This window comes from Hyperoodon ampullatus (assembly GCF_949752795.1).
Source record: "Hyperoodon ampullatus genome assembly, chromosome: 4".
Lineage (NCBI taxonomy): Eukaryota > Metazoa > Chordata > Mammalia > Artiodactyla > Ziphiidae > Hyperoodon > Hyperoodon ampullatus.
Genome location: NC_136917.1, coordinates 47,511,302 through 47,583,390, shown reverse-complemented (window position 1 = coordinate 47,583,390; position 72,089 = coordinate 47,511,302). Strand labels below are relative to the sequence as shown.

Genomic DNA, 72,089 nt, shown 5'->3' with positions numbered 1-72,089 from the left:
CCCCTTTGGTAAATTTGTTTTCTAAGCCTGTGAGTCTGTTTCTGTTTTGTAAATAAGTTCATTTGTATCATTTTTTTATATTCCACATATAAGTGATGTCATATGATATTTGTCTTTCTCTGACTTACTTCACTTAGTATGATAATCTCTAGCTCCATCCATGTTGCTGCAAATGGCATTAAGAAATAGCATCCTTTAGAGCAAGGGTTGGCAAAGTTTTCCTGCCAAGGGCAGCGGTAAATATTTTAGGATCTGTGGGCCACATGTGTGCTGTCATAAGTGCAAACAGAGCCCTAGACAGTACATACAAGAAGGATTGTGGCCGTTTTCAAATACGACTTTATTTATGGACACAGAAATTTGAATTTCACATAATTTTCATGTGTCACCAAATATTTTCTTTAACCATTTAAAATGTTAAAACCAGGGACTTTCCTGGTGGCGCAGTGGCTAAGACTCCACACTCCCAGTGCAGGGGACCCAGGTTCAATCCCTGGTCAGGGAACTAGATCCCACATGCATGCTGCAACTAAGAGTTTGCATGCTGCAACTAAGGAGGCCTGGATCCGCAAATAAGACCCAGCGCAACTAAATATCTAAATAAATATTTTTTGAAAATAAAATAAAAATGTTAAAACAATTCTTAGGTCACAGGCTCTCTAGAAGCCAGCAGCAGGCAGATCTGGCCCTGGGGCACTGGCCAAACCCTGCTCTAAGTCCAGTTCAAGCCTCACCCTCCTACCACATTCATTTGTTTTGTCCTCAAATATTCCTGTCCTTCAGGCCCCCTCATGACCCTCCTGTGACCTGCAGTGGTCCCTCTGGCTGCCTCCCAGCTCTACCTGTCTGCCTTTGGGGACCTCCTCTCAGGGCTGCAGGGCTAGTTTTTTCTGAGTAGGGCTCTGAATGGCTCCATTCACCTTAGCAGGGGAAACCCAGAGAAAAGAATTTTGTGTGGAGTCCACTGGAGAAGCCAGAACTTTGATTTGCCTTTGAAATTAACCCCCCTCCTCTCCCATTCCCAGGGGTCCCTCGCCACTTCCCTGATCACACCCGGCTGGCACCGACCATCTCTCCCCTGCAGCCCCACCGTCTCATCAGCATCTCAGCTCCAGGTGGCTCCACCATGTACCCCAGAGCGCCCTGCTTCCTGTGCCTGCTCATCTGAGTCATGTCAGGTATGGGCATCTTCTTCCATCTTGGCAGATCTTTTTCCTCCCTTGGGACTCCTGAGGACAACCCCCCGCCCCCACCACTGTCTCTGTCTTTCCCAGGACTGCCCTGTCGACAGCAGGGGGAGGGAAGTGAACCCTGGATCTGAGCACTCAGCTCAGCTCCTCCCCTCACTGTCTGTGCCCCGTGGCTGGGTACTGTCGCCTCTGTGAGCTCAGCTTCCTCATCTTATGGTGACAAGGACGGACTGTGTGTGTTATCGTCCAAGTCCTTTCCAGACCCAACAGGCCTCTCTGATCTGAAAGTCAGAGGCTATCATTTTAAGTCTGGCAGTCTGGGATTCATCGGCGGTACAGTGTGTGCAACTCTGAAATCTGACAATATAAACCCTGGCTCCTGCGATCACTGGCAAGATTTAATAAAACCAAGACTCAGTTTATCCAGGAGTAGAGTGGGAATAACAGTAATCTTACAATTATAGGGTAGCTTCGACGATTAAATGATGTATATAAACACCTGGCCTGGAGCCTAGCACAAAAACAATAAGTGGTAGCAGTATTATTTTAATTTAAAGGAACCTGATTATACCAAGATTATGTAATTCTAAGAGTTTGATGTTTATTTCTAGATTCTTTGACTCTAAGAATCTATGATTTTGATTACAAATATCAACAGTTGTAGGGAGGGTCCAGCAGGGGCAAAGCCTGAAGGATTTTTGGCCCAGAACCTGACAGTAGGTAAATACCCGGGGGAGGCTGAGGCCCCAGGGAGACTGTCCCTCTGTCTCTCTGCTTCCAACCATCCCAGGAAGAGGTTAGGGCTGTAATAATCTCTGCGAGAGAACAGCTGTGTTTGAAACAGGATTTAGAGTGCTGGTGTCATCCCAGACGTCCTCTTCCAGATCTGTCTGGTCATTGGCAATAGCTATTCCCACGTGGTGCTATCCGATGCCCTTTAGGGAGCCTCAGGTGGAAGGGAAGGGACAGGCACCTTCCTGAGAAGAATGTAGCAGTTTATGAAAGGGCTGATGGTTGAGATTGGAGGGTTTATTTGAAGGAGAAGGAGTTGGAGGATGGGGGATACTGGAGGTGACGTGATCATTCATTTAGAACATGGGCACTGAGAAGGATGCTTGAGAGCTCATATAGTCCAGGAATTTAAAAACTATGCTCTGAGGAATTAATTCTATTGCCTTACTGCCTGCCTTGGGGTGGGGACAAGAGAGGAGGGGGAGAGCAGTGATTGAAAAGCTGATTGGTTGGGTCTCAGCCCCCCATCTTCTTCCACCAGAACAATCCTATTATTATTTTTCGACATTTCAAGAGAGGGTTCTGTTATCTAGACTCTGTCTATTGATTGGTTTGTTTTTAAACTTGAAAATCTCAGTTTAGTCCAACCTCTTCATTTTATAACTGCAAAAACTGAGATCCAGGGCCAGCAAGATGAAGAATACAAAGAGGTAGCCTAAGACAGGATCTCTCTAATTTGGTGACCTTGGGCAAACTATGTAACTTATGTGCTACTCATTTTTCTCATCTGTAAAACGGGGCGTGAGTGAAAGCTTCCTGGCAGGGCTTTGTAGGGTTAGGTCAGATAATGCATGGAAAGCACTCTGCACAGCGCCTGGGTTCCCAGTTTTTGAGTTTTTTCTTTTTTTTTTTTTTTTTCAGTACGTGGGCCTCTCACTGTTGTGGCCTCTTCCGTTGCGGAGCACAGGCTCCGGACGCGCAGGCTCAGCGGCCATGGCTCACGGGCCCAGCCGCTCCGCGGCATGTGGGATCTTCCCAGACTGGGGCACGAACCCGTGTCCCCTGCATCGGCAGGCGGACTCTCAATCACCGTGCCACCAGGGAAGCCCAGTTTTTGAGTTTTAATCGTTATCATCCAAACCTGAAGTCAAGCTTGACATCTTCCTTTAATTTGCTTCAGCGACTTGTTGGCTTGGCGAACCCGTGAGCTCCAAAGCTGTAGGTATCTTGTGATGGCTCCCACAGAACCCCATCTTCCATGGAAGCGCTCCATCCTGGGAGGTAGGGCCTCTGCTATTGAAGTGTTTGCAGCCACCCTGTAATCAGGGTTTGGTGTGGGCCCTGGCAGAATCCAGCCAGGACAGCCCCAGCTCTGAGAGCTACTCTAACCCAGCCCTTGGTCAGATTTCAACTCCAGACCAAACAGGATTCCAGATCCCAGAGGTACCTCCAGCTCGCTGCTCGGACAACAGCTTCTCAATTAGGGCAATCAAAGAACCAGTGGGCGTTCCTGGCCCCTCTCTTATCCTGCCCACTGACTGGCTTGCTTCTGTTTCATGGAAGGCCCCTATCCATAGACGTTTGGCTATTAAAGCATTAGCGTTATATTTAGATTTTAAAAAATATACTGTGGTCTCGCAAAGATGTCCACATCCTCACACCCAGAACTTTATACAGCAGAGAGGAGTTAAGGCCGTAGATGTAGTTAAGGTTGCCAATCAACTGACCTTAAAATAGGGAGAGTATGCTGGATTATTCATTCAGGTGGGCCCAATGTAATCACAAACCTCCTTAAATGTGGAAGAAATGAAACCATGGGTTAAATCCAGTTCACCTGCCTTCACTAATCCAGGTCATGTCCTCCAAGCAGCACGTAGCCTAAACAACGCTTGCCTGAGTTATTTTCCAGGAACTTGGAATCAGCCGTGTCTAGCTCGAGCTGGGCTGGTTTGGACTGGATAGGACCACTGACCCTTCAACTGGGCATGCGCGAGTGATCTTTTGCCAGCAGAGGGCCAAAAACTCCTCAGAACGTGCAGAACGTGTAGCCTAGTTACGCCTGCGCAGAAAAGCACTTATCGCACCTTTTCCCAATCACCTTTCCCGAGGCTTCCCACGCTCTCCCCGCTCCGCACGCCTCAGACCGCACTGCTTCTTTATCTTTTATTCGATAAGTACGCGGAGCCCCTTGCCTTTGGGGATGTGGATTTGAGACTTGATCTCCCTGTTCTCAAACCCCGCGTCTCAGCGTTTTGGCTGGCTGTTCGCTGAGATAACAAACCTGGTTCTGAAACAAAGGGACTCACATCAGAGAACCAGAGAGATGGCACCGTGAGGAAGACTTGGTCTAACGATGCTGGCTTTGAAGATAGAGAAAAGGGGGCCATAAGCGAAGGAATATGGGCAGCCTCTAGAAGCCAGAAAAGGCAAGTTAAAATCTTCCAAGAGCCCCCGCTGACGCCTTGATTTTGGCCCAGTGAGACCCGTTTCAGGCTTCTGACCTTCAGAACTGTAAGATAATAAATTTGGGTCGTCCTAAGCCTCTGAGTTTGTGGCAGTTTGTTACAGCAGTGATAGGAAATGAATACGCTATTCATGATAACTTTATTGAATGTCTATCATAGCCCAGGCATTGTGCTGTTTCACGCTTATCATTTAATACATATAATAGTTCTGCCAAGCAGGGGTCTTGTTCCCATTTTCTAAATGAAGAAACAGGCACTCAGGGAAATTATTGACCTGGCCAAGGCCACACGGCTAGTGTGTAGCAGAGCAAAAATTCAAAGCCCAGCACCACCGGCTCTAAAGGCCATGTTGCCGTCAGTTCGCCCAGGCTTATCCCCACTTCTCTGGAGTGGCTTAGAGAATACTGCCTTAGAGAATCTTTGTTTTCAGATGCCAGACCTCAGTGTTCTAGGCCACCTCCTCAGTATGTTGAGTCCAGCTGTTCTCTGGGAGGCTTAGTTTCTCAACTTGTAAAAAGGGGATAATAATGCTCATTGGGCTCCCTTTTGGGGCTACAGCAAGGATTAAACCAGAATGTGGGTGGAAAAATTCTCTGTTCTGTTAAGTGTTCTCCATGTAAGAACTTCAGGATAAACCTCCCCCAAACTACCAAAACTTGCCCCAAACCATTGCAATTTCCTTTCCCTCCAAGGCTGGGCATGGCTCCCAGGATATATCCCTGCCAGGGACACTAGGAAAACCTTTTACACTGTAGTGAAATTACAGAAAAAAGAAATATTGGTCTCTGTCCCCCGTTCCTGGCATGAGCTTCTAAAAACCCTTGGAATTTCCCAAGTGACAGGAGTGTCTTTTGTTCTACTGAGGTGACTCTTGGGGGCTCCTGGATGAGGGCTGGTCACCATCAAGAACAAGCCATGACTAGAAGCTTGGAACTTTCAACTCTACTCCCGTCCTCTGGGAAGGGGAGAGGGGCTGGAGAGTGGGTTGATGGATCATGCCTACGTGAAGAAGCCTCCTCCATAAATATCCCCAAAGTATGGGGTTTGGAGAGCTTCTGAAGCTAATGGGCAAGTTCTGGGAGAGTGAGGCACCACAGGAGGGCATGGAAGCTGCAAGCCCCTTCCTACACACCTCGTCCTATGTATCTCTTCCATCTGGATATTTATCTGTATTCTTCATCACATCTTTTGTTTTTTATTTTATTATTATTTTTTTTAACTTTTATATTGGAGTATAGTTGGTTTACAATGTTGTGTTAGTTTCAGATGTACAGCAAAGTGATTCAGTTATACATATACATTTATTCTTTTTCAGATTCTTTTCCCGTTTAGGTTATTACAGAATACTGAGCACAGTTCCCTGGACTACACAGTAGGTCCTTGTTGGCTATGTATTTTAATATTTATTTATTTGGCTGCGCTGGGTCTTAGTTGCACAAGCAGCATCTTTAGTTGCAGTGTGCAGGATCTAGTTCCCTGACCAGGGGTCAAACCTGGGCTCCCTGCATTGGGAGCATGAAGTCTTAACCACTGGACCACCAGGGAAGTCCCGGTTATCTATTTTAAATATAGCAATGTGTATCTGTCAATCCCAAACTCCTAATTTATCCCCCCCACCTTTCCCCTTTGGTAACCATAAGATTGCTTTCTAAATCTGTGAGTCTGTTTTGTAAATAAGTTCATTTGTGTCATTTTTTTTAATTCCACATGTAAGTGATATCATATGATATTTGTCTTTCTCTGTCTGACTTCACCTAGTATGATAATCTCCAGATCCATCCATGTTGCTGTAAATGGCATTATTTCATTATTTTTAATGGCTGAGTAATAGTCCATTGTATATATATACCACATCTTCTTTTTTTTTTTTTGGCGGTACGCGGGCCTCTCACTGTTGTGGTCTCTCCTGTTGCGGAGCACAGGCTCCGGACGTGCAGGCTCAGCGGCCATGGCTCACGGGCCCAGCTGCTCCGTGGCATGTGGGATCTTTGCAGACTGGGGCACGAACCCGTGTCTCCTGTATCGGCAGGTGGACTCTCAACCACTGCACCACCAGGGAAACCCAACCACGTCTTCTTTATCCACACCCCTGACCATGGACACTAAGTTTGCTTCCATGTCTTGGGTATTGTAAATAGTGCTGCTATGAACATTGGGGGTACATGTATCTTTTTGGATTAGAGTTTTGTATGGACATATGCCCAGGAGTGGCATTGGTGGATCATATGGTAGCTCTATTTTTGGTTATTTAAGGAACCTCCATACGGTTCTCCCATAGTGGCTGTACCAATTATATTCCCACCAACACTGTAGGAGGATTCCTGTTTCTCCACACCCTCTCCAGCATTTATTGTTTGTAGACTTTATGGTGATGGCCATTCTGACTGGTGTGAGGTGATATCTCATTGTAATTTTGATTTGCATTTCTCTAATAATTAGTGATGTTGAGCATCTTTTCATGTGCCTCTTGACCATCTGTATGTCTTCTCTGGAGAAATGTCTATTTAGGTCTTGTGCCCATTTTTTTTTTTTTTTTATTATTAGTTTCTGCTTTATAACAAAGTGAATCAGTCATACATATACATCTGTTCCCACCTCCCCTCCCTCATGCATCTCCCTCCCTCCCACCCTCCCCATCCCACCCCTCCAGGCGGTCACAAAGCACCGAGCTGATCTCCCTGTGCTCTGCGGCTGCTTCCCACTATCTATCTACCTTACGTTTGGTAGTGTATATATGTCCATGCCTCCCTTTCCCTTTGTCACAGCTTACCCTTCCCCCTCCCCATATCCTCAAGTCCATTCTCAAGTAGGTCTGTGTCTTTATTCCCGTTTTACCCCTAGGTTCTTCATGACATTTTTTTTTTTTTAATTCCATATATATGTGTTAGCATACGGTATTTGTCTTTCTCTTTCTGACTTACTTCACTCTGTATGACAGACTCTAGGTCTATCCACCTCATTACAAATAGCTCAGTTTCGTTTCTTTTTATGGCTGAGTAATATTCCATTGTATATATGTGCCACATCTTCTTTATCCATTCATCCGATGATGGACACTTAGGTTGTTTCCAGCTCCGGGCTATTGTGAATAGAGCTGCAATGAACATTTTGGTACATGTCTCTTTTTGAATTATGGTTTTCTCAGGGTATATGCCTAGTAGTGGGATTGCTGGGTCATATGGTAGTTCTATTTTTAGTTTTTTAAGGAACCTCCATACTGTTCTCCATAGTGGCTGTACCAATTCACATTCCCACCAGCAGTGCAAGAGTGTTCCCTTTTCTCCACACCCTCTCCAGCATTTATTGTTTCTAGATTTCTTGATGATGGCCATTCTGACTGGTGTGAGATGATATCTCATTGTAGTTTTGATTTGCATTTCTCTAATGATTAATGATGTTGAGCATTCTTTCATGTGTTTGTTGGCAGTCTGTATATCTTCTTTGGAGAAATGCCTATTTAAGTCTTCTGCCCATTTTTGGATTGGGTTGTTTGTTTTTTTGCTATTGAGCTGCATGAGCTGTTTATAAATTTTGGAGATTAATCCTTTGTCAGTTGCTTCATTTGCAAATATTTTCTCCCATTCTGAGGGTTGTCTTTTGGTCTTGTTTATGGTTTCCTTTGCTGTGCAAAAGCTTTGAGGTTTCATTAGGTCCCATTTGTTTATCTTTGTTTTTATTTCCATTTCTCTAGGAGGTGGGTCCAAAAGGATCTTGCTGTGATTTATGTCATAGAGTGTTCTACCTATGTTTTCCTCTAAGAGTTTGATAGTTTCTGGCCTTACATTTAGGTCTTTAATCCATTTTGAGCTTATTTTTGTGTATGGTGTTAGGGAATGATCTAATCTCATACTTTTACATGTCCCTGTCCAGTTTTCCCAGCACCACTTATTGAAGAGGCTGTCCTTTCTCCACTGTACATTCCTACCTCCTTTATCAAAGATAAGTTGGCCATATGTGCGTGGGTTTATCTCTGGGCTTTCTATCCTGATCCACTGATCTATCTTTCTGTTTTTATGCCAGTACCACACTGTCTTAATTACTGTAGCTTTGTAGTATAGTCTGAAGTCAGGCAGCCTGATTCCTCCAGCTCCGTTTTTCGTTCTCAAGATTGCTTTGGCTATTCGGGGTCTTTTGTTTTTCCAAACAAATTTTGAAATTTTTTGTTCTAGTTCTGTGAAAAATGCCAGTGGTAGTTTGATAGGGATTGCATTGAATCTGTAGATTGCTTTGGGTAGTAGAGTCATTTTCACAATATTGATTCTTCCAATCCAGGAGCATGGTATATCTCTCCATCTATTTATATCATCTTTAATTTCTTTCATCAGTGTCTTATAATTTTCTGCATACAGGTCTTTTGTCTCCTTAGGTAGGTTTATTCCTAGATATTTTATTCTTTTTGTTGCAATGGTAAATGGGAGTGTTTTCTTGATTTCATTTTCAGATTTTTCATCATTAGTGTACAGGAATGCCAGAGATTTCTGTGCATTAATTTTGTATCCTGCTACTTTACCAAATTCATTGATTAGCTCTAGTAGTTTTTCGGTAGCATCTTTCGGATTCTCTATGTATAGTATCATGTCATCTGCAAACAGTGACAGCTTTACTTCTTCTTTTCCAATTTGGATTCCTTTTATTTCCTTTTCTTCTCTGATTGCTGTGGCTAAAACTTCCAAAACTATGTTGAATAAGAGTGGTGAGAGTGGGCAGCCCTGTCTTGTTCCTGATCTTAGTGGAAATGGTTTCAGTTTTTCACCATTGAGGACAATGTTGGCTGTGGGTTTGTCATATATGGCCTTTATTATGTTGAGGAAAGTTCCCTCTATGCCTGCTTTCTGCAGGGTTTTTATCATAAATGGGTGTTGAATTTTGTCGAAAGCTTTCTCTGCATCTATTGAGATGATCATATGGTTTTTCTCCTTCAACTTGTTAATATGGTGTATCACATTGATTGATTTGCGTATATTGAAGAATCCTTGCATTCCTGGAATAAACCCCACTTGATCATGGTGTATGATCCTTTTAATGTGCTGTTGGATTCTGTTTGCTAGTATTTTGTTGAGGATTTTTGCATCTATGTTCATCAGTGATATTGGCCTGTAGTTTTCTTTCTTTGTGACATCCTTGCCTGGTTTTGGTATCAAGGTGATGGTGGCCTCGTAGAATGAGTTTGGGAGTGTTCCTTCCTCTGATATTGTTTGGAAGAGTTTGAGAAGGATGGGTGTTAGCTCTTCTCTAAATGTTTGATAGAATTCGCCTGTGAAGCCATCTGGTCCTGGGCTTTTGTTTGATGGAAGATTTTTAATCACAGTTTCAATTTCAGTGCTTGTGATTGGTCTATTCATATTTTCTATTTCTTCCTGAGTCAGTCTTGGTAGGTTGTGCATTTCTAAGAATTTGTCCATTTCTTCCAGGTTGTCCATTTTATTGGCATAGAGTTGCTTATAGTAATCTCTCATGATCTTTTGTATTTCTGCAGTGTCAGTTGTTACTTCTCCTTTTTCATTTCTAATTCTACTGATTTGAGTCTTCTCCCTTCTTTTCTTGATGAGTCTGGCTAATGGTTTGTCAATTTTGTTTATCTTCTCAAAGAACCAGCTTTTAGTTTGGTTGATCTTTGCTATCGTTTCCTTCATTTCTTTTTCATTTATTTCTGATCTGATCTTTATGATTTCTTTCCTTCTGCTAACTTTGGGGGTTTTTTGTTCTTCTTTCTCTAATTGCTTTAGGTGCAGGGTCAGGTTGTTTACTCGAAATGTTTCCTGTTTCTTAAGGTGGGATTGTATTGCTATAAACTTCCCCCTTAGAACTGCTTTTGCTGCGTCCCATAGGTTTTGGGTCGTCGTGTCTCCATTGTCATTTGTTTCTAAGTATTTCTTAATTTCCTCTTTGATTTCTTCAGTGATCACTTCATTATTGAGTAGTGTATTGTTTAGCCTCCATGTGTTTGTATTTTTTACAGATCTTTTCCTGTAATTGATGTCTAGTCTCATAGCATTGTGGTCAGAAAAGATACTTGATACAATTTCAATTTTCTTAAATTTACCAAGGCTTGATTTGTGACCCAAGATATGATCTATCCTGGAGAATGTTCCATGAGCACTTGAGAAAAATGTGTATTCTGTTGTTTTTGGGTGGAATGTCCTATAAATATCAATTAAGTCCATCTTGTTTAATGTATCATTTAAAGCTTGTGTTTCCTTATTTATTTTCATTTTGGATGATCTGTCCGTTGGTGAAAGTGGGGTGTTAAAGTCCCCTACTATGATTGTGTTACTGTCGATTTCCCCTTTTATGGCTGTTAGTATTTGCCTTATGTATTGAGGTGCTCCTATGTTGGGTGCATAAATATTTACAATTGTTATATCTTCTTCTTGGATCGATCCCTTTATCGTTATGTAGTGTCCTTCTTTGTCTCTTCTAATAGTCTTTATTTTAAAGTCTATTTTGTCTGATATAAGAATTGCTACTCCAGCTTTCTTTTGATTTCCATTTGCATGGAATATCTTTTTCCATCCCTTTACTTTCAATCTGTATGTGTCTCTAGGTCTGAAGTGGGTCTCTTGTAGACAGCATATATATGGGTCTTGTTTTTGTATCCATTCAGCCACTCTGTGTCTTTTGGTGGGAGCATTTAGTCCATTTACATTTAAGGTAATTATTGATATGTATGTTCCTATTGCCATTTCCTTAATGGCTTTGGGTTCGTTATTGTAGGTATAGTCCTTCTGTTGTGTTTCTTGCCTAGAGAAGTTCCTTTAGCATTTGTTGTAAAGCTGGTTTGGTGGTGCTGAACTCTCTCAGCTTTTGCTTGTCTGTAAAGGTTTTAATTTCTCCATCAAATCTGAATGAGATCCTTGCTGGGTAGAGTAATCTTGGTTGCAGGTTTCTCTCCTTCATCACTTTAATTATGTCCTGCCACTCCCTTCTGGCTTGTAGAGTTTCTGCTGAGAGATCAGCTGTTAACCTGATGGGGATTCCCTTGTGTGTTATTTGTTGTTTTTCCCTTGCTGCTTTTAATATGATTTCTTTGTGTTTAATTTTTGACAGTTTGATTAATATGTGTCTTGGCGTATTTCTTCTTGGATTTATTCTGTATGGGACTCTCTGTGCCTCCTGGACTTGATTAACTATTTCCTTTCCCATATTAGGGAAGTTTTCAACTATAATCTCTTCAAATATTTTCTCAGTCCCTTTCTTTTTCTCTTCTTCTTCTGGAACCCCTATAATTCGAATGTTGGTGCGTTTAATGTTGTCCCAGAGGTCTCTGAGACTGTCCTCTGTTCTTTTCATTCTTTTTTCTTTATTTTTCTCTGCATCAGTTATTTCCACTATTTTATCTTCCACCTCACTTATCCGTTCTTCTGCCTCAGTTATTCTGCTATTGATCCCATCTAGAGTATTTTTCATTTCATTTATTGTGTTTTTAATCGATGCTTGATTCATGTTTAGTTCTTCTAGGTCCTTGTTAACTGTTTCTTGCATATTGTCTATTCTATTTCCAAGATTTTGGATCTGGGAAATAGAATCTTGGATCAGCTTTACTATCATTATTCTGAATTCTTTTTCAGGTAGACTGCCTATTACCTCTTCATTTGTTAGGTCTGGTAGGTTTTTATCTTGCTCCTTCACCTGCTGTGTGTTTTTCTGCTTTCTCATTTTGCTTATGTTACTGTGTTTGGGGTCTCCTTTTTGCAGGCTGCAGATTCGTAGTTCCCGTTGTTTTTGGTGTCTGTCCCCCGTGGCTAAGGTTGTTTCAGTAGGTTGTGTAGGCTTCCTGGTGGGGGGGACTAATGCCTGTGTTCTGGTGGTTGAAGCTCGATCTTGTCTTTCTGGTGGACAGGTCCACGTCTGGTGGTGTGTTTTGGGGTGCCTGTGGCCTTATTATGTTTTTAGGTATCCTCTCTGCTAATGGGTGGGGTTGTGTTCCTGCCTTGCTAGTTGCTTGGCATAGGGTGACCAGCACTGTAGCTTGCTGGTCGTTGACTGAAGCTGGGTGCTGGTGTTGAGATGGAGATCCCTGGGAGATTTTCGCTGCTTGATATTATGTGGAGCTGGGAGGTCTCTTGTGGACCCGTGTCCTGAAGTTGGCTCTCCCACTTCAGAGGCACAGCACTAACTCCTGGCTGCAGCACCAAGAGCCTTTCATCCACCCGGCTCAGAATAACAGTGAGAAAAAGTAGAAAGAAATAATTAGTAGAAGAAAGAAAGAGAGATTGAAAGAAAGGAAGAAGGGAAGTAAGGAAGGAAGGAAGGAAGGAAGAAAGGAGGGAGGGAGGAAGGATGGAAAGAAAGGAAAGAAAGGAGGGAGGGAGGGAGGAATGAAAGCAAAAGGAAGAGTGAATGGAAGAAGAGAGGGAGGGAGGGAGGAAGGAAAGAAAGAAAGAAAGACAGGAGGGAGGGAGGGAGGGAGGAAGGAAGGAAAGAAAAAGAAAGTGGAAAGAAGAAGGGTGGGAGGGAGGGAGGGATGGAGGAAAGAAAAAGAAAGAAGGAAAGGAGGAGCAGAGGGAGGGAGGGAGGAAGGGAAGGGAGGAAAAAAAGAAAGAGCAGGTAAAGTAAAATAGAATAAAGTATGAAATATAGTAGCGTTATTAAAATTAAAAAGTAATTATTGAAAAAAAACACGGACCGAAAGAACCCTGGGACATATGGTGGAAGCAAAGCTATACAGAGAGAATCTTACACAGAAGATTACACATACACATTCACAAAAAGAGAGCAGGGGGAAAAATCAAAAATCTTGCTCTCAAGTCCACCTCCTCGATTTGGGATAATTCGTTGTAAAAAGAGGAAAAGGGCGAAAAGTCTGAAATCTTGCTAAGTCCACCTCCTTAATTTGAGATAATTCGTTGTAAAAAGAGGGAAAAAAAAGGGGGGGGGGAAGTCTTAAATCTTGTCCTCAAGGTCCACTTCCTCAATTTGGGATGATTCGCTGTCCATTCATGCACTCCACAGACGCAGGGCACATCAAATGGACCGTGGAGCTTTAATCCGCTGCCTCGGAGGCTGCACAGAGAGATTTCCCTGTCTCTGCTCTCACAGCTCCCGGGTCTCAGCCTTGGACCTGGCCCCGCCTCTGCGCGTAGGTCGCCGGAGGGCGTCCGTTCTTCGCTCAGACAGGACGGGTTTAAAGGAGCCGCTGATTCGGGGGCTCTGGCTCACTCAGGCAGAGGGGAGGGAGGGGAATGCCCTCTCCTCGCGCACCAGGCAACAAAAGGGAAAAAAGTCTCTTGCCTCTCCGGTAGCTCCAGACCCTTTCCCCGGACTCCCTCCGGGCTAGCACTAACCCCTTCAGGGTCTCTTCCTGCCGCCAGCCCCAGACCTCTCCCTGCGCTCCGACTGAACGCTGATACCCGAGCCTCAGCTCCCAGCCCCGCCCGCCCTGGCGGCCGAGCAGACAAGTCTCTCGGGCTGGTGTGTGCCTGAGGGCACCGATCCTCTGTGCCAAAATCTCTCTGCTTTGCCCTCCACACCCCTGTTGTTGTGCTCTCCTCCGCTACTCCGAAGCTTTCCCCCTCCGCCACCTGCAGTCTCCGCCCTCGAAGGGGCTTGTAGTGTGTAGAAACCTTCCCTCCTTCACGGCTCCCTCCCACTGGTGCAGGTCCCGTCCATATCCTATTGTCTCTGTTTATTCTTTTTTTCTTTTGACCTACCCAGGTATGTGGGGAGTTTCTTGCCTTTTGGGGGGTCTGAGGTCTTCTGTCAGCGTTCAGTAGGTGTTCTGTTGGAGTTGTTCCACGTGTAGATGAATTTCTGATGTATCTGTGGGGAGGAAGGTGATCTCCGCGTCTTACTCTTCCGCCATCTTCCTCCGGCCCCTTGTGCCCATTTTTTGATTGGGTTGTTTGTTTTTTTGATATTGAGCTGCCTGAGCTGTTTGTAGATTTTGGAGATTATTTCCTCTTCAGTCACATCATTTGCAAATATTTTCTCCCATTCTGTGGGCTGCCTTTTCATTTTGTTAATGGTTTCCTTTGCTGTGCAAAAGTCCCATTTGTTTGTTTTTATTTCCATTACTCTAGGACATGGATTGAAAAAAGGTATTCCTGTGATTTATGTCAAAGAGTGTTCTGCCTATCTTTTCCTCTAAGAGTTTTATAGTGTCCAGTCTTACATTTAGGTCTTTAATCCATTTTGAGTTTATTTTTGTGTATGGTATTAGAGAATGTTCTAATTTCATTCTTCTAAATGTAGCTGTTCAGTTTTCCCAGCCCCATTTATTGAAGAGACTGCCTTTTCTCCATGGTATAATCTTGCCTCCTCTGTTGCAGATTAATTGACCATAGGTGCACGGGTTTATTTCTGGGCTTTCTATCCTGTTCCATTGATCTATATTTCTGTTTTTGTGCCAGCACCATACTGTTGATTACTGTCGCTTTGTAGTATAGTCTGAAGTCAGGGATCATCATATCTTATTTATTTATTTATTTATTTGTTTGTTTTATTATTATTTTTTTTTGCGGTACACGGGCATCTCACTGTTGTGGCCTCTCCCATTGCGGAGCACAGGCTCCGGACACGCACGGGCCCAGCCGCTCCGCGGCATGTGGGATCTTCCCAGACCGGAGCACGAACCCATGTCCCCTGCATCGGCAGGCGGACTCTCAACCACTGCGCCACCAGGGAAGCCCCATCATACCTTTTTATAATAAGCTGGTAAACATGTTTCCCTCAGTTCTGTAAACCATTCTAGCAAGTTAACAAGCCCCCAGGAGGTGGTTGTGGGAACCCTGATTTGCAGCTGGTTGGTCATAAGCATAGGTTACAGCCTGGGACTTGAGTCTGTCATCTGAAGTAGGGGGGCAGGGGCAGTCTTTTGGGACTGAGCCCTTAACCTGTGGGGTGGGGTCTGATGCTCTCTCCAGGTGGATATTGTCAGAATTGAGTTGAATTGTAGGACATGCAGTTGGTGACCCAGAATCGTTTAGGGTAGGGGTGGAAAAATCCACACATCTGGTGTCAGAAGTGTTGTGAGTGTGGTCGTAGTGTGAGAACAAAGGAGAAGCAAACAGGAATGTAGTTTTTTCTTAACAATGGTGAAAACCAGAGGACTCAGATTTGAAAGTGGTGGTTTGGATCCTTTATTTTGTTGTTTTGTTTCTGCCCATTGGGTGCCTGTGTGTTGATGATGGTGGTTTGGGGCCATAAAAGAAGGATGATTGCTAAACTCCATTGGGACTTTTTACTATTACTGATGCCCAGACACTGTACCAGAGTCTCCTTGCCCCGATTGGCCCCTGCCAACCATACCAGTGATGGGGTTGCCCACGGCTTTTGTAACATGGTGGTTTAAGAAGATGCATCTGATGTTGTGTGTAAGATAGTAGAAGAGAGGCGAGAAGACTAGCTGGGAGGTACTGCAACAGTCTAGATGCGATCTGATCACAGCTTTGACTGTGTGGTGTTAACAGTGGTGATAGAGAGAAAATGATGAATTTGGTAACTATTAGGAAGGAAAAGAGTCTCGGGACTTAGTATAAATTTACAACTTCCTCTGTATGAAGAGAGATTTGGGTGCTGGAGTGGCAGGCAGGCATGTGGAATGATTCCGCTTCCTTTTCCACAGGGAAGATAATCAGATCAGTGGTAAAAGCTGGAGATGGTGAGTCCATATCTCAAAGGACTGTTGAACAGCCAGAGCCACTCAGCGTCAAGATCACTACTGGTGGAATTACCGTGGGCTCTGGAGTCAGGCTGAGCTAGGTCTGAGTTCTGGGTCTCCTACCTCCCCACATACCTTGGGAAAGTTAGCCTCCGTGAGCCTCAAGTTCCTCATCTGTAAAATCAGAATAATACTTTGCAGTCATTAAGAGGATGAAATAAGATGTATATAAAGGGCTAGTCCTGTTCCAGAAACACTGTAGGTCCATTAAAGGTAGCTATTGGTATATTTAAATACCAAGCTCCCGGACATCATGAGACATATCTAAGTGCAGGTTACGCTCCCTCTTTTGGAGCATGCTCTAGAAGGTTTTGAAATACTGGTGGAAGCTTGGAGACGAAAATGTGTAAGGTCCCTTGCATAGCCTACCATCAGTTCTGCTTCTAAGGAATTCGTTCTAAGGAAGCAATCTGATTGAAGGTGCATGAACAAGATGATAATTGCAAAATTGTTTATTTGGGCTAAGAATGAAAAACCCAAATACCCAAAAATAAAGATACATCACGGTCATGAAATACCATTCAAGTTATTAAAAATGTTGGTGTGCGTGTGTTTGACATGGAATGGTAATCACATACTAACTGAAAATGCAGATTATTAATATGTATTATATTCCATTTTAACAATATTTAAAATATTTGCATTAGAAAGCCCTGGGAAAATATGCTTCAAATGCTCATGGTGGTTATCTCTGGATTGTAAGTTTTGGGGCAAATTTAATCCTTTTTCTTGGTTTGTCTGTATTCTATAATTTTTCTCTAAAGAGTGAGAATTACTTGTGTAGTAGTAAGTATAAAAAGCAACAGAGCGGGCTTCCCTGGTGGCGCAGTGGTTGAGAGTCCGCCTGCCGATGCAGGGGACGCGGGTTCGTGCCCTGATCCGGGAGGATCCCACATGCCGCAGAGCGGCTGGGCCCGTGAGCCATGGCCGCTGAGCCTGTGCCTCCGGAGCCTGTGCTCCACGACAGGAGAGGCCACAGCAGTGAGAGGCCCGCGTACCGCAAAAAAAAAAAGGCACAGTAAGATGGGCTCACAGGACCCGTCAGATGCCTAGTGATTTTACAGAATGGGAGATAAGGCTGTCCACAATCTTGGGATGTCAATTGTGGAGGCAGCAAACAGTGCCTATAGGGAAAAAGGTGGCACTGGTAAGGCCAAAAGACTGACCTATCTGTGCTTAGAGGTCAGGCTGGAGACCACCCTTCTGTCAGGTGCTCCATCACAGGGAAGGCAGAAATAAAGGCAAAGTTGGTCCCACAGTGTTGCCCACCCAAGTCCAGAAGAAAATCGGGCAAAGGTTGGGATATAAAACCGGGTTCAGAAAATTTGTCCTCCCTTAACTGAGTCTTTTTTTTTTTTTTTTTTTTTGCTGTACCACACGGCATGCTGGATCTTAGTTGCCCGACCAAGGATCGGACCCATGCCCCCTGCAGTGGGAGCTCGGAGTCTTAATTACTGGACCACCAGGGAAGTCCCTCACCTGAGTCTCTTAAAATGAGAGTTCTGTGGACTCTGCATCTTTTGGCAGGTGGAGGCATTCAGAGGGCATTTGCTGGCCTGAACAAAGGGACACAAGAAAGGAGCCAAGAAGGGCAAAGGAGTTTGGGAGATTTCATTTGCAATGTGTGGGCAACGTCAGTGCGGGGGAAGATGGACCAATCAGAAGTTGCACTTGAGGCCAGTGGGATAGGAGAGCGGATCAAACTGTGGGTAGGGCCAGTACAAATCCTGACAGCTCGATTGGGGAAGACAGGGTGGGTGGAGTGGTAAAAACTGGGGAAGGGCACTGTCAGCCAAACAGACGCTGCCCACTAGGTGCTTCAGGTCATCCCCATCTCCTGCCCGCCCCGGCCCACTGCCCACCGCCCACCGACTGTCTTTCAGAATCAAGCCCTTCAGCCAGCACAGTCACTTGCAGCTGGTGGAATCTAAGGGCACAGAGATGGGAATACAGCCGGTGGGCTTGGCACTGCCAGGACAGCATGTGTGTAGACAGCAAGGACCTCCAGGGGAAGACCTTCATCTTCACAGGTGCCCTGGAGTCAGGGTCTCCAAGAAACAACTCAGAAAGCCCTTCAAACCTGTCTTCAGTATTTCTCCTTAGACCCACCTATAAAATGAGAGGATTGCACTAGTGGATCTCTAAGGTCCTTGTGACATTTTGGGATTCTATGGCTAGTTCCATGTAGAATGGAGGAGTCAGAGTCCACCTTTGTCCAACGGAGGAAAGAGATGACTCTTCTAGACTCAGCAGGGTCTCTCTCTTACTCAGTTCAGACCCTAGCAGTAATGATAAGCTAATCTAGAGGGTCTTTTTTTAAAAATAAATTTATTTTATTTATTTATTTTTGGCTGCGTTGTGTCTTCGTTTCTGTGTGTGGGCTTTCTGTAGTTGCAGCGAGCGGGTCCACTCTTTGTTGCTGTGGGTGGGCTTCCCATTGCGTTGACTTCTCTTGTTGTGGAGCACAGACTCTAGGCACGCAGGCTTCAGTAGTTGTGGCTCACGGGCTCTAGAGCACAGACTCAGTAGTTGTGGCCCCTAGGCTTTGTGGCTCCACGGCATGTGGGATCTTCCCAAACCAGGGCTCGAATCCATGTCCCCTGCATTGGCAGGCGGATTCTTAACCACTGCGCCACCAGGGAAGCCCCCTAATCTAGAGGGTCTTCATCATGACTACCAGCATCACCTGGGAGCCTGTTAAAAACAGATTCTTAGGCCCCACTGCCATTAACTCTGGACAGAATCTAGAAGCCTAACAAGTCCTATAGGTGATTCCAATCTTCAGGAAGATTTGGGAACCAACAGCCAGTGTGTCCCAGCTATGGCTGCACATCAGGTTCACCTGGGGAGCTTTAAAACCGCTGATACCAAACTCCCGCCTCAAGCCAGGTCCCCATGGACTTAGTCTGGGGCTGGGGCCCAGGAACTGGTTATCTTAAGAGCACCTCAGGTGACTCTACTGTGCAGCCAGGTTAAGAACCTTTGCATTGGTCTAATTCTAGAGCTTCTTCACCCAATACAGAAGCCACTCAACAGATAGGGCTATTTAAACCTAAATGAACTAAAAGCTGAACATTCAGTTAAGTTGCACTAGCTACATTCAAAGAGCCCTATAGCCACATGTGGCTAGTGGTTACATCTTCAACAACACAGATACAAGTACAGAAAGTTCTATTGGTAGCACTGCTTTAGAAAGCTAGTCCCCAGTTAATTCCTACTCAGTGCACCATTATGCACTGAAGAATCTGACTTGAGATTGTGTTGCTAAAAGTACCGTGAAAGAGTTTGATGAACGTTTGCCTCCCACAGGCCTGGTGCCTCATATCCAGTATCTCATTTGCTTGTTATCAGCTCTGCAAAATAGGCCAGAGTGGGATTACTGCTCCTACTTGATGAAAAAAAAACAAAACAAACAAGAACCAAGGCTCGGAGGAAGAAAAGTGATTCGCTTAAGATCCCACAGGTAGTGGGTGGCAAGATTAGGAATCAAACCAGAAATCTGGACTTCTAGTTCAGTATTTCCTGTGATATTTTTCACAAAGAAGGGTCCTTAGAGACTGAGTGGTCTGAACCCCTCATTGTACAAATGAAGACACTAAAGATCAGAGAGGGAAAGAGACTGAAGATGCACAGCAAACTGATGACAAAACTGAAACTAGCAGACTGGTCTTTAGCCTTCAGTACAGGACACCATGTGAGATAGCCAAGAGCGCAGAGAATGGGGATGGGCAGGTAAAGTAGGATTTCAAGTCCCCATCAGGGACCTTATGCTTGTGGGTGGTGGTAGAGCATCAGGAAGCAACAAATCTGTCAAGCTCATTCTCTCGCCTTCCAGACCCAGAGGAACTCTTTGTCCTCACAGAGGATTATATGAGGTGGTGCAGCCATGCAGCTATCAGCCAGTTCTAGTTCTCTGTCAGGTGACCAACGCCCTGGCCCAGGTGACACTGCATTGGGAGTTACCCCCTAAGGAGGTCCCCATGGATGAGACCGACATCTCCTTTTCAAGTTTTATTTTTATTATTTTTTATTGAAGTATAGTTGGTGTGTAATATTATATAAGTTACAAGTGTACAATATAGTGATTTACAATTTTTAAATGTTATACTCCGTTTATATTTTTACAAAATATTGGCTATATTCTCTGTATTGTACAATATATCCATGTAGCTTATTTAGTACATGATAATTTGTATCTCTTAATCCCTTACCCCAGTATAGTAACCCCCACTTCCCTCTCCCCGCTGGTAACCACTAGTTTGTTCTCTGTATCTGTGAGGACAGACATCTCCTTTGTTGTGAAGAGGGCTTCACCATCCACTGGCCCTGAGCTTCCTTGGCTGGCTCTCTCTTCTGCTTGGCCAGCCTGGGCGGCATGAGGCGAATCTCTACCAAGTACGTGCTGATCTGCATCAACTGTGCATGAACCTAGGGCTCTAGGTGGGCAGGGAAGGGGGAGGTTATGGGGAGAGATGCCTCCTTTGGGCACCTCAGGTTGGGGTTCTATGGATTATGGAGCTCTAACCAACCAACCAGATTTAACAGCGCTCCACATATTCAACCACCTTGTCTGACAGCCAGTCAATCAGCTTAAGCTAGCTTGCATCAGGTCAGCCTGTTTATTCACCCACCCATTCTCAAACTGTTCCACTGATCCACCCTTCCTCCAACCAACCATTCCATTCATCCATCCTCCATTAATTCATTATACCCATTCACACGGCCTCTATCAATTCAACCATCTCAGCCATTTATCCTCTTATCAATTTAACTCTTCCACCTATTCATTCTATTCAACTATTCTCCCATTCTGTAGGTGCTCTTTTCATTTTGTCAGTGGTTTCCTTTGCTGCGCAAAAGCTTTTAAGTTTAATTAGGTTCCATTTGTTTATTTTTTGCTTTTATTTCTTTTGTCTTAGGAGACTGATCGAAGAAAATTGCTATGATTTATGTCAAGGAGTGTTCTGCCTATGTTACCTTCTAGGAGTTTTATGGTTTCAGGTCTTACATTTAGGTCTTTAAAACATTTTGAGGGTTTTTTTTGGTATATTTTTGTATATGGTTTGAGGGAATGTTCTAATCTCATTGTTTCACATGTGGCTTTCCAGTTTTTTCAGCACCTCTTCTTGGAGACTGTCTTTTCTCCACTGTATATTCTTGCCTCCTTTGTCATAGGTTAATTGACTCTAGGTGTGTGGGTTTATTTCTGGGCTCTCTATCCTTTTCCATTGATCTATGTGTCTGTTTTTGTGTCAAGATCATGCTGGTTGATTACTGTAGCTTTGCAGTATAGTCTGGTGTCTGCAAGGGTTATACCTCCGGCTTTGTTCTTTTTTCTCAGGATTGCTTTGGCACTTCTGGGTCTTTTGTGGTTCCACATAAATTTTAGGATTCTTCTAGTTCTGTGAAAAATGTTCTGGGTAGTTTGGTATGGATTGCATTAAATCTGTAGATTGTTTTGGGTAGTATGGCCATTTTAATAATATTAATTCTTCTAATCCAAGAGCCTGGGGTATCTTTCCATTTCTTTGAATCATCAGTCTCCTTCATCAGTGTTTTATAGTTTGCGGAGTATAGGTTTCTCACCTCATTGGTTAAGTTTATTCCTAAGTATTAATTTTTTGATGTAATTTTAAATGGGATTTTTTCTTTTTACTTTCTCTGATATTCCATTACTAATGTATAGAAACACAACAGATTTCTGTATATTAATCTTTTATCTTGCTACCTTGGTGAACTCATTTATTCTCATAGTTTTGGGGTGAAGACATAAGGGTTCTCTAGAGTATCATGTTATCAGCAAATAGTGACAGGTCAACCTCTTCCCTTCCAATTTGGATACATTTTATTTCTTTTTCTGGTCTGATTGCTGTGGCTAGGACTTCCAACACTATGTTGAATAGAAGTGGTGAGAGTGGACATCCTTGTCTTGTTCCTGAATTTAGTGGGAAAGCTTTCAGCTTTTCACTGTTGAGTATTAATGATGGCTGTTGTTTTGTTGTAAATGGCCTTTATTTGTTGAGATATGTTCCCTTTATGTCCACTTTGACAGTTTTTATCATGAGTGGATGTTGAATATTGTCAAATCCTTTTTCTATGTCTATTGAGATCATGTGAGTTTTGCTAACATTGTGTATCACACTGATTTTGCGTATATTGAACAAACCAGCCTTTTGTGACTCAATCATGGTATATGATTCCTTTTATATATTGTTGAATTCAATTTGGTAATATTTTGAGGATTTTTGCATCTATACTGAAAGATATTGACCTATAATTCTCCTTTTTGGTAGTGTCTTTGTCTGGTTTTGGTATCAGGGTAATTGTGGCCTTGTAGAATGACTTTGACAGTGTTCCCTCCTCTTCAGTCTTTTGGAATAGTTTGAGAAGGATCAGTATAAGTTCTTCTTTTTTTGTTGTTTTTTTTTTGTTTGTTTGTTTGTTTGTTTTGTGGGACGCTGGCCTCTCACTGTTGTGGCCTCTCCCATTGCGGAGCACAGGCTCCGGATGCGCAGGCTCAGCAGCCATGGCTCACGGGCCCAGCCACTCCGCAGCATGTGGGATCCTCCCAGACCGGGGCACGAACCCGCGTCCCCTGCATCGGCAGGCGGACTCTCAACCACTGCGCCACCAGGGAAGCCCAGTAAAAGTTCTTCTTTATGTTTGGTAGAATTCCCCAGTGAAGCCATCTGGTCCTGGACTTTTGTTTGCTGGGAGTTTTTTAAATTACAGTTTCACTACTAATGATCAGTTTGTTCTTTTTTTTTTTGGCCATGCCACATGGCTTGCAGGATTAGTTCCCCGACCAGGGATCCCCTGCACTGGAAGCATGGAGTCCCAACCACTAGACCGCCAGGGAATTCCTGATCAGCTTGTTCTAATTGTCTGTTTCTTTTAATATTTTATTTATTTATTTATTTGGTTGCACTGGGTCTTAGTTGTGGCACATGGGTTCCTTTGTTGTGGCATGCAAACTCTAGTTCGGCATGCACATGGGATCTAGTTCCCTGACCAGGGATCGAACCTGGGCCCCCTGCATTGGGAGCGCGGAGTCTTAACCACTGCGTCACCAGGGAAGTGCCCCATCTGTTTCTTCTTGACTCAAGTCCTGGCATGCCATTTGTTTCTAGAAATTGGTACATTTCTTCTAGGTTGTCCAATTTGTTGGTGTATAATGTTCATAGTTTTCCCTTAATGATTTTTTGTATCTCTGTGGTATCAGTTGTTACTTCTCCTCTTTCATTTCTTATTTTATTTGAGTCCCCTCTTTTCTTGGTGAGCCTGGCTAAAGGTTTGTCAATTTTGTTTATCTTTTCAAAAAAATCAGTTCTTGGTTTCCTTTCTATTGTTTTTTTTTTTGATCTGTTTTATTTCCTCTCTGATCTTTTAGTTCCTTCTTTCTACTGACTTTGGGCTTTGTTCTTTTTATTATTCTTTTAAGTTGTAGGTTAGGTTGTTTGAGATTTTTCTTGTTTCTTAAGGAAGGCGTGTATCACTATGAACTTCCCTCTTAGAACTGCTTTTGCTGTATCCCATAGATACTGGAAAGTAGTGTTTTCATTTTCGTTTGCCTTGAGGTATTTTCTGATTTCTTCTTTGCTTTCATTGCTGACATGCTGACTTTTTTTAGGAGCATATTGTTTAGTCCTCACAGGTTTTTCCATTTCTCTTTCTGTAGTTGATTTCTAGCTTCATATTGTTGTGGTCAGAAAAGATGCTTGATACAATTTCTAGCCTCTTAAATTTGTTGAGGCTTGTTTGTGACCTAGTTTGTGATCTATCCTGGAGACCATTCTATGCAGGCTTGAAAAGAATGTATATTATGCTTTTTTTCTATGTAGTTTCCTGTGGATGTCAATTAAGTCCACCTGCTCTATTGTGTCTCTTAGGATCTCTGCCTTATTGATTTTTTCTGCCTGGATGATCTGTCCATTGATGTCAGTGAGGTGTTATAGTCTCTATTATTGTATTATTGTCAGTTTGTCCCCTTATGTCTGTTAGTGTTTGCTTTATATATTTAAGTGTGCCTATATTGGGTATGTATGTCAACGAGTATGATATCCTCTTCTTGTATTGCTCCTTTTATCATTATATAATGCCCTTTGTCTTTTGTTATAGTGTTTGTTTTAAAGTCTGGTTTTTTTTGTTTTTTTTGTTTTTTTTTAATTAGTTTCTGCTTTATAACAAAGTGAATCAGTCATACATATACATCTGTTCCCACATCCCTTCCCTCATGCATCTCCCTCCCTCCCACCCTCCCCATCCCACCCCTCCAGGCGGTCACAAAGCACCGAGCTGATCTCCCTGTGCTCTGCGGCTGCTTCCCACTATCTATCTACCTTACGTTTGGTAGTGTATATATGTCCATGCCTCCCTTTCGCTTTGTCACAGCTTACCCTTCCCCCTCCCCATATCCTCAAGTCCATTCTCAAGTAGGTCTGTGTCTTTATTCCCGTTTTACCCCTAGGTTCTTCATGACATTTTTTTTTTAATTCCATATATATGTGTTAGCATATGGTATTTGTCTTTCTCTTTCTGACTTACTTCACTCTGTATGACAGACTCTAGGTCTATCCACCTCATTACAAATAGCTCAGTTTCGTTTCTTTTTATGGCTGAGTAATATTCCATTGTATATATGTGCCACATCTTCTTTATCCATTCATCCGATGATGGACACTTAGGTTGTTTCCATCTCCGGGCTATTGTGAATAGAGCTGCAATGAACATTTTGGTACATGTCTCTTTTTGAATTATGGTTTTCTCAGGGTATATGCCTAGTAGTGGGATTGCTGGGTCATATGGTAGTTCTATTTTTAGTTTTTTAAGGAACCTCCATACTGTTCTCCATAGTGGCTGTACCAATTCACATTCCCACCAGCAGTGCAAGAGAGTTCCCTTTTCTCCACACCCTCTCCAGCATTTATTGTTTCTAGATTTCTTGATGATGGCCATTCTGACTGGTGTGAGATGATATCTCATTGTAGTTTTGATTTGCATTTCTCTAATGATTAATGATGTTGAGCATTCTTTCATGTGTTTGTTGGCAGTCTGTATATCTTCTTTGGAGAAATGCCTATTTAAGTCTTCTGCCCATTTTTGGATTGGGTTGTTTGTTGTTTTGCTATTGAGCTGCATGAGCTGTTTATAAATTTTGGAGATTAATCCTTTGTCAGTTGCTTCATTTGCAAATATTTTCTCCCATTCTGAGGGTTGTCTTTTGGTCTTTTTTATGGTTTCCTTTGCTGTGCAAAAGCTTTGAAGTTTCATTAGGTCCCATTTGTTTAAAGTCTGTTTTGTCTAAGTATTGCTACCCCTGCTTTCTTGTCATTTCTATTTGCATGAAATAGCTTTCTCTATCCCCTTGCTTTTAGTCTGTGCGTCTTTGACCCTGAAGTGAGTCTCTTATAGGCAGCATATTAAAAGGTCTTGTTTTTATCCAATCAGCCACCCTGTGTGTTTTGATTGGAACATGTAGTCCATTGACATTTTTTTCATACATATTTATTTTAATTTTTACTGGAGTATAGTTGATTTACAATGTTATGTTACTTTCAGGTGCATGGCAAAGTGAATCAATTATATACATATATATATATATATATATATATATATATACATATATATATATATATATATATACATATATATATATATATATATATATATATATATATATATACATACACATACATACATACACATATCTCCACTCTTTTTTTTAGATTCTTTTCCCATATAGGCCATTACAGAGCATTGAGTAGATTTCCCTGTGCTATATAGCAGGTTCTTATTAGTTATCTATTTTATATATAGTACTGTGTATATGTCAATCCCAGTCTCCCAATTTATCCCTCCCCCACCATCCCTGGTAACCATAAGTTTGTTTTCAACATCCATGACTTGACTTGTGTTTTGTAAATAAGTTCATTTGTACCCATTTTTTTAGATTCCACATATAAGGGATATCATATTTGTCTTTGTCTGACTTACTTCCCTCAGTATGACAATCTCTGGGTCCATCCATGTTGCTGAAAATGGAATTATTTTGTTCTTTTTTATGGCTGAGTAATATTCCATTGTATATATGTATCACATCTTCTTTATCCATTCCTCTGCTGATGGACATTTAGTTTGCTTCCATGTCCTGGCTATTGTAAAAGTGCTGCAATGAACATTGGGGTGCATGTATCTTTATGAACTTTGTTTTTTTCTGGGTATATGCCCAGGAGTGGGATTGCTGTGTCATATAGTAGTTCTATTTTTAGTTTTTAAGGAACTTCCATACTATTCTCCATAGTGGCTGTACCAATCCTTTGACATTTAAAGTAATTTTTGATAGGTATGTGCTTATTACCACTTTATTCCTTGTTTTCCAGTTGTTTTTGTAGTTCTTTGTTCATTTCTTCTTTTTGTTTCTCCCGTTGTGGTTTGTTTGTTTGTTTGTTTATTTAGGCCAAACCACACGGCTTGTGGGATCTTAGTTTCCCTTGGCAGTGAAAGCACAGAGTCCTAACCACTGGACCACCAGGGAATTCCCTCACTGTGGTTTAATTTTCTTTTGTAGTATGCTTGAGTTCCTTTCTTCTTGGTTCGTGTATCTATTATAGATTTTTGATTTGTGGTTACCATGATCTAGTTTAAATTGATAATCATTTCAGTTCAAACACATTCGAAAAGATCTATAGTTTTACTCCCCCTCCCCACATTTTGCTCTTGATGTCATATTGTACATCTTCATCCTTAACTATTTACTGTTTGTTTTAGTTGTAGTTGCTTAAAAATTTTGTTTGATCTAAGTACTGGCTTATTTAAGTGATCTTCAGTCTTTATATTTGCTTTTCTTATTGGGATTTTCCCTTATCCTGCAGCGTCTTACTACTTTTCCATTTAGTGAAGACCCTTCAACATTTCTTTTAGGGTAGGTTTAGTATTGATGAATTCTTTTAGTTTTTGCTTGTCTGAGAAATTCTTAGTTTCTTCTTCTATTCTAAATGATAATCTTACTGGGTAGAGTATCCTAGGTTGCAGGGTTTTCCCTTTTAGGACTTTGAATATGTCATGCCACTCCCTTCTGGCTTGCAAAGTTTCTGCAGCGAAAGCAGCTGATAGCCTTATGGAGTTCCCTTGTATATGAATCTTTGTTTTTCCTCTTGCTGCCTTTAGAATTCTCTTTAACTTTTGCTGTTTTGATTATGATATACCTTGGTGTGAGTCTGTTTGATTTCATCGTTTTTGGGACTCTGTTCTTTCTGTACCTGGATATCTGTTTTTTTAGGCTTGGGAAGTTTTCAGGCATAATTTCTTCAAATATATTTTTGATCCCCTTCTCTCCCTTCTTCTCTGGAACCCCTGTAATGTGGATGTTAGCACATTTTATATTATCCCATAGATCTTGTGTATTTCTTCCTTCCTTGCTCCCTCCCTCCCTCCCCCCTCTTTCTTTCTTTCTTTCTTCTCACTTATCTTTCTGCCTGCTGTTCTGATTAGGTGATTTGCATTATTCGGTCTTCCAGATCACTTAGGAGTTCTGTGTCATTTAGTCTACTATTCATTGCTTTTAATCTCAGAGACTGAATTACCTTTTTTTTTTTTTTTTTGCGATACGCAGGCCTCTCACCATTGTGGCCTCTCCCGTTGCGGAGCACAGGCTCCGGACGCGCAGGCTCAGCGGCCATGGCTCACGGGCCCAGCCGCTCCGCGGCATGTGGGATCTTCCCGGACCGGGGCACAAACCCGTGTCCCCTGCATCGGCAGGCGGACTCTCAACCACTGTGCCACCAGGGAAGCCCCATGAATTACCTATTTTTGATTGGGTCTTTATAGTTTCTAGTTCCTTATTAAAATGATCTGTGCTTAGATCAATTCTCTTAACTCAGTTCGCATTTTTATTACCAACTTTTTGAACTCATTGTCTGGTAGTCTGACTTATCTGTTTCATTATTTTTTCAAGGGTTTTCTCTTGCTCTTTAAATTGGGAGTAGTTCCTCTGCCTTTTCATTTTATTTAACTTTCTCTATGAATTTAGGCGAAACAGTTACTTATTGTGGTCTCAAAGTGGTGTTTTTATGTGGGAGCATCCCTATGTAGACTGTGTGTGCCAGTGTCTTCAGTGTGAGGGCTGGATTTGATATGGACACCAGCCACATCTTTCCTCAGGGTGTGCTGACCACTATCACCTTGAGAAGGGGTGTGATTGGTATTGGAGAAGCCAGAGCCTGCACAGGGTGTGAGGTGGGACTCAGTGGTGGTCGTAGGCCTGTTGGGTGGGGCCCGCTCCCAAGTTGATGGAGTAGATGACTTGAGAGTCAGGCTCAAGCTGGTTCTGTTGCCTTTTTTTTTTTTTTTTTTTTTTTTTTGCGGTACGCGGGCCTCTCACTGCTGTGGCCTCTCCCGTTGCGGAGCACAGGCTCCGGACACGCAGGCTCAGTGGCCATGGCTCACGGGCCTAGCCGCTCCGCGGCATGTGGGATCTTCCCGGACCGGGGCATGAACCCGTGTCCCCTGCATCAGCAGGCGGACTCTCAACCACTGCGCCACCAGGGAAGCCCTGGTTCTGTTGCCTTTTAAGTGTGTTTTCCTCCTCCCTGCACTGAGGCCTTTGCCCCAAAGGAGGGTAACGCTGAAACAAGTGGGGCTCCGGTGCTTACAGGCGTCTGATGCACTGCCTGTGTAGGTGGCTGCTGCTCCACTCAGACGCAGCCCATGATCGCGTCGCTCCCCGTTCTGTTCCTCTGTCCCGGATCTAGTGCAAGGCTGTGGTATGGGGTGGGTGGAGCTGGAGCATTCACTAGGCTGCTACTGGCGATGGTGGCCTTGTGGTGGCGGGAACTGAAGTGGCTGTGCTGCAGTCAGAAGTCTGGGCTGCTTCTGTGGTGCTGTTTAAGTAAGCGCCAGCAGTGGCCATTGCTGCCCCACCTGGACCACACCCCAGGCCCCCAGGCCACCTCTGCATCCCTAGATAGTCTTTTCCCAGGTCCGGGCTTTCCTAGATCCAGTGCCAGGCCGTGGTGTGGAGTGAGTGGGGCCGGGGTGTTCGCTCAGCTCAGGTTAGGGATTGTGGCGAGGCAGTTGCTGCTAGGGCAGACCTCTCCACCCTGTCTGTTGGCAGGCTGGTAGCCCTGTACTCCTCATGAGTGGAGTCCTGGCTTTGCCAGCATTTCTGTCTGTCCCACTGGTTCTCCAAGCAGCCAAGAGGGCTTGTCGCCTCCGTGTAGGACCCCAGGACGGGGACACCCAGTATGTGGCTCAACCTACTCACTCCCCAGGGCAAGCATCCACCCCTCTGATTTATCTCTTAGTCCCCTCCCAGGCTCACAGGTGCTGACCCGATGCTTTTCTTCCCATCCTACCCGATTCTGCAGGAATCTTTTTGTAGCCTTGGTTACACAGGAACTCTTCCAGTTTCCAGTTAGTATTCTGAGACTTGTTGCACACGTAGATGTATTTTTGATGTGTTTTTGGGAGGGACGTGAGCTCCATGTCCTCTTGCTCAGCCATCTTGTTCAGGCTCTGACCCAGACCTTCACTCCAACCATTCTAACAATAATTCAACATATGTGTCCCCCTTTCTCTCCCCTTCTCTCCATGGTAGACCCTTCTTTCTCCCCCGAACCCACCATCCAAGCTTCAGCCACATTGGTACGACTGGGAGAGAACTTCAGTGTGATCTGCACAGTTCCGAGTGAGCCAGAGGTGGCTGTGGACTTGAGTTGGGAATATCCAGGGCAGAAGGTAAGAGGAGGCAGTGTGTATGTGGTGATGGTGTATCGGGGCGGGGGCGTGGGAGTGAAGGCTTGGGATGAGGGCCAGGAGCCAGAGGGGAGACATGGCTTGACTGGGAACCTGAGCAATCTGCATTCTAGTCCCAACTCTGACACTGCTGCTTTGAGTGACCTTGGGGAAGTCACTTCCTTTTCTGGGCCTCAGTTTCCTTATTTGACAAGTAGAACTACTTATCAGCTTATTGTATAAAAGTGTATAATTTGTTTTAATTTGTCCAACAATTATTGAGCACCCACCACGGAGCAGACACTGAACTAGGTGCTGAGACTACAATGACGAAGTAAAGAGAAAGATGGCTCCCCCCACTTTGCAAGCTTACAGTCTAAATGGGGAGGAAGAAGTGGGGGGTGAACAAACACGATCATCTACACAGTACTAAGTGCTCCATCGAGGATACAATAAGGCAATGTGAGAGGGTCTACTGAGATAGTGGTCAGGGAGTCTTCTGAGGTGACACTCAAGCTGAGACCAAAGTGGCCCAAATCCCATGAAAATGGGTCTTGAACAAATGCTCATGCCCTGTGGCTGGGTGTGTATGTGATAGGAAATGGACTATATGCATTAGTAACTGTTTCATGACCATCCCATGTGGGCCCAGACCTTCCCCAGGTGGTGGTGGTGATGTTCTTTTCTCTCAAAGAACTTAACCCGTAACCTCAAACATCTAAAGAAGAACTGTCCTAAGCAGTAGGCTACCAACCGTGCGGACTTTAGGAATTCTTAAAAGAGCCTCCTGGAGGGGCCGGAATTTGAGGTGCAAAGACTTGAAGGTGAGCCCCACAGAGGCCTTAGGAAGTAGAGAGAGTGAGGTATCGTTCTCCCACTTGTCAAAAGTGGAAACTTGAGACCCAACAAAGGGAAAAGAACACCCCGATGGCTGGGAGACACTGGCTTTGCTAGGCCAGCATTTCCACAGACATGCTCCTTGGAATGGCAGAAAACCAAAAAAAATCATACCACCCCCTCCTCCAAAAAAAAGCGTTCTTAGGAAAACACTGCCTCTTAAAAGCATTTGCCTTGGAGATTCAAAACATACAGGGACACGTGTTAGACTCAGTGGTCTGAGTCTCCCGTTTTACTTTGCTTGACTATTTAGCAAACAATTTTGCCCCCCCTCTGCGGAGGGAACACCCCTTAACATCCCCACAGAAGCAGAGTGCAATAAAACCCACACCGGAAAGTGCCGTTACCTCCTGCTTCTCCTTGAGTCGGGGAGGAGACCCCAGCTTCCCTCCAGGGACTTGAACAGCTTATTTTTCCACAGAGAACCTGGCCTTTCAGGTGTTCTAATACTGAGGTGTGACCTTGGCCAAGTCGCTCCTCCTTTCCCTGAAGGGGTACCTTGTGCCTCTTACCTGCCCACTGTGCCCTAGTCAGAGATGGCACCTGGGGCAGCTGATGGACAGGTTTTTTTGTCCCTGCAGCTGGGTCCACCCCCCGATGTCAGTGAGCAGGCCATGGAGATGTGGACAGGTACGCCAGGAAAGCCAGGTAGGATGCAGGGAACACCCTATATGTGGAAGAGACCCTGGGCCAGGGACGCTGCCATTGACACCTGCCAGGCCATGAACCTTCAGGGCCCAGGGACAGCTACCACCGTGTCCTTGTGTTCCCCCGCTCCCTGGCATCAAGGTGTAGAGCAATAGGTAGAAGCAGGGGTAGGTAACCGTATAAACCTTGGTGGTTTTGATGCCAAGGAGGTGCCCCTTGCAGAGCAGAAAAAACCTTCACGTTCACCCCCTACACTCTGCCAGCCCATCACTGCTTTCACCTCTTGTTTCAGCCTCATGGCCTCGCTCCAGGCCTCGCCCTATTCTGACAGCCAGGCTTTGAGCCAGCCTTTACGCCAAGCCTGGGCAAAGCCAGGGCCCGTGGGGCCCCAGTACCTGAGGAGGAGCCCAGAACTGCTGGTGAGTCCCCCCAGGCCCCAGGACTTACTCCTCAAGGATCCCTGCCCCTAGCAGAGGCCTTGAGTAAGGACCCACCTCCACCCTCTCCCAGAAAAACAGAGGCCAAATCCATGCAGTAGCACATTTTTTAGTTTCCATAGCTTGCCTACCCCAGGGTGAGGGTAGGACCTCAGTTCACCTTCTCACAACCACCACGGGCTGCAGGAGGGAAACCCCACTTCCCACGACCTGCCCCTTCTCCAGCCCTCAACTCTCTCAATTAGAACGATGTTTTCTAAAGTGCATTCTGCAGCCTGAAGTGCTCAGGTTGGGGGAGAAACTTGGTCAAAGATGTTTAGGAGATGCTGGACACTTTGCTTCCTCCTTGGGAGTTTGCAGTGCATGTTAGCATCTTAAAGCCTCTGAGAAATCCTGCAGTTTGCAGAGCTGTTTAACTTGAGTGAACCTAGAGTTTCCCAAATTACTTGGCTACCCATTCTTTTCTTGGTTGTGACCATTAACGTCCAATGAACTAGCCTATCCTAGTCAGCCTTTGGGAAAAGTTATAGGAAGGAGTATGTGTGTGTTTCATTCCAGAGCTGTCCCCAAGGCTCCTGGAAAACCTGTTTGCCCAGGGCTGGAGAAACAGAGTCACATCCGAACCCCTAGAACTAGAAATGGATGAAGCCCAGATCTGGGGGAATGAAGAAGGCAGTCTGGGATGCCAGAGGAAACCTCAGTTCCTGTGAGTTGACTTTCCCTACGTGATGGTCCGGGGGGCTGGGGGACCCCAGGCAAGGCCCATTGGCTCCTGTGATGTCAGTTTGCTCTCTGCTAAAGCTGGGTAAGAACCTGCTTTGAGGATCTTTTGCAGATCAAGGAGAGAGGTGTGTATGAAAGCATTTAATTAAAATGCTTATACAGGGGTGGGATTGTTATTGTTTCCAGATGACCCAACACTTCCTGAGAAGAATCTTGAATCCACAGACAGTCAGGATTGGACAGGCCTGCCGGGGTTAGTTATTCGAGCCACCCCTTTGCACTGACGGGGAGGCTGAGGGCCGGGATCCGTGCACCTGGGGTCAGGGGTGGTAGAAGGAATTAAGTGGAGAGCAGGAATGAAAGAGAGCACTGCTAAGGGTGGGGGGCAGTCAGAGCAAGGAGGAGGAAGACCAAGTCTCTCAGACATGACCTCCCAGAGCCAGGGGTGGAAGAAAAAGTATGATAAGGTGAAACCTGGATGACAGATGAGGCCCTAGTCCTGGCTCTGCGGGTCCCACTCCCCACCTTGGTTTCCTCATCAGTACAAGGATGAGGTTCCAGCTCTGGCTGTCGAGGGTACTTAGATCCACTAGGTGGCCCCCGTGTCCTGATGGCACTGAGGCTGAGGGACCGGGAGTACCAGGCAGTGAGCCTTGCCCGGTCCAGGAGGAGCAGCTCTGCTGGTAACCCCTAGACTGACCGGATTCTGGGCCTGGGACCGGTGCCATGCCCAATTCACTGCCCAGTCGGCAGGGCCTCCAGTGCCCCCTCCCAGCCACTCACCCTCCCCAGTTTGATTCACAGCATGTGGCCCCTGTCCTCCCCTGCCCCCCAGCCCCTAGTCTAAACTTCAGACAAGCCTAGAATGGGACACTAGGGCCGTCTGTTCAGTTCCCCCAACTGGTTCAGAGGCTGAGAAAAGGCCGGGGCGGGAGTGGGGCTTGGGTGGGGGGGGGTGGTGGCTGCGGGAAGTAAGGACCAGGGGGTTGTCTCTTCTTGGTCAGATGACCAATGTGGCATGGCTGCCCCTGGGGAAAGCCTCAGAACTCCCCGATCTGAAGACAGAAGGGGAGGGAGGAAAGGGCTCCTTTTGCTTGTCCCCTGCGCCAACTTGAGGGGCCTCTGAAGCCCCGTGGGTGAGTCTACGTGGCCCAAGCCCCCAGGGCTGACTGGCCACACATCCTGGCTCCCCATCTCACTCCCACCCTTGTCCCCTCCTAGGGACAAGAGGCCCCTGCTGTTTTCTCTGCCAAGTCCTCGAGAGAAAGCTGTGACCACAGCATCCCGGCAGTCCAGGCGCTATGTGGCGAGGAAGGAGACCTCAGTGGGGGTGAGAGAGGCCAGCGGGAAGGCGGGGGAGGCGTCGGCCCCAAGGACCCGGTACAGTAGCTGCTCCTTCTCCTGCTGGAGCTGCCGGCATAACTGCGACTCCTTCTCCAGGGCCTCTTGGGTGAGAAGCAGGTCCTCAGAGAGCTGCCTGTGGACACAGACAGAGCCCAGGGTTGCCTGTGGGGAACCACCCCTCGGGGTCTCCATCGACTGCAGCGACCAGCCCACTTCTCCAGGAAGCCTGCCCGGGGGCCCAACGCCCCGTCCCATCTGCCTGTCCGCAAAAGGCCACTCTGTTTGTCTCCATCCTGGCTAAGTGGGCTCCATGGGAAAGCCCAATCCAGGAAGAAGGAACAGGAAGCTTAGGGTTCAAGAGGCCAAATGAATGAATGAATCAGTTGTAAGGGATCCGTAAATGAGAACTAAGATCATGTGTCAGATGTAATTTGTTGGTCTGGTGAAAAAAAAGCTGTTGACCAAGGAGTGTGGCCCTCAGACACCCCCCAAGCCCCACTCCCACCCCGGCCTTTTCTCAGCCTCTGAACCAGTTGGGGGAACTGAACAGACGGCCCTAGTGTCCCATTCTAGGCTTGTCTGAAGTTTAGCAGACAGCTCTGGGTTCAGATCTGCTCCACCACTGAGACGTGTAACTCTGGACAAGGTATTCACTCTTGGTGAATTTGTAAAATGGGAATGATAACAGGACTGGCTCTTAGAGTAATTACGAGGATTAGATGAGATGATGTGTAGTCAACAAATTACATCTGACACATGATCTTAGTTCTCATTTACGGATCCCTTACAACTCATTCATTCATTCATTTGGCCTCTTGAACCCTAAGCTTCCTGTTCCTTCTTCCTGGATTGGGCTTTCCCATGGAGCCCACTTAGCCAGGATGGAGACAAAGAGATATTAATCAGCCCTGTGACTTCTGTTTCCGGGCAGAGCCGGTCCCTTGGGATTTCCCTTTGCTGACCCCCAAGCAAAGAGGAGCCGCATTCCCCAGACAGGCCTGGGCCCACGTCAATCCATTCCCAGGGCCTCTTGGAGACTCTCCCAACTGGAAGTTCACAAAAAAAGTGGTGGGGATGGGAGGAGGGGGGTGCGAGCAGCTACCTGGACACAGCCATCTGGTTGCGGCCTCGGGCGTGGAGGTCCTCGTTCTCCTGCTGCAGGGTGGTGATCTTCTCCTCCAACAGCAGGTTTTTTTCTCTCTGTGACAAATAAGAGCGAGCTCAGAAAGCCACCAACCTCACTCGACACAGTGTGTGCTGTCACCTCCCTCTTATCTGTGGTCACTGAAAACACTGATTTACTTGAGACCAAATGTCACATTTCGTGAAGCAATAAGATTACTTGGAACAATACAGCTAAGGCATAAACACAGGACTGCCAACTTTTCACTTTGCCAGATGAGTATTAAAAAAAGAAGAGCGCCACTACTATTTAAAATCTCCATCAGTTCACAAGAGAAAGAGTATTTTGGTTCTCCAGAAGTCAGAAGTATCTAATGTATAAAAATGTAAGTGTATCTGTTATGCTATTCCACAGAAATGGTTGAAAAAAATTTATAGGGAAGCTCTGAGATGGTCTGATTTAAAATTTAGGTTGTGTGCCACACAAGAGGACAGGGAACTTCTTCCAGGACAACGTAACATAATCCGTTTGGATTCAACCCTAGGTTCCCAAGGCCTCCCTTCTCCTGGAGACAAAGCCACCTGTGTCCCCAATGCCCACCACTGCCCAGGCCTGTCCTTGCTGACGCTGGCTTTCCAAATCTGTCTGACTTTTTTTTTTTTTTCCAGCCTTGACTTCTTCCTGAGCCCCTGCCCGACCTGTGACATCTGCCAGCCCCTCCTGATTAGCCCGGCTACCTGCCCAGTGTCGCCCAAGTGACAGCAACATGAGCAGTCAAGAAAAGTATAGGACCCGGATGACAAGGAGGCACTGTTGGACCCAGACCAGCCTCAGTGGCTCAAGGGCCAGCACAGGTGGAAGGTCACAGCTGGTATGGACCAGGCTGGGCCCTCCTCAAAGTGCCTTCCCTCTGCACACCTGACAGAGGAAATGCCCAGAAAGCAGAAGCATGAGCTGCCCCCCCCACCATCCCCCACCAGCCGCTGCCAGCCACGGACCACTGTCTCCATGAGGATGAGCCGCTTGTCTAGCTCGTGGATTCGCTCGTTCTTCATCTCGATGACAAAGTGTAAGCTCTCCAGCTCCTGCTCCCAGAACTGGCTGGGGCTCCCGTACTCCTAGACAGGAGCACAGAGCCATCTCAGCAGACCATCTGGCAGAGGGGGCAGCGGGGCACAGGCGACCTCCCTCCTACCCACTCTGCCCCCAGCTCTGACTTTCACAAGTCACCTCCCTCTCTTGGCCCATGGAAAGTGCTTAATGTGCTTTATCTTACTCTATTCAATAGTGCATGTTGTGCTCACACCATCACAGATGGGGAAACCGTGGTTCACAGAGGTCAAGTCGCTTGTGCTAAGTGGTAGGTTTGCTCTTTGCACCTAGTTCTGAATCCAGAGCCTGAGCACTTGACCATCCCATATGCCTCTCTCTGTACCTTACCTGCCCCCTCAGTGACATGGGGACACTGTTTCTTCCAGACCCTTGTGAAGGTACGAGTGTCAGGTCTGAGCCCTGTCCTTGAAGAGGGACTGGCCTTTCCTGTTGCCCAGACCTGGACCTGCCTGGAGGTGGAAGAAGGAGAAGCTGCGGGTGAACTGCTGCCTACCTGGATGTACTGCTTGTAGTCTTGGCTCAGGATGGACTCCTCTACCCTCTTCATCTTGGCCTGGAAGGTCTCCAGCTCTGCGGTCAGTCTGTCCGTGGTCTCCTGGAGAAGGGAGTGGGATGGAGATGATGAAACCCTGGCCCATGAGGCTGGAGGTGGACTTCTCCACCCCACAGGGAGGGGTCAGTATTGGGTTCTTCAGTCTGTTGTTGCTCTGCCCAACAGTGCAGGCTCTAGCTACTTCAGCCACTGCTCGAAACACACAGCCCCACCTCTCCATACCCTTGGGGACGATGTCAGGGTATTCAAGGCTGGTGGTAGTCTGGCATTCAAAATACATGCAAACCAGGCTCAGTGTCCTTGCCCTTTCTCTTCTCTCACTGCTCCCTCTACACGCCTTCTCCTGCAGCCAACATCACATCACTCTTCCAGCTGCCAGGTTCATTCCTGTCTCCATACTGCTCCCCTGCCAAGGATTTCTTCCACCCGAACCTTGCCCATTGCCTTTAGGATAGTGCACCCCCTTACTGTGGCTCACAGACTCCCACCGTTTGGTCCTTGCCTCCCTCTCTGACCTCAGCTATCTCCCACTTATACTCTATACCCATTCATCTTGAACTTGTTTCAGTTCCACAGGTACTCTATATTTTTTCCCTTTCTTCCATGCCTTTAAACACTTTTTTTTTCCCTACCTAAGGCACTCTTCCTACCCTTCTTCATCTGAAAAATTCTAACCCACCCTCAGACTCCAGCTTAGATCTCAATCCCTCTAGGAAATCCCTGACCAGCCAGATTGGGTCGGACACCTTCTTTCCTGCTTCCACAGGTCCCTGTGCATCCACCCATTGCTCTAATCACACTGTGACACCAGGCCCATGAAGTCTCCAAGATGCTCCCAACGGTCCTTGAAAAACAGGCCAACCCTTATCTCAGACCAAGTCCTCCTGAGCTAATATAATAGTGTGGTGGGGGCTTCCCTGGTGGCGCAGTGGTTGAGAGTCCGCCTGCCGATGCAGGGGACATGGGTTTGTGCCCTGGTCCGGGAAGATCCCGCATGCCGTGGAGCGGCTGGGCCCATGAGCCATGGCCGCTGAGCCTGCGCGTCCGGAGCCTGTGCTTCGCAGCGGGAGAGGCCACAACAGTGAGAGGCCCGCGTACCGCAAAAAAAAAAAATAGTGTGGTGCCCACATCACAGAGACTGACGTGGCCCAACCCGTCTCACCTGCAGGGCCGCCTTGGCCTCCTGGAAGGAGTGGGTAAGGGCTTCTTTATCCTGCTCATGGGAGGCCTGGAGGACTGGAGGGAAAGGAGACCACTGTGAGCTCGGATCCCTGACACTTCACCCTAAAGCTGTCCGGCAGGCCCCATGAGCTTCAGAGAGCCCAGGTGACCCCCTGGGATCATGGGGGCCAGGAGTCTGAGAATGCTTTTATTCCTCCTCCTATCTCATGGGCTTGGGGCTGTACCAGAACTATAGTAGATATTTAATAGAAGCTCATGGAAGGGGAAACAAATGAGATCCTGGGAAGAACTGTGAATCCTACCAGATTGTGGGTGCCACCCACACCTGGCTGAGGGGAAGATCCAAAGATATGCGGCAGGCTGTTAATCTCAGGCCACATCATGCTGTGGAAAATGCACAGGGCCAATGTTCTATAAGTTGGGGTAGCCAAATCACAAAATCATCGACTCATTAGTTGTCAAACTATGGCACAAAACTACAGTAAGTACATTAGATTTGGTGCCAGGAAATCTACCTGGTCCTAATTCTGCTTCTTTAAAACTGAGAAACCTAGAGGAGATCACTTGAAATACCTAAAACTGTTGACTCAATTGTGAAATGGGTCAAAATAAGCCTGGCCTAGGTGTCTCTAAGGGGTGAGAAAAGGACATGCAAGGGCTCTCCAGGCTGGGCAGTGCTGTGCAGAGCTGGACTTATCACTCTCCAAATTCACAGAGTTTACTTTTCATCCTGCCTCCTCTACAAAGTTCCTTTTGGAAAATTCCAACCTTGTCTTGGCTGAAAGAAGATAAGAGGGAAATGACTAGTCACTGGGTGGGATGGGAAATAGGACAGACAACAGGAAAGTGTAGTACAGCCAAAGGCCCAGGTATATAAGGGGCCGGTGTCACAGTGGGCAGTGACACAAGGAAAAGAATATTCAGTAACATAAATGTGATACAGCTGTCAAAAATTGATAAGATCAGCTATGTAAAAACCACAGGCTTAATTTTTATAAATTATGGGCTTAATTAACTGGCCTATCAAGACAGGTTTGTTTCCAGGTAAAATGGAGGAAGCACACTCCATGCAGTCTACTGAATTTAGCTATAAAAGCAGGACAGAATGAATGGAACAACTATTTTCAGACTCTGAAAAGTAAATGGTAGCAGGCAGACTGGGCAAGAAGATCAGAATTCAAAGTACCACTCAACCAGTACATTTAATTTAAACAAGACCTGGAATCTGATGTATTCAAACATCCAAAATATCCAGAATGCAATACAAAACTGCTCAGCATACAAATCCAAAATTCCTCAGCTTGCACTTCTAAACACTCAGCATACAAAGAAGTGGGAAAATCTCAGTTCTCCTGAGAAAAGACATTCAACAGATGCCAACAGTGAGGTGCCACAGATGTTGAAATTATTAAGGGACTTTAAGGAAGCCACTATACAAATGCTCTGAAATAAGGGTGAACACTTTTCAAAAGGATGGAAAACTAGAAAGTGTAACCCAACATTAAAACTAGGAGGGAATTTTAGAACAAAAAAATGAAGTAAAAAACTCACTTGGTAGGCTCAATAGAAGAACGGAAATGACATAAAAAAGAGCTAGTGAACTTTTGAAGATCAATAGAAATTACCCAATCTGAAAGAAAGTGAAAAAATATTGGAAAAAAATGGACAGAGCCTCAGGGACCCAAAAGATAATCCCAGGATATCTGACATTTGAGTCAAAGACTCAGAAAAGATGCAGCACAGAAAAACTATAGGAAGGAATGGTTGGATGCTTCCCAAATTTGGCAAAACATAATCCTACAGATTAAAGATGCTCACTGAACATCAAAGTAAACCCAACGAAATCCACACTCAGACGTATCATTTTTAAAAACTAATAACAATCAGCCATAAAAAGAAACGAAATTGAGTTATTTGTAGCAAGGTGAATGGACCTAGAGACTGTCATACAGACAGAGTGAAGTAAGTCAGAAAGAGAAGAACAAATACCGTATGCTAACACATGTATATGGAACCTAAAAAAAAAAAATGGTTATGAAGAACCTAGGGGCAGGAAAGAGGCAGATGTAGAGAATGGACTTGAGGAGGGGGAAGGGGAAGGTGGGACAAAGTGAGAGAGTGGCATGGACTTATATACACTACCAAATGTAAAATAGCTAGTGGGAAGCAGCCGCATAGCACAGGGAGATCAGCTCAGTACTTTGTGTCCACCTAGAGGGGTGGAATAGGGGGGGTGGGAGGGAGATGCAAGAGGGAGGAGATACGGGGATGTATGTATATGTATAGCTGATTCACTTTGTTATAAAGCAGAAACTAACACACCATTGTAAAGCAGTTATACTCCAATAAAGGTGTTAAAATAAAAACTAATAACAAAAAATCTGAAACAGAATCAAAGAAAAATGGTGCGTTACATGGAAGAAGTAAGTTTGAATGAGTTGTGGATTTCTCATTAGAAAGCTTGGAGACTAGAAGGCATAAGAACATTTTAAAACTGCTGAAATAAAAGAACTGTAAATCAAGAATCCTATCTTCAGTAAAAATATCCTTCAGGAAAGAAGGTGAAATAAAGACATTCTAGATGAAGAAACACTAAAAATTCATCACAAATAGACCTGCTCTAAAAGAACTGCTCAAGGAAATTCTTTTTTTTTTTTTTTTTTTTTTGCCGTACGTGGGCCTCTCACTGTTGTGGCCTCTCCCGTTGTGGAGCGCAGGCTCCGGACGCGCAGGCTCAGTGGCCATGGCTCACGGGCCCAGCCACTCCGCGGCATGTGGGATCTTCCCAGACCGGGGCACAAACCCGTGTCCCCTGCATCGGTAGGCGGACTCTCAACCACTGCACCACCAGGGAAGCCAAAGGAAATTCTTTAAATAGAAGACAAATGGTACCAGAGGGCAACTTGAAACTTCAGGAATTTAGGAAGAACAACAGAACTGGTAAACACCTGGGTAAATGTAATAGACTCTTCTTTTTCCTTTGAGCTCTTTAAAATATGATGGTTAAAAGCAAAAATTATAATGTTGTCTGACGGGGTATTCAGTGTATGCAGATGTAATACATAAGAGTACAACAAAAAGGAGAGATGATAGACCTATATCATGATAAGGTTTGTACATTCCACTTGAACTGGTAAGATATTAATTCTAAGTAGACTGTTAATGCATATTGTAATTCTTAGTGCAATCACTAATACATACATACACATACACACATATATACATACACAAAGAGATATAGTAAAAGAGAATAGGTAAGTTAAAAAGGAATACTAGGGCTTCCCTGATGGCGCAGTGGTTGAGAGTCCGCCTGCCGATGCAGGGGACACGGGTTTGTGCCCCGGTCCGGGAAGATCCCACATGCCGCGGAGCGGCTGGGCCCGTGAGCCATGGCCGCTGAGCCTGCGCGTCCAGAGCCTGTGCTCCGCAATGGGAGAGGCCACAACAGTGAGAGGCCCGCATACCGCAAAAAAAAAAAAAAAAAAAGGAATACTAAAAAATGTTCAGATACTACAAAAGAAAGCAGGGAAGGGAAAATAGAGGATAAAAAACAGAACAAACAGAAGACAAATACCAAAACAACAGACCTAAATTCAACCATATCAATAACAACATTAAACTGCCTAAACACTCCAAATAAAAGAAACCCCAACTATGTGCTATTGACATGATATAACACCTACTTTTTTTTGTTTGTTTTTGGCCGTGCTGTGAGGCTCACAGGATCTTAGTTCCCCGACCAGGGATCCAACCCATGCCCTTGGCAGTGAAAGCACAGAGTTGTAACCACTGGACCACCAGGGTCCCTACAAAACCTACGTTAAATATGTCATAGGTAGGTTAAAAGTAAGAGTGGAGGGGCTTCCCTGGTGGCTCAGTGGTTGAGAGTCCGCCTGCCGATGCAGGGGACATGGGTTCGTGCCCTGGTCCGGGAGGATCCCACATGCCGCGGAGCGGCTAGGCCCGTGAGCCATGGCCGCTGAGCCTGCGTGTCTGGAGCCTGTGCTCCGCAACGGGAGAGGCCACAACAGGGAGAGGCCCGCGTACCGCAAAAAAAAAAAAAGAGTGGAAAAGCAACATTTAAGAATAAGGAAGATTCTCGGGACTTCCCTGGTGGTACAGTGGTTAAGAATCCGCCTCCCACTGCAGGGGATGCAGGTTCGATCCCTGGTCAGGGAACTAGATCCCACATGCATGCCGCAACTAAGGAGCCCACGAGCTGCAACTAAGGTGCTGGTGAGCCGCAACTAAAGAGCCCTCCTGCTGCTACTAAGACCTGGCACAACCAAAAAATAAATAAATTAAATTAAAAAAAAATAAGGAAGATTCTCAGGGATGAAGACGTACACTACATCATGATAAAGGGGTCCATTCTCCAGGAAGACATAACAAACCTTAAATATTTATACATGAACAGTCATTCTTCAAATTACATGAAGCAAAAACTGACAGAACTGAAATGAGAAACAGGCAAATACACAATTACAGTTGAAGACGTCAGCACTCCTCAGTATTCGATAGAAAAGGCAGACACAGTAAGAATATAAACTGAACAATACTGTCAATGACTTGTTTCAATTGATTCATTTATAAAATACTCAATACACATTCTTTCCAAGTACACATGAAACATTCACAAGATAGACCATATCGTGAATCATAAAACAAGCTGTAAAATATTATAAAAGAAATGAAATATAAACTGTGTTCTCTGACCATAATGGAATCAAACTGGAAATCAGTAACAAAAAGACAACTGGAAAATGTCCAAACACTTGGAAGGAAATACACTTCTAAATATTCAGTGAGCCAAAGAGGAAGTCTCAAGGTAATCTCCCTTGAATATATTTTGAACTGAACAAAAATAAAAATATAAAACATCAATTTGTAGGATGCAGATAATGCAGTGCTGAGGGGGAAATTTATAGCACCAAATGCTTATGTTAGAAAAGGAGATAGGTCTCAAATCAATAAACTTCTAGTTTAAGAAACTAGAAAAAAAAAGAGCTAACTAGATACAAAGCAAACAAGCAGGAGGAAGGAAATAAAAAGAGAAGTCAGTGAGATTGAAAATAGAAAAATAGGAAAAAGAAATCAATGGAACTGAAAGCTGATTCTTGGAAAGGATTAATAATATTGATAAACCTCAAGCAAGACTGACAGAGAAAAAAAATTAAATGCACAGATTACCAATTACAGAAACTTAAGAGGGGATAGCATTATAGATACAGAAGATATTTAAAACAATACTAAGGGACCACTATGAACAATTCCTATGCACATAAACTTGACAACTTAGATAAAGAGTACCAATTACTGAAAAACTACAATCTTCCAAAACTCATCCAAGAAAAAATACATAACCTGGACATTCCTTTAACTATTGAAGTTAAATCTGTACTTAAATACTTTCTGGAAAGGAAATGTCCAAGCCCATCTTTTCTTGTGTTTATTTGCTGTCTGTATATCCTCTTTGGTCAAGTATTTGTTTAAATCTTTAGGTTTCTCTGACAAATTCTACTGAATATTTAAAAATGATATAGTACCAACTCTACACAATCTCTTTTAGAGATAGAAGAGGAAGGAGCATTTCCCAACTCATTCCATGAGGCAAGCTTTACCCTGATACTAAAACCAGACAGATGGTACAAGAAAAAACTACAGACCAGTAGCCCTTATGAACATAGAAACAAACATCTTCAGTAATGTATTAGCAAATCAAATTCAGTAATATATAAAAAGACCAAGTGGGGTTTTGTAACACAAGTCCAAAATTTGGAAACTCAAATCAATGCAATCTACCATGTTGACAGTATAAAGAAGAAAAATCACATGATTATATGGATCATAGACCTAAATGTAAAACTTAAAACCATATAACTTTTGGAAGAAAGCATAGAAGATCTTTGTTACCTAGAGTTCAGCAAAGAGTTCTTAGATATGACACCAAAAGCATAATTGATAAAAGAAAAAATAACTTTGGAATTTATCAAAGTTAAAGCTTTGCTTTGTGAAAGCCATTAAGAGAATGAAAAAGAAAAGAAAAGAAAACAAAACCAAAACACCCACACAGACTAGGAGAAAATATTTGCAAATACAGAGGACTTGTATCCAAAATATATAAAGATCTCTCAAAACTCTACAGTAAGAACAAACAAGCTAATTAAAATGGGCAAAGGATTTGAACAGACATTTTACCAAACAGGTTATACAGACAGCAAATAAACACAAGAAGAGATGTTCAACATGATTAGTCATTACTGAAATGCAGATTACACCCACAGTGAGTCATCACTGCTTATTTATTAGAACAGCAAAAAATAAAAAGTATTGACAAGTGTTGGTGGAAAGGAACAGTGGAACTCATCCATCGCTGATGGGAATGTAAAAAGATGGCCCCTTAGGAAAGCAGTTTAGTCATTTCTCATAAAGCTGAACATACATTTATCATATCCATTCCACTCCTAGGTGTTTACCCAAGAAACTTAAGAACACACAGAGACCTGTACACAAATGTTTAGAAGAGCTCTATTCATAATTGCCTCAAGTTGGAAACGACCTGTCCCCCCTGGGACAAGGGGATGAGTGAACACTAGATCACAACTCAGCCATGAAAAAGAAGGTACTATTGATACACCCAGCCACTTGGATGACTCTCAAAGGCATCATGATGAGGGAAAGAGGACAATGTTAAAAATTATATTGTATTATTTTGTTTCTCTAACAGTCTCAAAAAGACAAAACCATAGTGGTGGAGAACAGATCTGTGGTTGTCAGGGGTTGGGGTGAGAGAGGATGTGAATACAAATGGGCAGTCTGAGAGAGTGTTTTGGGGGTGACGGAACTGTTCTATATTGGATTATGGTGATGGTTGTATGAATCTACACATGTGTTAAAGTTTATGAAACTGTATATCAGAAAGTCAATTTTAATGTATAATAATTAAAAAATAAAAACAAAAATAGAAAATTAAAGACAACAAGGTTATCAAATGTGAATAACCACCTCTAGCCTCTCCCAGTTATACTTCCCCCATGCTGTTATTTTAGTCATTCATTTAATACACACTTAGGCAGCACCTAATCGGTGCCAAGCAATTTAAAAGTAACTATGAAAGAATTCTGACTGATGGGAAGAACTCGAGACAGGCAGTCCCTTCCCCTCTGGGGTTTTTACAGTAGGAAAATTTTCTTATCAATATATTTACAATGCTAAAATTAATATCAAAGCAATGCTCTGCTTGGAGAAGAAAGTTGTTTTCCCATAATAGCCTTGAGAGGGAGGGAAGGAAGATTTTAGAGATACACATACTGAAAGGAGATTCAAGGTAGGTTTTAGAGATATACAAGTGAACTAAGGTCCAGTGACAGACCCAGTTTCACGGAGTGTATTAGTATTAAAATGCAACCCTTCAAATTCCCAGGGCAAGGGCTTCAATTCTATTTCAAAATTGCGTTAATGTTGCAATATGTTTCAAGATTCTTAAAATTGTTCAGACCTCTGTTCTAGTTATTCCATTTCTGGGAATCTAAGGATATAATGTAAAATGTGGGCATATCTTTATGCAAAACACGTTTAGTGCAGTGTTACTTACAATAGTTAAAACCTATATGTCTAGACTCACAGGAAATAAGGAAAACCATGTATGCAGTGGTCTAGATTTTACATTTTAGTAGCAGAAGAATTACTTGGAAACATGTTTGATACAATGTTAAATAAAAAGAACAAGATATAAATTTTTACATATAAAATAATCTTAACTGTGTTTTAAAAAAGATAAATAATTCTGGGGAACGTCATACAAATACTGATGATTAAAGAAAAATTGGTATAACATTTTCAAGGTCAATTTCAATAGCATCAAAGACCTAGATAACCTTCCCCAAAGAAGCTATACAAATGGCCAACATGCACATGAAAAGGTGCTCAGCAAAATTAGTCATTAGGGAAATGCAAATCAAAACCATGATGAGATACCACTTTGTGATCACTAGGATGGCAATAATAATAATAGCAACAACAATGGAAACTAGCAAGTGTTGGCAAGGATGTGGTGCAATTGGAACCTTTGTGCATTGACATTGGAACTGAAAAGTGGTGCAGCCACTGTGGAAAACAGTTTGGTGGTTTCTCAAAAAGTTAAGCATAGAATTACCATGTGACCCAGCAGTTCTACTCCTAAGCGTACACCCAGGGGGAACTGAAAGCAGGTGTTCAAGTAGGTGCTTGTACTGGTGGCACTGGTTCATAGCCCAGGTATCTATCAACTGATGAATGGATAAGAGAGTGTGGGGTACCCAGGCAATGGAATATTATTCAGCCACAAAAAGGAATGGAGTAATTTTAAAAATGGGGGGAGAAAAAGGAATGGAGTGCAAATGCACACTGCGGCATGGATGAGCCTTGGAAATGTTATGCTGGGTGAAGGAAGCCAGATGTAGGGGTTGTATGATTCCATTTACATGAGTGTCCGCAGTGGAAAAGCCATGAGACTCAGAGCAGATTGGTAGTTGCTGGGAGGTTGGAAGGGTGAGGGTGGGGTTTGGGAGTGACTGCTTAGTGGGTATGGGGTTTGCCTTTAGGATGAGAGAGTTCTGGAAGTGGACAGTGGTGATGGTTGCAAGGCACTGTGAATGGAGTAAATGTCACTAATGGTAAATCTTATGTGTATTTTACCAAAATAAAAGATACACGTACATAAACTTTGCCATACCAACCCTACTAGGATGTTATTCTAACGATAAAATCATGAGTGTGGCAAATATTTTACAAAATGAGGTTCGCTGTGTATCACTGCTATTATAAACAATGGCAAAAGTTTGAAACTGCCGAAATGCCTCACCAAAGGGGCTCAGTTAAATGAGCAAGGGTACACACTGGAATGCTATGTAGTTACTAAAACTGTGCTACAGGAGTTTAATGATGTTGATACAGTTCAAAGTGAAAAAATCAATTTATCTCCTCCCCCCAAAGTGTGTGTATGTGCATAGATATATATTCTAGGTAAATACACACAAAAGAAGTAAAAGGGATCTATAAACAAAGGGGTAGCAGTGATTAGTTCTGGGTGGAATTATACACAATTTTAATTTTCTCAGTAATAAAATAATAAATACTAATAAATACTTGCTAAGTATCTTGTGAACTATCAGGGACTGTTCTAGATTCCTTCATCTATCTATCTATCTAACTATAAATTAAATTGTTTGATTCTTATAAAGACCCTATGAGCAAGGGTTAACTAACTTCTTCAAGGTTACACAGATGGTAAATGGTGAAGCTGGGATTCAAACCCAGAGACCATTTGCAGAGTCTGAGATCCAACCATTATGCTGTAAGATCTTTTTGTTTAATCCATACATTCTAAATTTTCTATCATGAGCACATCACATGTAAAAGGAAAGAAAGTTACTTGAAAAAAATAATCAACCTAACCATAAATTGTAAGAGCCGTCATCATTGTGGGGAAGGACAACAGATATTTTAAAATTCTCCTATTTGTCAAGGTTTTCCATATTTCCTGTAATGAATACGAATTGCTTTTAAAATGGAAAGGAAAAACACCTCTCAACTAAGGTAAAACAAAGGATGGGGTCAGATTTTACATGCCTGAAAGGACAAGTTGAAGGACCCTGCAAACTCTAGCCCTGAAGTGGCCAACTGCTTATGGACCAGAGGTGAGAGGGAGGGGACAGTGGGAGTCCCGTTTGAACTCAGCAGGTGGAACAGAAGAAGTCCGTTCCACACCTTCCCAAGTGCATCTTGTCCTTACCTCTCAGGACCTCCGCATGCTCTCCCTCCAGGACTCTTCGCTGTTCATTCAGTTTCTCTCCAAGCTCTAGTTCCCTCTCCTTCTCCACCTGGGGGCCGAGGGTCCAGAGCAGGATGAGATTGCGTAGGTTCAGAGCAGCCTCACCTATTCACTCACCGACACTGGAGCCTTTTGGAAGTTGGTGACCAGAGTCCTACCCGCTGATCTGAGTGATGGGAATGACATGTGCCCAGAGAGGGCACAAGGCCTCCAAGACACAGCAGGTGTGGCTGACTTTGCCTTCTTTAGGGCTTAGAAGGGGGCTCCCAGAGATTTACCAGGTGGAAAGGGATTTTGGAATCTTCTAATCCTGATGCCACTGAAGGCAGGAAGCCCTTTGTTATGTTAGTGTTTCCCCACCTTTTATTGCATAGAATGAATATAATGAATTATATGCCAGCAGTTACAAATATTTGTTCAACAGATACAGGACTCTCTTCCTGGCAAAACAAGTAAGAGATACTTACACCAACAATAAAACCAAAAGATGCCTCACTCTGGGATTTAACATGGTTAGCAGAGCAGGAGGAAAAGAGGGGCTGGGACTTACCTTCTGTGCCCATTTCTTCTTGTCCTCTTCGTGTTGCTGGAGAATTCTGGTGATAGCCTTCTGGTACTGTTCATGCTCCTCAGATGCACAGAGATGGACAGTTGTGGCTATAGGTGAGGGAGGAAAAAAAAAATCACAGAGCAGAGGTTGGGACCAGGCCCAGCAGAGAGGGTGTATGAGGCTCAAGCTAAGGGGTGGGGAGCCTGTCTCCTCCTCAAGAATGGTCTCAGCTCGGGGATCAACCTCCAGAGGCAGCCCTTTAAATCTCCCTGACTTTGGAGACCCTCCTTCATAAAGTGCAGGAGCCAGGGGTCTCATTTTGCCCCTGGGATCTATAGCAGAGCCGGTAACTCACGGGACACGTTCAGCCCATAAAGGTGCTATTTGCTCTACCCCAGGGGTCCCTAACCCCCGGGATCTAATGCCCGATGACCTGAGACGGAGCTGATGTAATAATAATAGAAATAAAGTGCACAATGAAAGTAATGCGCTTGAGTCACCCCGAAACCATCCCCCCCCGCCCCCGCCTCACGCCCCAGTCCTTGGGAAAATTGTCTTCCACGAAAACGGTCCCTGGTACCAAAAAGGTTGGGGACCGCTGCTCTACCTAATATCTAAATTAAAAACAAACAGTGGCTGATGCTTAATAACTAGGCAGATTTTACTTAATACGACAGATTTCCAACTTATCTTGAAGAAGCCAAAGAAGTGGCGGTGTGTGCCTTAGTGTCAAAGCAGGAGCTGGGCTGAGGGGCAGCTGCCTTTCCCTCCGTCCAGGATGTGGCTCTGCCCTTTGCCACTGTCCTTACCTCTCCTCACAGAGGACGCGTGTAAGGGGCCACTTGGTCACACACTTTACCTGCTGGGCCCTGTGTCTGAGTGTGTGACCCCTCACCTTCGGCATCCCCCGAAGCGGGGGGCAGAGAGGCTGGTGTGAACAGTGAGGAGACGCAAACAGGAAGTCTACAGGGAAACCCTGAAACAGGCCTGGTGATGCCACTCTGAGTCCAACAGGCTCTGGGTCTCACCTAAGGCAGGGACCCACCCTCGCCTTAATTACCCAATACGTTAAATCAGGATAATGATAATACCTACCTCCTGGGGCTATTGAGATGATTAAGTCAGAAAACAATGGCGATAAAAATAACAACAGCAGGTCAACAATAAAGAGCGCCTACCATGCTCAGAAACATGCCCAGCTCTGTTCCAAGTATCTCACAGGTATTACTCACTGAATCCTCACAACCACCCAGAGTGGTGGGCACTATGATTATCCCCATGTCACAGATAAGGGAACTGAGGGACAAAGAAATCATGTAACCTGCGCAAGATCACCCAGTTCACAATCGGGATAAAGGACTGTGAACCTAAACAATTGGATTCCACAGCAAACATTCTGAGCTACCACCTTGTTCTACCAGCTTATGCATAAAAAGCAGTAATTGTACAATAGCCAACACATGGAAGCAACCTAAGTGTCCATCAACATATGAATGCATAAAGTAGATGCAGTATATACATGTAAAGGAGTATTACTCAGCCATAAAAAAGAATGAAATTCTGCCATTTGCAACAACATGGATGGACCTAGAGAGTATTATGCTTAGTGCACTAAGTCAGAGAAAGACCAATACTGTATGTTACCACTTACATGTAGAATCTAAAAAACACAACAAATGAATGAATTTTAAAAAGCACTAAGTGTAGTGCCAGGCATTTGGAGGTGCTCAATAAGTACTCTTCATTGTTCACTAAATGTTCTCTAAATATTCCTCGGTGCTCATGACAAGCATTGGAAGCTAATACTAGCATTGTTAGCATTATTATAAATGTAGTAGAGTAATAGGGACTTCCCTGGTGGCGCAGTGGTTAAGAATCCGCCTGCCAATGCAGGGGACACGGGTTTGATCCCTGGTCTGGGAAGATCCCACATGCCGTGGAGCAACTAAGCCCGTGTGCGCCACAACTACTGAGCATGCACTCTAGAGCCTGCAAGCCACAACTACTGAGCCCACGTGCCACAACTACTGAAGCCCGCGAGCCTAGAGCCCGTGCTCTGAAACGAGAGGCCATTGCAATGAGAAGCCAGCTCACTGCAATGAAGAGTAGCCCCTGCTCACCGCAACTAGAGAAAGCCTGCGAGCAGCAACGAAGACCCAATGCAGCCATAGATAAATAAATAAATAAAAGGAAATGTAGTAGTAATATTACTACAGAACTTCATAGGCCAGGTTGGGTACAAGATATGACAAGAAATGTGAGGGAAGAGGCTGTGGTCAGTCCATCAGATAGGAAGTCTGAGCCCTGGGTCCTGGCTGGAGGCAGTGGTCGTGATCAGCTCTCATAAATCTTTTGGCTCAGGGTCCCAAATGTTGGTCAGCAGTACCAGACTGGCCCCAACTGGGGAGAAGCTTATTCAAAAGATTTATCATCACTAACAATGCAGAGTCTTCAGCCCTGCTCCCAGAGATCCTTATTTAGTTGGTCTGTGGTGAGGCCCCTGAATCTGTACTTTTGAAAATCACACACCCCAGGTAATTCTTATGTACATTCAGATTGGAGAACCTCTGAATTCTGACCCAGGTGCTTATCTGGTACTTGAACTTCATCTACAATATCCCTGACAGCCTCCAGGTGGTAATGAAACACTTTCAGAGATGGAGAGCTCGTCCTATTATGAAGTATCTCTGATGATGTTAAACCAACAACCACACAAAACATCCTTTGAGATTGAACTGAATTCTGCCAGCCTGTTTCTGCTACATTGAGGCCCTAGTACTGATCTCTGGGTCACTGAACAAGCCTCATCTTTCTTCTCCATGAGGGCACTTCAGTCACTTGGAGAGAACTGTTGTGTTTTATTGTAATATCCTCTGTTTCTTTAACTGTTCCTTCAAGACATGGTTTCCAGATTCCTTACCAGCCTCATCTTTCTCCACTGTACTCTCCAATTTTTCCGGATTCCTCTGAAAATGTATTTTCCAGAAATAAACTCAGCACTCCAGGTGTGGTATCAATAGTCGGGAACAGGGAAGAACTATCACCTCCCTGATTTTAGACATGATACTCCTATTAATGTAACCTAAGTAAAATCTTGTGAGGTAATTAAATAGCCATATCATGTCTGTTGATTATAAAGTAGGAAATCTCATAGATGTCAGAGAGGGCATTTATAGGGCTGCCTACTCACCTGTGTCACCATTGAAGGGACCCAGTTCCTGCAGCTCTGGTCTGGGAGGCTGATCTGGTCCTTGGCGCCTCTGGAAGAAATGAGACAACAATGAGGATGAAGGAAGAAGGTAGGAGGTCAGTGTGGGGATGGATGCTACGGTAAGATTCTTCTAAAGGCAAGACAGGAATTCCAGTTGTGCCAAACCCGGCTCTAGGCCCAGTTCACTTAGGCTTCCTTCCTCACCATACCGAGGCAGCACTCCCTCTGTGGGGAAAGGGTTCTCAGAGCAGAATTTCTCATCTTGGCCAGGGAAACCCTCCGCGGGGAGTTTGATGATGGTTGGTCTCTCCTTAGATTCTTGTGATTTGGGTTGGCCACCAACCATGGGCCCCTCTCTGCCCTTATCTTCCTTCTCTAGGGACTTGGCCAGACCTTCTGCTATTACCCTCACCCCAGTTATGGCCTTTAGGTGTCCTAAAACTTCCTAACCCCCAGTTCAGAGACAATTCCCCTTCCCTCTCAGGGCTTGTGGCTACCACAACTTCCAGCCAACTTCCCTGTATTGAAAGCAGAGCATCAAAGTTCGAGCCATGTTTTACTATGCTTCTTCTCTGCTAGAAGGGCTGTTTCCCCAACTATAAGGAGACAGCAGTACTTAACGTGACAGATGGGGGTGAGATACTGCAGCCAGGATGTCCCAGGCACTATGCTGTCTTATCTATACTATCTCAGGTAATCTTTAGAAGGACCTTGGGAAATACGAATGCCCCCCAATTTAAAGATGAGAAGGCTGAGGTAGGTGAGGAGTCAATCAAGGTAAATCAGGGGACAACTGGCAGAGTCAAGTATTTAAGCCATACCTAGTGGGCACTTTAACCAACCTTGGCCAGTGTGGGTTGAATCTGATCAAAGGAGAGAACGGAGGCAAAAGGGCCTTCTGTACCACAAGGCAGTGTCAGTGGCTCCCAGATTTCAGTTTTCATAAATAATATTTTGAAATAGGAGAATTGACATGGGTTGACAAGAAAGGATGCTGACAAAAATTATTTACAGACTATCACTATCATTTCATAAAATAGAAGACATTTTAACCTTCCAAAGTATATTAAGGAAAGTTCAAGATAGTTCTTCCAGGAAAGGGGAAGTAACATCTTACCTAACGTTACACACACATTCACACCTTTAATTTTCTCATTTCACCCCAGAGAGGTGAAAAGCTGGTCAAAGTCTGGCACTGGCCACTGGACCAGGATCTGGGGTAGAAAAAAAATTTAAGCCATTTTGTATACTTTTCAAAATGCTCTAGGATGTTAGCTAGACTTATTGTGATCATTTCACAATGTATATAAATATTGAATCCTTAGGTTGTACACCTGAAATTAATGTTACTTCTCAATTATACCTTGAAAAAGTGTTCTGATTAAAAAAAAATAGATATTCTAGACCCCATTTTATTTTTATTAATTAATTAATTTATTTTTAGCTGCGTTGGGTCTTCGTTGCTGCACATGGGCTTTCTCTGGTTGCAGTGAGCGGGGGCTACTCTTCGTTGCGGAGTGTGGGCTTCTCATTGCAGTGGCTTCTCTTGTTGCGGAGCACAGGCTCTAGGTGCGCGAGCTTCAGTAGTTGTGATGCATGGGCTTAGTTGCTCCGCAGCATATGGGATTTTCCCAGACTGGGGCTCGAACCCGTGACCCCTGCATTGGCAGGCAGATTCTTAACCACTGCGCCACCAGGCAAGTCCCTAGGCTCCCATTTTAAAAAACACTTCAATAAGTCAGCCTGTGAAAAGGCTATGAAAGCATTCAATTGTGAATTATCATTGTAAAGGAAAAGCTTTACTTTTTTCTGTGATAATAGATTAATAAAATAAAAATTGTTAACAATTTCCTGAACTTGAGAATGAATGAAATGCTGCTAGAAAGCATACTTCCGGTTGAGAAAGGAAGAGAAGGGAAGGCTTCTAGGACATTCTGCTCCTGCCCCACAGTGCCTGGGACAGGGCCTGGTGCAGCGTGAAATCCTGGCAAACTGAGCAAGGCACAGTGCTTCCCCCAGGCCCTGGTCCCCACATCTGCTCAGTGGCTGGCACGCCTGTCACCCTCCCTCCACCCACCCTGTGAAGTCTCCGCCCTCCTGCCCATGGGAGAGGGGACGCCTGGCCCAGGCACAAGCTGTCAACACAGGATTCTGGGGAAGTGACAGGAGCCAGCCTCTCCACCCTGGGCTGGAGGAAGGAGGGAGATAAACACCAACGGTTGTCTTGTCCCTGTTGCCACCACTGGTTACACTAATCTGGTCAACGTTTTTATGAGAGTGAGATTTCCAGAATTCCAGTCTTGGCTTTTTGACGAATTTGGACAAGTCTCCTTCCTCCTCCGGGCTCCCACTTCCTCCTTTGTGAAGTGGAGGTGAGGAGGTCTTAGTTTCACCCAACGACGCCCATGGCGTTCAAACTCTGAGTGTCTGATTTCAGATCCTCTCAACCGCAGTGAGAGGCAAGAGTTATTACAAGGGAGGAAACTGGAGCTGGGGAGGTAAGACACTGTCTAACGGGACCTCGATGTCAAAATCAGCATAAGAACAAGGTCTCAGAACAGTAGAGACGTTATGTCTGAAAAGCATGGCAAGAGCAAAGACGCACAGTGCTTTCCTAGATCTTCTGGGCTGCCATTGGCCTCAGGTTGCCTGAAAAAAGTTCATAAAGCTCATGAGAAACTGTCTTCTCCCAAATAACCACCACAGAAGGTGAAAAACTCTTCTCCACTAACAGCTTCCAGACCTTAGGCAGGACATGGCCTTGTGCTGGAGTCTCCAGATCCTGATGGCACCCCTGCCCCCAGGATAACTCCTTCAGAATGACATTCAAGACTCATAAACTGTCCTCACTCTACTGTTCTCCTCTCCATTTTCTTAATATCTAAATATTGGTAAACATCTTTTGCCAATTATGGTGGTAATAAATAATACATATTTATTCATTATTGGAATATTATATATACTTTCTTACATCTTTTTCAAATATGAGCATTTACTAGATGGCATTAAATATTCTGTAAATATATTAATTTTAATGACTTGAGTATGACATCCTTACGGGTGAATTTGATCATTTAATCAATAATCCACAGTTGAATGGTTTTTTAATCCATACAACCTCCACTGTTTTTTTTTTTTTGCGGTACGTGGGCCTCTCACTGCTGTGGCCTCTCCCGTTGCGGAGCACAGGCTCCAGATGCGCAGGCTCAGCGGCCGTGGCTCACGGGCCCAGCCACTCCGCAGCATGTGGGATCCTCCCGGATCGTGCACGAACGCGTGTCCCCTGCATTGGCAGGCGGACCCTCAACTACTGCGCCACCAGGGAAGCCCCCTCCACTGGTTTTAAATCATTAATATTACTCAATATCTAATTGAGTGTTTCATTTTCAAAATAGTTTGCAAGAATATGTTGACCGCAAAGAATTTGCTTTTTAAAAAAAATAATGCCTTCATGTATCTCCTTCCACTCTCTAACATTTCTATGAAGCTCCCACTTTGAGTAGCTTTCTGATATTTGTGATCTAACTGTAAAATGTTATTCCCTCCCACATGTGAATAAACATAAATCCAGATGTGAAAAAAAAATCCACATCTTTTTTTTTTTTTCACATTGAGGGAAAAAAAGTTGAGGGACTTCCCTGGTGGTCCAGTGGTTAAGACTCCGTGCTCCCAATGCAGGGAGCACAGGTTCGATCCCTGGTTGGGGAACTAAGATCCCACATGCCGCATGGCACGGACAAAAAATAATAATAATAATAATCCACTGTTGAATATTTACATTATTTCCATTTTTTAATTTCCAAATCATGCTTTAGAGAACATACTGATTTATAAAATTTTTCACACATCTAAAATTACTGGCTCTGCCTGTGCTCTGCAACAAGAGAAGCCACCACAATGAGAAGTCCGGGCACCGCAACGAAGAGTAGCCCCCGCTCGCCGCAACTAGAGAAAGCCCACGCGCAGCAATGAAGACCCAACGTAGCCAAAAATAAATTAATTTAAAAAAAAGTCATATAAGATTAAAAAATAATAATAAAATAAAATTACTGGCTCTACTCTCCAGAAAGTTCTATCAATTAACGCACCCACTAATAACACACAGAAGGCCAGTTTCACTGCAACCTTGTCTACATGGACTAGTGTCTTTTTTTTTTCTTTAATTAAAAAATTTTTTTTCATGTTGACCAATTTGCTAGGCCAAAACCTACTGTGCTCCTGGCCGCAAGATGCACAACCGTGTGTTCAAGACCATCCCAGCATGACACGTGGTCAATAATTTCTCAGGCTCCCAGGCCCAGCTCATATATTATTTCTACTTGGCCTCTCCCCAGGGCTGAGTTAGCTCCTGTCAGTGCTACGCTCCAGGGCCTGTTCAGACACCTATATGAGTAGCTACCCAGTTACCTGTACTTCTGCTAGTCCAAGGGGCTCCCTGAGGACAGGGACCACTTTTGAAATCGACTTTGGATTTGCCCCAGTATCTGTTATGATGCCCAGAACAATATTTCTAGGAATTTCCAGGCCTAATAGAGGGTCTCGTGTATTAGAACCACCTGAAGTCCCTGCTTAACACAGCTCCCAGGCCGAGTTCTAGACCTACAGTTTCCGAGGGTGGTGTGTGTGTGCTGGGAAGCTCTGATCTACCAACCCATCCAGGTGATTTTGAGGCTCCCCAAAGCCTGAGGACACACAGCCCAGAGCTGAGCGGGAATCGATAAGCAACTACTGCATGGAAAATTCCCACGGTGGGGCCTTGGCTGCTTCCTCCTCAGAGGTCATGGAGCACAGTTCACCCTGCAGTGGGAGAGGACAGGAGCTGGGAGGGGGCCACAAAAATTTTCCCTTCCAAAAGCAGAGTGGGGCAGGCCTCAGACTGGGAGGGGCATCCTGCCTGAGCTCTGGAAGAGGGCTGGCAGCTTCCTGTGTCAATGGAAACTTGCGCAAAGAAAGCTATGAGGTGGCAGCTGGCAGCACAGGATGGAGGGAGAACCCAGGACTGGGGGAGAGGCCAGAAGACCCAGGTTCCAGCTTCACTGTGTGACTTGAGGGAAGTGCTGTCCCCTCTCTGGACCTATCTGTGATGGGTCAGGGTTGGAACAGATGTTCTCCTCGGTCCTTCTGGGCTCCAGGGCAGCCCTTCAACTAAGAGGGCTGGAAACAGGGCCCCTCCATCTTGGTGACATGCACCGTTTTGGGGCCCAGCTCCTTGCTGTCAAGCAGACCAGAGCTCTGCTCTGGGGTCAACCAGAAGCAAACCTGGTCCGCGGTAGAAGGTAGAACACGGCTCCGAAAGCAGACAGGGTCCAGGCAGAGCGGGAGGACAGGGCCCAGAGCCGTGAGGAAGCCAGGCAAGCTCGGACTGGGCCTGGTGAGACCCTCTCGAATATGCTTGCATTTTGGAGGGTAAATTGACCAAATGGAAGGTGTCCAAGAGGATCTGACAAGATGTGGTAGTAGATTCAAACCAAGTGACAGGAGGGACTGTTAATAATAGTTGATCAGCCTCGAGAATAGGCAAAAACCAAAAACAAAAAGAAAAAACTCTGGACTCCGTCTTCAAATCTCTGCAGGACTGCCATGAGGTAGAAGCTGCTAGTGTGTAGTCCACAGCCTTGAAGGGCAAGATGGTGTCCAAGGACTAGAAGTTTCAAGTGCAATATGAAGAATCTCAGAACTGTCCCAAATAGAGATAGGCTGCCTTATTGGAGGGTGGGGTGGTGGTAGTGAGCTCTCTGTCACTGGTAGCATACAACAAGAGGCAAACTTCATTTTGCAGGTTGGACTGACTGAGTGATCTCAGAGGGCCCTCAACTCTAGCTGTCAATAATTCTATAAAATATCCCTGATGTTCAACAAGTAAAGACCTCTGGTAAGCATCAAGTGTTTAGCTAGTGCAGGCCGTATGTAAAACCCACCAACATTAACAGAGTCCCCGGGGGCTCTGTTGAGTATTATTCAGGTTGCGGTACTTTGGGGTGAATTTTCATAGTCTCATACTAAAGTGTCCAGGATAGACTCCTCACTTCCCTCAAATTCTGAGCCTCATGAGGAAGGAATGAGGAAGGCAGAAGCAACTTGAATAGAAACTTCCCAGCTATTCCTTCCCTTGGGAATCCCACTAGGATGCAAGCCAAGCCCTAAGGCTGGCTTGGCCTTTCCTGAAGACACTTGGTTTAACCTTGGTTTAGGGACCATCACTCGGTCTTCTTCATAGGCCTTTAGGCATTGTGTATTTCTGATTGAATGGTGTGATTTATGGCCTCATTACTCCTGCTTAGCTTCGAGAATTTAGTAATCAAAGGGCACTTAAGAGTTCACCAAGCTCCTCTGCCACCCCCATAAGCCACAGCCCTGGCTTCCCTTGGCCGCATAGTTCTATCACACCCACCTTGGCTGAGGAAGGCTTACTGGGACCCAGAAGACAGGGATGGAAGGGCCCCTAGAGACAGTTTATCCCAATCCTCACCTCCTATTTCCAGATGGAAAAACTGAGGCCCAGAGGGGAGGTGAGCAGTGCTTGTCAGAGGCCGCAAAGCAGGGAGCAGAGCCCTAAAGGGAATCCAGACTCGAGGCGGAGCCCCTTCCGCGTCCTTCTTGCATGCACCAGATTGATCCAAGTAGCCAAACGTTTAGGGGATTCTGAGCCTCAAGGGACTCATGTCACAACCTTCTGCAGTATCAGAGCTGCCTTTCCGGTGTCAGAACTCAGTGTGGGTGGGGCCCCTGGCACCACTGGTTTCGGGATCTGAACAACCACAGCAGAGCCCATTGGCTGAGGGTAGAGGCAGGAAGGAGGTGGCGGCAGAGGCCTGTGGAGGCGGAGGCCCAAGGGGCCCCGCCAGGACTTCGGGTGGAGGAGAGGCAAGACCTAAATGTTCAGGGCTGTTGAGAAATGTTAGCGTTCACACCCAAACTACAGAGCCTCGGACGTAAGAACACCATAATCACAGGCCTCAGCTTCCCCATCTCTAAGATGGGCAGAAGTATTTTGCCAAAGCAATGCCTGAATGTGATTTCATTTTCACGCAGCCAGGGACACCAAAGGTTTACTTCAACTTGTTCATTTTACACATGACGGCGTCAGCATCAGCCAGTGTCTGCCTGGGGACATACCGACGTGACCACGCAACCGAATGAAAGGTAGGAGCACCAGCCAGTACCTCTCAGCTGTGTCAGGAGGCCCCGCCTATTCTCTGAATACCTACGATGCCCCTAGAACACCCCAAGTCAGGGGCGGATGTGGCCTCCATCCCTCCCATCTGACCAGCTGACGAAAGACATCTCAGGGGAGGGCAGAACCACTTCCCTCCCACGCACCTGCTGAGCCCACCCACGGCAGACAGTGAGCGCAGGGCCCAACCCCTCACTCACAGATGGAGGGGCTGAGGCCAGGAAAGGGTTTCCAGTATACCATATCCCCTTCCTTCCTCCCTAGAGCCCACCTTTTCCTGTCCCGTATCAGCCTCCCAGGGGGTCTGCCAGCTCTTCTCGCCTGAGAGGGCCCGGAGCTGGCAGAAGCACTCGGTACCATTTCCAGCATTTGGGTCAGCCCGCCAGGCAGAAGGACCCTGAAGGAGTGGGACAGAAAACGGTGTCAGTGGCCACAGCGGGGGAAGAGACGGGCTGAGGGCATAGATACACGGCTGGATATTCCCCTGTCTCATCAGCCCAATGGCAAACTCCCCAGTCGGAGTCCAGAGTCAGGCCCCTGACTTGCTACGTGCTTGCTGTGTGACCTTGGGGAAGCACCCTCCCCTCTCTGGGCTTCTGTTTCCTCCTCTCTCTGGCATGGACTTGGGCAATGGGATACATCAGGGCCCTTCTGGCTTTGGTATGCTGTGGATGCAAAAGCAGGCGCAGAGTGAGGTCACCCTGACACCTCATCCTCTATCAGTCCTGTCACGCTCGCTGGCTCCAGGCACGGCAGAGCTGGCAGTAGGACACACTCAGCTGTCAGCCCCTGCATGGAGAGGGCTTCTCTGCAGGACAAGGAAGGAGGGGCCCTTGCTCAGGAGGGTCTGGGGGGTGTCCTGAACCCTGCATACCATCCTCTGTTCTTGAGCAGCTCCTGTGGAGAGGATGTAAAAGGGGGGGCTGCAGTGCCTGGAGCAGAAGATGACAGAGCCCAGCAGCCACCTCGCAAGGTACACGCGGCAAGCACCCCCATCCTGCCATAGCACGGCCAGCAGAGACCGGCACCCGTTAGCGAGGACGGTGGCTCCTCCAGGGTGCTCAGGGCGGGGTCACTTGTAACAGGGAAACGCTGGAAACCAGGCTCATATCCACAACAGGGCACCAGCTCAATACACTAAGGTATATAACACTAGGCAATGCCACTCATATGTTTAAAAAAAATGAAGTAGGAGTTTACCAACAAGAGTGGAAAGCCATTTGGTAGAATATCAATAGGCAAAACAAACTATTTCTACTGTACGTAAACGCACAGGAAAAACTACCTAGAAAAGCGCACACTCACGGCAGTCAGTCATCATCTCCAGAGAAAGGACTAGAATTATTGCAGTCAAGGAGGGGGAGCTTCAGTTTTGCCTAAATTCTTAGAATTTTTCAAACAATAGTGTATTTACGTTTGACTTGTGTACAATGAACAACAGGCAGAATAAATACCTCTCTTGGAACCTAAAAGCAGCCATGGCGATCATTTTACTGGTGGGGAGATCAAGGCCCGGGGAGAGAACCAGCTGAGATCACACAGCAAGTTAGTGAAAGAGGCAGGAGTGGGACCCACTCTTGACCTCTGGCCCAGTGCACTTTCCTCTGCAGATGCTGCAGCTGGTGTCCAACAGCATTTGGGCCTTGTCCAAGCACCTCCTTGTTTGCAGTGCTCCCTACCCTTCTGCCAAGCCATGGTTCCAAAGGGGAGGCACTGGGCTCTTCCTGCCCATTTCTACTGGTAGCAAGGTGGGGGAGGGGTGAGAGAGGGTGGGGAGTAATTAACCTTAAAATATATATGTTTCTTAGGGCTGCTGTAACAAATCACCAGGACGTTGGTGACTTAAAACAACAGAAATTTATTCTCTTCCAGTTCTGAAGGCTAGAAGTCCCGAACCAAGGTATCAGGTGGGTTGGGTCCTTCTGGAGGCTCTGAGGGAGTTTCTGTTCCATCCCTCTCTCCTAGCTTCCAGTGGTTGTCAGCAATCCTTGGCATTCCTTGGCTTGTAGCTGCATCACTCCAATCTCTGCTTCTGTCATCACATGGCCTTCTCCCCGTGTATCTGTGTCCAAAGTTCCCTCTTCTTACAAGGACACCAGTCCTCGGATTAGGGCCCACCATCACCCAGTACGACCTCATCTTGACTGATTACATCGGCAAAAACCCTGTTTCAAATAAGCTCATACTCATAGGTTCTGGGTGTACGTGAGTTTGGGTAGGGACACTAATCAACCAATTAAAGGGACTTCCCTGGCGGCCCAGTGGTTAAGACTCCGTGCTTCCACTGTAGGGGGCACGGGTTTGATCCCTGGTCAGGGAACTATGATCCCGCATGCCGCGTGGCATGGCCACAAATAAACAAACATTACAAAATCCATTACAGATAACTTTTCTGATGTCAGAGCTGTTTTCTCAAGGAGAGGGCAGGGGGTAGGGTTGCACGGGGCGGTGGAGAAATGACAAGGTTCGTTGTACACTCTGAAAAAGAACTTCACTGTTGGGGAGGAAGGAAAACTGGAAGTAGGTCGGTTTGTACATCATTTATCTGGGGGGAAAGCATGGGTGTGGGATGGCTGTATTGTGAGGCATTTGGCCTAGATGTTCTGGAAGATTCAGATTTGACAATAAAGTGACACAAGATAAATGATTTTTAAGGATTCACATTTACCTGGTGAGAGAAGTCGATGGCTTGTCTTCGGGTGATGGATAGATTTAGATCTATCTATGCTAAAGATAGATGGAATTTCTCATTTTCTCTCTCTCCTTCTCTCTGCCTGGGGCGGGGCCCCAGGAGCTCCCCCTGCACCCACCTGCAGGTCCTGCTCCCTTCCTGGCCCCGTCCCTGGTCGACCAGTCATCCGGGATAGCTCACAGTGCTTTGAGGGTGGAGGACACTGAGAGGACAAAGTGCAGGCCTTGAGGATGGAAACCCAAGTGCACCCCGAGATGTCAGAGCCAGGACTCAGGCCATCCATCAGACTCTTCCTTTTATGGGGGCTACCCAACTTTTTCCAAGTTTGGTTTTTGAACATGAACGCTCATGAATGTTATACTGAGGTCTCTTGGAACTCTTTTTCAGGTAGATTTCAGACTTTTGCTTACTAGCCAACCTATGAACACTGAGATGTCTAGTGGCAGCCCCTCCTACCAGGAGTGTCACCATCTTGACTTATATGGCATCCTGTTTCCGGACGAACAATTTGAAGTTTTATCTTTTCGGCCCTTTTTATAACCAAAAAACACAAGTGATGACGTGAAGCATGGGCCCCAAACTCAACACCCAACTGAGGCAGCAACGGAAGTCCTGAGGTGGCTGGGGGCATCTCAGGCTCTCAGGGACCCATGCTAGCTGATTGGGAATTCAGCTACAAAGGAACAGAATTAAAAAACATGTATGTGCAGAAAATGTGTTACCAATGGTTGTGTGTCCAAGGCAAGGGTTTATTAGGAATTATTCTGATGGGTTTTAGGGCACAGATGTCTCTTTATAACATAGAAATCTGGCATTGAACCTCACAAGGTTGTCAGAGGTCATATATATGGAAGCCTGTATTGACTTTAACTAGGATGATTTTTCCGGTGGGGGGGCATCATTTTGGGGGTTGGGCAAAGCTCAGAGGCCACATACACAGCAACGTCCCCACAATGTTTGGGACAGACGGCTCAGTGCCAGGGAAAGGCAGTTTCCTTTCACAGACCCTCTGTCCCACCCTCAGCAAAGCAAGTTCAAAGGTCAGATTTACCCTGCTCCTACCGACCAGGTGTCAGGGGCCCTGCCTCTTGTGTACCCCATTCACCCTGACACAAGTGTCTGGCCCCCCTTCACCTTCAAAAGCCAGCCAAGATGACATCTCTCCCTGGAGGCCCTCCCTCCCCCAACCTCTCCCCTCTGACAAAAAGGCACAGTCTCCCGGCTTAGGATGAAAACACAAGGGTGGGCAGGAGTGGGGAGTGTAAATAACCAAGTGTCCAAACTGGTTAAATAAGCCACAGAACATCCACAGAACATTAGGTGGCCATTAAAAATCACATTTCCACGGACTATTTAACATGGGAGAACGCCCCCAACAAAATATTAAGTAACTAGAATATAATCATTTAAAATATATTCCCAGGGACTTCCCTGGCAGTCCAGTGGTTAAGAATCCACCTTCCAATGCAGGGGACGTGGGTTTGAACCGTGGTCGGGGAACTAAGATCCCACACTCCGTGGGGCAACTAAGCCCCCGCGCTATAACTACAGAGCCCACGAGCTCTGGAGCCCTCGCGCCACAACTAGAGAGAAGCCCACACGCTGCAACCAAGACCCGACGCAGCCAAAAAACAAATGCATAAATAAATATCAAATAAATAAATAAAATATTTTCCCAATTCTGCAAAAATAGTCACATTCACATATATCATACATGTAGGAAAACAGTAGAAAGAATGCCACTGAAATGTACACAGAGGCTACCTCTTCATGGTGGGATTAAAAACTACTTTAAAACTTCTTTATACTTTTCAAAATTCTGAAATTTTGCCTCAAACATTATAGTAATCACAATAATGAGATGTCTTGAGTGGAATCCTAAGTACTTCCTTGTCCGAGGCTTGCATCCCCTCTTCTATTTTTGCTACAATCGCAGCTGACCTCTGCTTGAACTACTCCAGGATGGGGAACTCACTACCCTTATTCCTGGTGAGAAGCAGAATCTGGCTCCCTTTAGATTCCCCTCATTGGCCACAACTCTGCCTCCTGGAACCAGAGAACAAGGCTGTGCCCTGTGCCCGTGCCTCTTGACAACACTTCAGAGGTTGGAAGGCAGTGGCCAGGCTCCAGGCTTCATCTTCCTAACCCAACAGCCTGCCAAGGACATTAATGTCCCCCTGTCTTCCGCAACCCTGTTTGCTTTTCTTGGGTACAATCCAGGCGGTGATGTCCTCACCCACATTCCGTCTTATCGAGGGTATGCCACTTACCAGTTGGTGTATCAGGGGCTCTATTACATGCATTCTTTCACCTAATCTTAGAACCCTATGACTCCGGAGCTAACATCACACGTATTTTACAGATGAGGAAACTGAGGCACGGAAAAGCCAAGTCCCTTCCACGGTCACTTAATGGATCCACGATGGAGCCAGAACTGAAGTGGCACCTGGCCCAGAGTCGGACAGCTGAGTTAATAAATGAATATGTGGACCCAGTTCTAAAGCCCATGTCCTTAGTGTCTATGGTTTTGTTTCAAAATTAGCTGTGCCCATGCCAGGCTCTCCCATGGTGTTCACTTCTGCATCTCTGCCTCTCTCACCTGGCCTGCTACATGGAAACCCTCCTGAAGGGCTACTGAACACAGAGAACCTCTTGCGCGAGGCCTGTCTCCGGGAGCAGTGCTGAGCCAGGGTCTCTGATGCGCTGCTCAGAGCTGTGGCGCCAGAGCCGAAGCCCTGGGGACACCAGGCACACATACAGGGGACTGACCATGAGGCACTAGCTGTCCCTCCCCACCTTGGGCCCAGACGGGTAACCTGTTGGGGATGGAAGGCCCCCCTGCGTACTCTCCATGTCACTCCTACAGGCAAGTCCGTGGGCTTGCTTCCTCGGCCCTTCCCCTTTCTGTCCGGCCTTCTCCCAAATCCTCCCAGGGATGTGGCCACATTAGCCACAGTCTCTGCCAAAAAGGGTTTCGGAAGGACCACACAATGCAGGTGGTTCTTCGGTATCCACATCCAGCCTGCTAGGGATCCCCTCATTTTTTCACCAGGATTTCAACTTTCCCCAAAAGTCCCAGTAACACTCAGCCCCAGGTCAGGCCTCTCAGTGGGATCTAGGACAGCTAGTCAGCTAAGGCCACCAGGTACTGTTGACCACAGGACTCAGCAAACCCTCAGGGCCTGGCCCCTGGAGGGACTTTGAGAAGTCCTAGTGATCAAGCCCCTGTCCCTAGCCAGCGAAGGCCCCGCTGAGAGCGCCGGCCTCATTCCTCACAGCTGGCCACGCCCATGCTCCACAACCAGCACTGTCACTCTGTGCTTCTCAGGCTCAGCCGCTGCTCAGACTGACCTTTCTGCCTGGACTGGGTAACTCCTACCAAACCTTCAACACTCAGCCAAGGTGTGCCCAGCCCTCATCCAAGAAGCCTTCCTGTGTCTCTCAAAGCTGGATGAGATACTCCTGCTGCACCCTGGGCTGACCCCTAGTCTGGCTCTCATGTGGCCCTCATTCACTCACTCAAATATTTATGTAGCACCTGCTCTGGGCTCTGTGCGGGGCAGTGAGCACTAGCCGGGGAGGGCAGAAAAACCAGGCCCCACTGCAAAGCTTGGCCACCAACTGACTATGGGACATCACTCCTCCCTTGAACCTCAGTCTCCTCCCCTATAAAGTGGGGAAGATTCGGCAGCTCAGCCTGGCTTCCAGGCTTCTGTGAGGTCGGCAGGATGTGAAAGTACTCTGTCAACTGCCACTCAGGGTGAGTCACTGTTGTCGTGACCTGAGCCTCCTGCGGTCTGAGCTCATTTTTGTACATCCCATCCTCAGAGGACCCCTCTCCCCCAGGGGGCTGAGAGCCTACCGGGGATGAGCTTGGAAGCTCACGCCTTCTAGGGGTTGGCACTTGGATGAGAAACCAGGCAGGAGCACAGCACGAAGGGATGGAAACAGGCGTGAACTTTAAACAAAATCAGCTTATAAATCCTGCCACTCAGGGGCAGGGGCCTGGCACTGCTGGGGCAGGAAGAAAAGCCAGGCTGCTCTGAGGCAACAGGGTAAAGGCTTTAATGCCAAAGGGCTTTGGAATCAACAAGAAGCCACTGGAAGCACTGAGTAGGGGCAGAGACAAAGAACACTGGGCTAGGGGACTGGACACCTGGGTTCTACTTTAAGTGGCTCTGTGACCTCGGTCAAGACCCTTCCTTCTCCAGGCTTTAACCTCCCATCTGTATGTTGGGTGCATCAGCTCAGGTGGTACCCAAGGCCCTTTCCCACAGGGATAGTCTCTGCTGACTTTACTTGCCCTTCACAGCTTGAGACAGGGGGTCCAGTTCAGGCTGTGCCAGGGACAGACAGGGACAGCTGGCGAGGTTTTCAGAAAGGCCACGAGGCAGGGGAACCCATGCTCACTGCGGTCTCCTCTTCTGGACTATGGAAGAGTCAAGGCCTGGAACAGGGCTCCTCCTCGTCTCCTCCCACCACTGTGTAGATGGAATTCACCCTTGGCCCACTTTGCAGACTAAGAGGTTGACACAGGTGCAGAGAACACAGATTCTCAGACTCTTAGAAATCATCCTGCTCATTGCCCTCCCTCTCCATATAGAGGGAGAAACTGAGGCCCAGAGAGTGCTAATGGCTTACTTGGGGTCACACAGGATGTTTGTGGCAGAGCTGGGGTTAACACCGAGGATCGATGTCCAACTATCACCAGTTTGTTATAAGTCTCAAGCCAGGCTCAGGTTTATGTGCTCATCATCCCATCAGCCAGCCTCTGCTTCCACTGATGGAGGCAAGCCTCAGTTTCCCTGTTGGAGCCAGGGAAGACAGGAGGGTTTCTGGGTCAGAGCTCGGTGAGGTTTTTTGACCTGGGAATAAAGGAGGAGCAAGGAAAGCGGGGGAGGCACTGTACTTGGGACAGAAACTCTTCTCCCTGGACTAGGCACAGGGCAGGAAATAGAATCATCCAGGTTGGGGACAGTACTGCATATTCAATAGGCAGAAAAGCTTGTGCTCAAGCACAGGCAAAGCAGCAGACACTCAAGTTCAATGAAAAATTACTAGATAGTGTCACAGTGTGTGTGTGTGTGTGTGTGTGTGGGTGTCTCTTGAGGTCTCAGGGGACTTGATCAAGTTTATAGGACCACCTATTCCCACCTGGCTGGAGGGCAGGCAGTCGTAGGAAAAAGGCTCAGGACGTGGGGGTCCTCCCTTCCCTCTCTGTGCCTCAGGTTGTCCTCTGGCTCCAGACTCTGACCTTCTGGGCTTGTCAGAACCCAAGGGGCAGCTGGTCCCACTGCAAGAAACCCGAGTAGAGTCTCCTGGGCCCTGCCCCAGCTCGGAGGCCCCTTGGGGGAGGGACAGGAAGGGCGGGGACGGGAGCAGAAGGCGGTAGATCTCCCCCTCCCTCGTTGGCCCCTCCCAGCTACCCTTAGGACAGCCCACATGCACCGGCTCCGGGGCCTGAAAAGGCTCTAAACCAGCACTTCTCAAACTTTAAAGCGTAGTGTAATCACCTGGGCATCTTGTTAAAAGGTTCTATTTTAGTAAGTCTGCGGCACAGCCAGAGATTCTGCATTTCTAACAGGTCCCAGGTGATGCCGATGATGTAAAGCCGTGGACCACTCTGCGTCTGAGTAGCAGCCCTACAGATAATCTGCCTCTTGATGGTGGGAAAACCCAAGGCCCAGAGAGGTCAAGTCACATGTCCACGGTCACACAGCGAGCAGCCCCAGACCGAAGGAAAAGGGCACCTGCCATAGGCACTAGACATTTCCCCAGCCCGCCAGCCGGAATCAGCTGCCCTTCCCGGGCCCTGGGGCCGTGTTTGTAAACTCGGCTGCCCGGCGCGGCTCAGCCCAGGGCCGTGGGGGAGAGAGCGCCGCCCGGCCGAGTCTTCCCCGCCTCCCTCCGCACCGGCCTCTAGCTGTTCTCCGTCCGGCATCCCCGGCCGACCCGAGGGAACCCGGGGCGCCGAGGGTCCCCTGAGGCGGAGTGGTTCCGCACCCTCCTTCCCCTCCGAAGACAAACTTCTCCGCCGGCGCCCTTTACCTTTCTGGGGGGTTTGCAGCAGCTCAGCCTGCTGTGTCCGCAGCCCATCCTCCTCGGGGGACTCCCGGACGCCGCCTCCCAACTCCGGGGCCCCCAGAGGACCCTGCCGTTCTGGCCCCGCTGCCGGCTCCGCGCCCGCCGGCCGGGGCTGCCAGCGAGACCCTGAAATGAACCTGGAAGCGCAGACTTGAGCGGGAGCTGGGGCGGCCGCGCGCCGTAAATACTCGAGAAACAGGGCCTCAGCGAAGCCGGCTGGGCGCACAGAACCGCCGCCTGAGCAGGTGACCAGAATCTTTGTAAATGATAGAAAACTCGGGCCAGGGCCGAAAAGATCCCTACGATAAATGGATTCCTTTCCAGGCCCGCAGCAGAGAAAAGGCCAGGGAAAAAAAAATAAAACAATTATTTAGTAAACACAACAGCTACCGTTTATTGAGTTGTTTCTGTCCCGGCTTCTTTGCACATATTATTTCGATTTCTTGCAATCTCCTTGCAACAAAGGTATTAGTTCCTCCATTTTACAGGTGAGGAAAATCAGGCTCCGATATGTGATTTGCCTAAGCCCACAAAGCTAGTAAGTATCAGAGCCCAGATAAAAATCCAGTTCTAACTCCAGAACCTAAGCTTCCAACCATTTCCCTACAAATACATAATAATGGGAAGTTTAATTGTAATGCCTCCCCACTTCTGGGTCCACAGCTCCTTCCAGCTCACAAGCACCTGTAATATTCTACTCTATCCATTTTGAATCGATGTTGCCCATCACAACAACTTCGTGAGGCAGACAGGCAGATGCAGGGAGAATAAGGGATGTAAAATGTCAGAGTCTGGGAAAAAGAACTTTTGTTTACCCTTGCTTTGTTACTAGCTGAGGTTTCTGGGAGTGGTAATGCAGGAAAAAGACACCTAACTTTGAAAATCAGTGTGAGTGTGTACCACTTGGAAAGATGTGCTGATGAAAGGGACTTACAGTCATGAATGGGAAAAGAATGTGAGACCACTACAGAACTTCCCCCTCCACAGAGTAAAAACCCAATTGCAGCAGGTTCAAAGAAAGGAAACTGAGAACACAGGTGATATTAGGTTCTTGGGAAGAAGAATAAGATGGTGGTTCACAAGGTGTGGCACCCAAATCAACAGCATAAGCACTACCAGAAATCTTTGATAGAAATACAAATTCTCAGACCCCACCCAGACCTACCGATCCTAAACTCTGGAGATGGGGCTCAGCAATCTCTAGCTTCCTAAGCCCTCCCAGTGAGTCAGCCATGCTTATGTGTGAGAACCACTGCTGTAGGATGCGCTGAACAGGTAATGAGGAAAGAGTATCTACTTAAATTAACAATGATTATGAAACAGTGCTCATGATTTACTAAAAACCCAAACCAACAAACAAGCAAAAAACCGGAACAAAGTAAATATCCAAGAAAAGGCGCTTGGTTAAAAAAATTATGATATATCCATAAAAATAGAATATCATGTAACCTGCTAAAATACTGATGAGGATGAAATTTTTAAATGTCATAAAATGTAACAAATTCATTCTTATTTTTAAAAAGTGTTAATAGTGATTACCTCTACATGAGGGTGAGATTTTGGATATTCATTTTCTTATGTTAAAAAAAATGAGTATACACTTCTACTATTATAATAAGAAAATTATTGTCATAATAAGAAAAAAGTTCCTAAAAAATGTTTTTAGGGCTTCCCTGGTGGCACAGTGGTTAAGAATCTGTCTGCTGATGCAGGGGACACGGGTTCAAGCCCTGGTCCGGGAAGATCCCACATGCCGTGGAGCAACTAAGGCTGTGTGCCACAACTACTGAGCCCGCATGCCACAACTAGAAGCCACCGCAGTGAGAAGCCCACACACCACGCAGCAACGAAGACCAATGCAACGAAAAATAAATAAATTTTTTAAAAATACATGTTTTTAAACCCAGGCATGAGATTGAGACTAGTTTTTCACCATCAAGTGGGTAAGGATGTGAAATCCCAAGGAAATAGACAATAATTGTGATGAACTATGTAGGAAAGCAATGTAAAGGACAAACAGGGCCAAAAATGTGTAGGGAGATCATAACCAGTAATATCTTGGGTGATCCTGAACCTGTTGCTTCTCTTTTTGGAGAGTTTCCCATCTGAACATCGAAGAGTTGAACTTTCTAAAAATGATCTGGAATTTTAATGTCAGCAGTTGGAATCAATAACTTGGGCTGGTGGGTAGGAACCAGGAAGGCAAATTCTGTTCCCAGAGACTGTTCTCAGGAGCTCTTGCCTCCGGCTTCTTTAAGCTTCCTGGGAGACCAGGCTCAGATTTCCTATGTTCACACAACTGGCTTTTTGGTTATGTGCTTTGAAGTTCCACCTGAGAAAAAACCCTAAGGAGTTTTTTTTTTTTTTGCTTTAGGAACTTGAGTTTAAATAAGTTGCTAATGAGATTTTTGGTGGTGGTCGTGCCAGTCAGGTTAGGTAAGGTTTTGCTGCAGTGATGAAAAACATACAAATCTCAGCAACTTATGAGTGAAGCTAAGTTTTGCTCACACTACCCGTCTAGCATGGGGAGGCCGAGGGCTCTGCTTCACAGAGATATTCGACACCATTCTAAGATGCAGCCATCCCAACTCCATGGCTTCAGGGTTTGCCAGGCCAAGATAAGAGAGTGTATGGAGAATGGTGCATGGGTCTTAAATTCTTCCACTCAGGAGTGACACACATTAAGTCCACTCACATTTTACTGGCTAAAGCAAGTCGCATGGTCATGCGCAACTTCAAGGGGATGGAGAAGTGTAATGTGTGCCCAGAAGGAGAAGAGAACCAGAAATACTGGTGAACAGCAGAAATGTCTACCACAGTTAGCAATCAACAAGCAGGTACTATGATGTGCCCATTTCTTGGGCAAGTAGGTTAACTAACTCATCCTGGTCTGCTCAGGATTTCCCCACTTTCAGCACTGAAAGTCCCATGTCTCAGGAAACTCCTCAGTCCTAGGCACACTGGGACGGTTGGTCACCCTATGGGCAAGGACAGTGAAGACTCAGTTCTTGTCTTGAATGAGTTATAATCTATTTTCTTGACATTAGACCTATACATAGGAAAAGATGGGAAACTTACAAAAACAGGTTATAAAGCAAATGTCAAGTTGCATATTGAATGCAGGAAGTATTAGCATTAAAAGGAGATAAGAGACAGTGGTGGATGGGGATGGGAAAAGAAGACTTCCTGGAGAAATACTAAAGCCAAAAGCCATTCATGGCAAAAGGAATCCTAGAATCTCAGGCTGGGATGGGATCTGATGCTTCACTTCTGTTGCTTCTAACTCAGATAAATCTCTTTTATAATTTCCCTTCTATAATTACCTTTCCTACTGTATTTGTGCAGTCTATGTTTGAATACTTCCAGTGATGGGGAAATCACTACCTATCTTTCCATATCTAGGGGGAAGAGGAGAAGCAGGAAGGAGTAATCACAAGAGGGAGGAACAGCATGGGTCAAGTCAGGGTAGAGTGTGGAGGCTGGGGAGTTGGGGGAAAAGGAGGAATTAGTGTTGGTGACTAGGTTGTGTGTAAAGGGACAAAAGTTGAGGATGGGGTGAGCAATTTTTGGGAAAGATTGGAAAGAACAGTATGGGAATTATCTTGAACACCTTTCATATGAAATGTACAATATACTCACACATAAAAAGTTTCGCCTAGAATTTCAGGAATTTCAGGGCTCCCTGCAGCCCACACAGTGGGGCTGTGTGTGGATCCTAGGTTAAGAACCTCTCAGTGCAGTGGTCACTAAACATCATTCTAGCCCTGAAGGCTTTCTCTGTGGGGGTTCTGACTGAGCCCAATGGTTTCCCAAACATGTTGTCTGCCCAGAGTAACTTTCTTTACTATCCACCTGTGTGAGTTATCATTCTACCTGTACATCAGGAAACAACTCAAATGCCCTCGCCTTACAAAAGCCCTGCAGCACCTGTTCTACAACTCTCTTACTTGTTTGTGTGCTCTGTGAGTCCTCCCTAATGGACTACGGGTTACACAGCTCCGTCACCTGCCTCCTTATTCCACCTGGTCCTTATTAGGTCATGGCAGAGACTTCCAGTCACCTTACTCAACTTCCATTCTTCTCTCTTCCTTAGTGATGGAATCCTGATATTCTCTGGGTCAGGGGTGTGCTACTTCCTCAGCTTCACTTGCATCAAGGGGCGCTCAGTGATATGTAAGGGGGCATTACTGGTTGGGGCTTCCAGGACAACATTTAACAGAAGAATGACTCAGCTGGGAGCAGGTCTCCCTCTTTTCTTGCCCCCGCTTTTCCTGCCTGGAATACAGACATGATGGAATACAGCCATTTTATTACCCTGAGCAAGAAGGTGGAAGGAGCCTTGATCTCTGATGAACTGATGGAGCCCCAGTCCCAACTTTGATCAACCACTTCCTAATATTTTCATGTAATAGAATAAACAACAAATTTGTTTAAGCCACTGCCACTGAGATCACTGCCACTGAGATTCTGTCACTAGCATCAGAATGCAATTTCTAACCAACTCATAGGTCACTAATTAACATTTGTTATATTGAATTTAATTAGAATAATTTACTCTTGGAGATACTGTATGTACCCCAGCTTCAGTTCTGGAGGTGGGACACGAGGCTCTGCTGAGAAAGTTATCCTGGATTTGCCAGACTCTTGATGGAAATGTTGGTTTTGACAAATTTCTCCTGGAAATATATGTAACAGAAGGAAATGAGAGGGGACCTAAAATTGTCGAGTTCTTAGGCTTCTATTGGAGTGTTGCTCAGGGAATGGGCAGGC

At 45.7% G+C, this 72,089-nt stretch overlaps 1 protein-coding gene across 1 annotated transcript; it reads right to left on the bottom strand.

Moving 5' to 3' along the window:
* Window positions 1-33,781: 33,781 nt before the first annotated feature.
* CCDC69 (coiled-coil domain containing 69) lies at window positions 33,782-67,331 on the bottom strand (the record flags this gene model as incomplete). The annotated part of the gene is made up of 9 exons (XM_079703391.1): window positions 33,782-33,959; window positions 34,929-35,026; window positions 35,948-36,067; window positions 36,556-36,657; window positions 37,778-37,851; window positions 47,570-47,657; window positions 48,159-48,265; window positions 51,349-51,418; window positions 67,284-67,331. 9 exons carry the CDS (start codon window positions 67,329-67,331, stop codon window positions 33,782-33,784), a joined length of 885 nt encoding a protein of 294 aa, XP_079559517.1.
* Between the last annotated feature and the right edge of the window lie 4,758 nt (window positions 67,332-72,089).